The sequence below is a fragment of the Bos indicus genome, chromosome 7, assembly GCF_029378745.1.
Source record: "Bos indicus isolate NIAB-ARS_2022 breed Sahiwal x Tharparkar chromosome 7, NIAB-ARS_B.indTharparkar_mat_pri_1.0, whole genome shotgun sequence".
NCBI lineage: Eukaryota > Metazoa > Chordata > Mammalia > Artiodactyla > Bovidae > Bos > Bos indicus.
Window position 1 is genome coordinate 8,186,866 of NC_091766.1, and position 71,886 is coordinate 8,258,751.

The 71,886-nt window shown below is 42.7% G+C and overlaps 4 protein-coding genes across 5 annotated transcripts; 1 reads left to right on the plus strand and 3 right to left on the minus strand.

Moving 5' to 3' along the window:
* The first annotated feature begins 5,165 nt into the window (after positions 1-5,165).
* Positions 5,166-31,418, plus strand: SLC1A6 (solute carrier family 1 member 6). Of its 2 annotated transcripts, none has more exons than XM_070792638.1 (10): positions 5,166-5,658; positions 13,653-13,864; positions 14,987-15,124; positions 16,938-17,142; positions 18,745-18,787; positions 19,200-19,543; positions 24,479-24,712; positions 25,962-26,156; positions 28,696-28,830; positions 31,072-31,418. In XM_070792638.1, the coding sequence occupies exons 2-10, from the start codon at positions 13,660-13,662 to the stop codon at positions 31,265-31,267; spliced, it is 1,695 nt and encodes a 564-aa protein (XP_070648739.1). In that variant the 5' UTR covers positions 5,166-5,658; positions 13,653-13,659; the 3' UTR covers positions 31,268-31,418. The 2 variants fall into 2 exon arrangements, with proteins under 2 accessions (XP_070648739.1, XP_070648740.1); XM_070792639.1 differs by lacking the exon at positions 5,166-5,658 and adding an exon at positions 5,725-5,858.
* Positions 31,419-38,766: 7,348 nt separating this feature from the next.
* On the minus strand, positions 38,767-39,729 carry LOC109560855 (olfactory receptor 7C2-like). The gene has a single exon (XM_019963334.2). The coding sequence runs from the start codon at positions 39,727-39,729 to the stop codon at positions 38,767-38,769; it is 963 nt and encodes a 320-aa protein (XP_019818893.2).
* An 11,457-nt stretch (positions 39,730-51,186) lies between these two features.
* Positions 51,187-52,125, minus strand: LOC139183919 (olfactory receptor 7C1-like). The gene has a single exon (XM_070792225.1). It carries the CDS (start codon positions 52,123-52,125, stop codon positions 51,187-51,189), a length of 939 nt encoding a protein of 312 aa, XP_070648326.1.
* A 15,358-nt stretch (positions 52,126-67,483) lies between these two features.
* LOC139183920 (olfactory receptor 7A17-like) lies at positions 67,484-68,437 on the minus strand. Its single transcript, XM_070792226.1, has one exon. The coding sequence runs from the start codon at positions 68,435-68,437 to the stop codon at positions 67,484-67,486; it is 954 nt and encodes a 317-aa protein (XP_070648327.1).
* Positions 68,438-71,886: the final 3,449 nt, after the last annotated feature.

Here is a 71,886-nt window from a genome sequence, read left to right on the forward strand (position 1 = left end):
TCTGTGCTCCCAATGCAGAGGGCCAGGGGTTTGATCCCTGGTCAGGGATCTAGATCCTGTATGCTGAAACTAAAGATCCTGAGTGCTGCAACTAAGACCTGGAGCGCGCACGCGTGCACACACACACACACACATGAAAAAAGGATGGAAGAGATACTCACAGGGACAGGGCAAGAATGAGGAAAATAAGGCACTTGTCTGTGAAATGTTGTGTGTTTGCATGCTCAGTTGCTCAGTTGTGTCCGACTATTTTTGACCTCATGGACTGTAGCCCACCAGGGTCCTCTGTCCGTGGAATTTTCCAGGCAAGAATACTGGAGTGGGGTGCCATTTTCTTCTTAGGGGATCCTCCCCACCAGGGATCAAACCTCGTCTCTTGCATCTCCTGTATTGGCAGGTGGATTCTTTACCACTGAAACACCTGGGAAGTCCAACTTGTTAGGGGGATCCAAGAAAACCTCTGTAATTAAGAAAAATCATATCAGAATATTATTACTGGAATATTAACTTTGAGAAGTGATAGATATGTTTATGGCCCTGATGGTGGTGATAGTTTCACGGGTCTCTGTTGATGTTGTTTAGTTCAGATTTTTCCCTCTTGTTATACCTCAATAAAATAGTTAAGAGAAATGAACAGGGCAATGAGACACAAAAGGAGTCTGTGTGTATCTGTAACTTTGAAATAGGGAAATAAGTCAGATTTTTTTCTTTAAAAATCATTCTTTGAAAATCTAAAAAGAGTAGATATATGTATATGTATAATTGATTATTTTTGCTGTACGTCTGAAACTAATACAACATTGTAAATCAGCTACTTTCCAATAAAATAATTAAAAAAATTTTTTAAATAATTAAAAAATTATTCTTTGAAGATATGGTTATGTTATCTTTTCCCCATTCAGAGATAATAGGGATGTTCTCTGACAGAAAAGATAAATAATATTCCAATTTTAATAATTAAAAAGTCACACAGGGACTTACCTGGTGGTCCAGTGGTTAAGACTCTGCACTCCCAATGCAGCGGGCCCAGTTTCAATCTCTGGTCAGGGAGCTAGATCCTGCATGCCACAAGTAAGAGCCTGCATGCCTTAACTAAAGATCTCATGTGCTGTGACTAAAACTGGGTGCAGTAAAAAAAAAAAGTCACACAAAATTAATGCAAAAATCCATGGTAAGCAAAATATCAAAATGTTTATTTTAAAGACAGAATCAGGAAGAGTGTTAAGTTGAGCTATATGGAAGTCTGAAGCACAAGGAAAAATCAGGAATTCTGATCTTGTCTTTATTTGAAATGCTGATAACTTGTTCATTGTGGAATTTTTGCATTAATTTTATTTTTAAAAACACTTCATTTAATACTCTTGAGTTTTTCTGGGCATTTCTTTACTTTTCCTTAAATTAAGGTGAAATTCAAACAACATGAAGTTAACCATTTGAAAGAGTACAGTTCAACTGCTCAGCCATAAAGAGGGATGAAATAATGCCATTTGCAATATTATTTGGCTGCAACTAAAGATTATCATACTAAGTAAAATAAGTTAGGAAGAGAAAGCCTACATTTTCACAGAAGTGAAAGAAAGAGTCTGTAGCATCAAGGAAAACTGTTTGTTGTCCATGATAAAATCTGGACTTTTAAGGGAAAATTAGAATTTTGAAAAACTTGTATTTACTACTGTAATCTTGACAGCTTGCCAACATTTAAAGACTTTTCTGATGAGATTGGTAGTCATATTAACAAATGTTACTTTTTGATACTGAATAATGAAATGTGTTAATACTTGGATGATCTGTGTAATTCAGGTGTCTCGTGAATGATGTTTCAAAATCATCCATAGGTAAAAAGATGCACTCCATGGATTGTAATGTTAATAGAATAGTAAAGGTTCAGTGATACTTTCAGATTCTGCTTTGCAACTATCCTTTAAAACATGTCAAGCCTCGGTACAGTCTCAAAGAATAGGCATAATAACCTAAAAAGCTGATTAAAATACTCCTATCTTTTCCAACTGTCTGGGTGTTTCTGCTTAGAGACACATTATTTGATACATATTGTTGATTCATTAACATTGCTTTCACAGCCAACAGCACTGTAACTCACGCTTGAATGAAGTTTATCTAACACATAGATTTTCTCCATGAAGCACAACATAGTCTTCTTGTGCTAAAGAACATTAGACAGCACTTTTGCACTAGGCCTGGGGCCCTTCCAAACAGCAAAATCAACAAAAAGCACAAAAATTTGAAAAATGCAGCACTAAACAGATTGTAGAAAGGACATTTGTTATGGTATGACACTTGAAACAAGAAGGTAGAGGGTTGCCTTGTTTAACTGTAGCTGTATGTTTGACCTCAGCATGTTAACCAGTTCAAATTTTTCATCACTCCGTGCATGACCATGAAACTGCCATGGATATTGAATTTAGGGTACATAAAATTTTTAGCAGGTCGGTTAATTTACAAATATGGAATTCTTACACAAGGAGGGTCAACTGTGTCAACTGTATGAGAATCTTGCTTTCTTTTCTTTTTTTTTTTTTTAAAGGTTTTTAAAATAACATTTATTTCTTAAAAGTTAACATGTGTATAATAGGAAACCAAAAAAACACAAGAAGCAAAAAACAGTCATTCACAGTCACAGGCTTGTTTGATGTGTCCTGCTAAATCTCATTTGTGTGTTTTCACAACTAAGCATCCATTATTATGTAATTGAGATCATGCAGTTATGTATCATGCTGTTTCACACATCATGAATATTTATCATTTCAAAGTCTCAAAACCATGAGCATTTGATAACCAAGAACACACTATACCAACTCAATCTGGAAGGAAAAAAATGTCATCCTTCCTTTCTTGGTGACAAAAATTTCAGAAAAGACAAAAATGGCAACAAGCCTCTAGATAGATATTGGCAGAGTTATGATCAAAATATTGGTGGTGGTGGTTTAGTCACTAAGTTGTGTCCGACTCTTGTGACCCCAAAGACTGTAGCCTGGCAGGCTCCTCTGTCCATGATATTCTCCAGGTGAGAATACTGGATTGGGTTGCTACTTCCTTCTCCAGGGTATCTTCCCAACCCAGGAATCAAATCCGGGTCTCCTGCTCTGCAGGAAGATTCTTTACCCACTGAGCTTCAAGGGAAGCCCTTGTACAATACTACATTCCCTTAATGTTCAATTAAAAATGAGACATAAAGTGGCTGAGTACACAAAGTATAATGCTTGCTTTGTTTTTTATTAAGCTAGACATTAAAGCAATTTGTGAAACTGTAAAATATTGCTACTCTCATAGCTTTTTCCTTGTTTTGGAAAATATAGTTATTTTTCATAAAAATCTGCTATTTATGTTAACATGTAATGAGCTTATTTTTATCCTAAAATGAATATTTAAGTACATTCAGTTTTAATTTCCAACACAGTGAAGATTAGTAAGTATAACATATAGACAAGAACTCTTTGGAATCCTCCATAATTTTTTTTAGTTCTTTTTTTAATAAAGGTTTTTTTTTTTTTTTTTTTAATGTGGACCATTTTTAAAGTCTTTGTTTGGATGTGTTACTATACTGCTTCTGTTTTATGTTTTGGTGTTTTGGCCACTAGGCATGTGGGATCTTAACTCCCCAACCATGTGATGGAACCTGTACCCCCTTCACTGGAAAGCAAAGTCTTAACCATTGGACCACCTCCAGGGGTCTCCAGGGATGTCCTCCTCTCCATGATCTTTTTAATCAGTTGACAAAATTTCTTAGGATAGTTTTAGATTTACAGAAAAACTGAAAAGAGTGCAGCTCCTGCTGCTGCTGCTAAGTCGCTTCAGTCATGTCCGACTCTGTGTGACCCTATGGACAGCAGCCCACCAGGCTCCTCTGTCCACAGCATTCTCTAGGCAAGAATACTGGAGTGGGTTGCCACTTCCTTCTCCTAAAAGAGTGCAGAGAATTTCCATATCCTCTCATCCCCACCCCCCAAATTTCCCCTATTATTATTCGCCTATTATTAGTATCTCTCAGGTGGCTCAGTGGTAAAGAATCCACCTGCCAATGCAGGAGACCTGTATTCAATCCCTAAGTCCGGAAGATCCCACAGAGAAGGAAATGGCAACTCATTCCAGTATTCTTGCCTGGGAAATCCCACAAACAGAGGAGCCTGGAGGGCTACAGTCCAAAGGGTCAAAAAGAATCAGACATGACTGAGCCACTGAGCACACAGGTGTGAAAGTGGGCTTCCTTGGTGGCTCGGTAGTAAACAATTCGCCTGCTAATGCAGGAGATGTGGATTCCATCCCTGGGCCAGGGAAGATCCCCTGAAGAAGGAAATGGCAGTCCACTCCAGTATTCTTGCCTGAAAAATCCCACAGACAGAGGAGCCTGGCGGGCTCCATGGGGTCACAAAAGAGCTGGACACGACTGAGTGACTATACAACAACAGCTGGTGATTCTAAGGTACAGCTAAGTTTGAGAACTGCTTATCTATTAATAGAAGGTGCTGTGTCAAGAAGGAAAGTGGGGGCTATATGCCCAGAGTTGGAACTGGCGTGACTGCTTTCTGGCTGTGTAATCTTGGTCAAGTTACTGAACCTCTCTGAGAGCCTGTACCCTCATCTGCAAATTGAGGGTAGTGATAGCTACTACATAGGAGTGTGAAGATTAAATACGTGTAAAAAAGCCTGGCTAGACTAGGAGGTTGCCATAAACAATTGCTCGGTAATAATAATAGAGAACACATATTGGGGTTTTAATCACACGCCAAGCTCTGTGCTCAGCTCTTAAAAATGGCAATTAGTAGGAGATACTGGAAGGGACCAAATCAGTGCCATTTGGGAAGAAAAGCAAAATCAACACTGCCCGGGGTTTCCTAAAGAGAGCAAAGAATAATATTAATTACAAGGCTACCAGCAGTGATTTGCCTCCCACTTGCACAAGGCTTCATTCTGCACGGAGGATTTCCAGGCTCAGGCGCACTTTTAATTTTCTCAGCTTTAATCTTCTGTGGGGTTGGCAGAGTCACCTCCATTGTTTAAATGAGGAGACCAGGCTCAGAGAGGGAGAGGGGCTGACCCGAGCTCACACAGCGGCCATGTGGCCAAAGATGGAACGTGCACCTGGAGGGGGAAGCCGGGCAGCCGAGTCCATGCCGCGCCTTCCCTAGACCTCCGCTGAGGATGCGGGCGCGGGCCCAGTGATGCCGAGGCCTGGTCCCCGCGCTCTCCAGGGATGGTCAGGAGCCTGGAGGGCCCGGGAGGCGGCTGGAGGCCGGGGCTCGGAGGCGCGGCTCCGAGCTGGGGGCGGGGGCTAGACGCGAGAGAGGCCACTCACCCCTCCCCAAACACGCGGTGCCCTTTCTCCCGCTCCACTGCTGAGCCTGAGCTGGGCGCGGGGGAGGCGGGGGTTATCCCGGAGGGGATCCCGCCCCCCCCACCTCCAACGGCCAGGCGCCCCCACACCCACGTGAACGCGGGGCCGGCGCGGATCCCACCAGCTGCACAGCGCGTCGCGGCTCCGCGCCGGTACCTCGGCCTTTTTGGTTTTGGAGCAGGCGCCGCGCGGTCTCTGGCGGGTCCCCGCTGCCCCGGCCGGGCGCTTCGCTGGGCTCCGGCACCTGCATCCCCGCGCAGCGCGCAGGCGGACGCGCGGGCAGGCCGCCCCCGCCGCTCCTGGCGCTGGTGAGTGCGAGCCCCGCGGCTCCGCGAGGGCGGGGGCTCTGAGATTTTGGGCAGGCGGGATCCCGGGCCGGCTGGGCCTATCATGGGGTCAGGCGGGTGGGGCCCCTCTTTCGCCCACGTTCTCATCTCTTGGCTGCTTTTTGTCTCAGCTGCTCCCTGCCCCGTAGAGTCGTAGCCTCCGCTCATCTCCTGTAGCCCTGGTGAGTTTCCTGTCTCCTTGGTTACCCATCTCCGCTCTTGTCCATCCTGTCCCTCTTATCCGTGGCCTCTACCCGTGGGCAGGTTTCCATCTTTGCCTGATGCCTGGTCCCTTTCCAAGGCTTGGATCCCTTCCCTATCAGGAGGTTTATTCCTCCAATCCGGAGGGACCTGATTGTGACTGAGACGTTGGTCACCGCTGTGGGGGGACTGGGTCCGAAGTTCTATGAGGGGTGGTGGTGGTGATGGTGTGTGTGTGTGAGACTGAATTTTGAATAGGAGTGCCAACCCACAGAGATGTATGAGGCTGAATGTTTAAACGTGGGGAGGAATTTCGATGTCTGAAGTTTTGTGTCTTGTGTTCCAAGTTGTGTGTGTGTGTGTGTGTGTGTGTGTGTGTGTGTGTATTATGCACCTGCCTGTATAGAGCTTCATTTACAAGGGGAGTTGTGCAAGATCCTGAAGGTGTGTGTGTGTGTATATGCAGCTGTGTGTCTGAGGAGGACTGTGGGGTTTTGTGTCTGATGGTGTGCATGAATGTCAAGTGTGTGTATGTTTGTGTGTGTAGGAATTGTATGACATGCTGCGTGAATAGAGCTCCTTTTCTTTTTTTTTTAAATTGAAGTAAAGCTGATGTACAATATTACATAAATTACAGATATACAATACAATAGGGGCTTCCCAGGTGGTGCAGTGGTAAAGAATCTGTCTGCCAAACTGGAGATGCGGGTTTGATCCCTAGGTCAGGAAGGTCCCCAGGAGAAGGAAATGAATCCACTCCAGTATTTTTGCCTGGAAAATCCCATGGACAGAGGAGCCTGGTGGGTTACAGTCCATGGGTCGCAAAGAGTTGGACACGACTTAGTGACTGAGCACCCATAAAAAATAATGATTCACAATTTTTAAAGATTTACTTCATTTATAGTTATTGTGAAATGTTGGCTATATTCCCTATGTTGTACAATATATCCTTGTATCTTATTTTATACACAATAGTTTGTACATGTAACTTCCTACCCCTGAGTTGCTGCTCCCCCTTCGCTCTCCCCACTGGTAACCACTAATTTGTCCTCTATACCTGTGAGTCTGTTTCTCTTTTGTTACGTTCTCTAGTTTGTTGTTGTCTGGATTCCACATATAAGTAATATGCAGTGTTTGTCTTTCTCTGTCTGACTTATTTCACTTAGTATAATGCCTGGAGTTGCATTTCTGAAGTTGTGTGTGTTGTATGTCGAACAGTTCTGTGTGTGTGAGACTGTGTGTCTTTGTGCAGTTGTGTATATGTCAGTTGTACACACGAGGTGTGTGAGGTTGTGTGTTCAAGTGTGTGTGTGTAATGTATGTGATTTCCTCCTCCTCCTCTCCCTTCACTCACTCCTCAGGCTAGCAGAGTATTGAGATAAAATGTGTGGAAAGCATCCTCGTTTGCCCACTGCAGTTTGCTTCAGCTTTAGAATGTAGAAGTTCCTTCTTCTTCTCCTTGGTCCTGAGAGAAGGGTGGCTTTCATATCTCATCACATCTGCAAGTCTGGAGGTTGGGGGAAGCAGGTGGGGCACTTGTTTTTGAACTCCTGCAGATACTGGGGACACTGGGAGGGTCATTTCCTTATCAGGAACCTAAGAAGCAGGGCCAAGAGAAGGCCCAGGACCAGGAGAGACTAGACAAGAGAGAATGGGCTGTGAGGGCAGAAGCCCCCAGGGGTCCAAGAGAGACTGAGAAGGGGCCAAGTGGAGGCCACATTCCTGGGAAAAACATTTCAAGTCAAACACTGCTTGGCAAGTAATGCAGTTAGGACTGAGCAAGACTGATGAGAAAACTCTCTTTCCTGTCAGTGTTTTTCTCTGTCTTCAGTCATATGTCTGTTGGACTGATGCTTTTTATTAACCGTGGTTGTCATCTGTTTCATGCTCACTAGGTAATATTCTAAGTGTCACATGAATCGAGTCATCAAATCGCATAGAAAGTGACCAGGTCCTGCAAGGTGGAGTTGGATTTGAAACAAAGAGCTCATGCATGCTCTTCCTCTAGGTCAGGGTTCTGCAAAAATTTTCAGTAAAGGACCAGCAGTAGTGTATGGATATCCATAAAATCTCTTTTGTCCCAACAACCCAACTCCACCATTGTAGCACAAAAGTAGCTGTAGAGAATAAAGAAATGAGCATGGCTATGTGTCAATAAAACTTTATTTACTAAAACAAGCAGCAGGCCAGAGTTGACCCTTGGACAATGGCTTGTCCATCCCTGCTGTTTCTCTTAGGGATGACATAGGAAATAGGCAAACTAACTCTGGAGTTTTTGTGATGAGTTAACATCTCAGCTGAATAACTCCTTTCAACCCATGGGCAAGCTTCATAATACTTCTTGGTGACTGGGAACATGCATCTTAGAGGTGAGAGAGTAATCACACATTTGGTTTCCTATCGGATTTTTGACAGCCAGCTGAAAAGTACCATCGTGATTTCAGGATCCTTTGGAGCAAGATCCTAACTGGGATTTGACTTTGGAACTAGGACTTAGAGCTGAAGGAAGGAGAGCCTGGAAAGCTGAGGCGGATACCCTGTCCCTGGGATATGCGGGGTGCATAAGAGGACAAGAAAGGCAGTGAGCTCAGAAAAGTAGCTGCTCAGCTAGTGACAGCACCGCTCCCCCCGACCCCCAAAAAAGTTCAGGGAACTACCTATTGGCCTATCTCTGATAGTTTCCCACTTGATCTGCATGGATTCAGACACTGGGCTTGGGATTAGGGCTTGGGAAAAGGGTGGCAAGGAGAATAATTTGAAACCATGATCAGAGAGTAGCTGAGGAAGACCAGGTTCTACAGCCATCCAGGCAACCTGAATATGCACAGCTCAGCACAGGATACAATATTTACTGCCTTCCTTTGGTTTGGAGAGTTTTTTTTTTTCCCTCTAGGAGTCAGATGAATCTAGTGTGTCTGTCAGGAAACTGACAGCATACTCGAAAAGGGCAGTTGAAAATTAAGGCCTATTTACAAGGTTGAACCAGTAAAGTTGGTACAACACTCAGAGAACAGCAAGAATAGGGAGTGGCAGGGAGGGAGCAGGAGGGAGACCTGGAGAGAGCTGTGGCTGTAACAAAGGATTGGCTTTATTATTGTTTTAATTGCAATATATATTGATACATAACATTGGATACATTTTAAGATGTACACCATGCTGTTTTGATATATTTATATGTTGTATAATATTGGTTTGGCCTGAAAAGTTCCTTTGGGTTTTCCCATATGACATTATGGAAAAATCTGAACGAACTTTTGGGCCAACACAGAAACATGATTGCCACTGTAGCAATAGCATTTTTATCATGCCAAGGGAGCCACAAACACTCAGTGCGAAAAGATGCTCTCTTTAACAGATGATGTTGGGAAAGCTGGTTAAACACGTGCAGAATAATAACATTTGACCCCCATTTTATACTGGGCTTCCCTGGTGGCTCAGGGATAAATAATCTGCCTGCCAATGTGAGAGATGTAGGTTTGATGCCTGGATTGGGAAGATCACTTGGAGAAGGAAATGGCAACCCACTCCAGTATTCTTGACTGGGAAATCCTATGGACAGACGAGCCTGGCGGGCTACAGTCCATGGAGTCACAAAAGAGTTGGATGTGACTTAGCGACTAAACAACAATTTTATGCCACTTACAAAAATTAACTTGAAATGGGTTCAGTTCAGTTCAGTCACTCAGTCGTGTCCGACTCTTTGTGACCCATGGACTGCAGCACACCAGGCCTCCCTGTCCATCACTAACTCCCGGAGTTTACTCAAACTCATGTCCATTGAATCGGTGAGGCCATCCAACCATCATCTCATCCTCTGTCGTCCGCTTTTCCTCCTGCCTTCAATCTTTCTCAGAATCAGGGTCTTTTCCAGTTAGTCAGTTCTTTGCATCTGGTGGCCAAAGGATTGGAGTTTCAGCTTCAGCATCGGTCCTTCCAGTGAACATTCAGGACTGATTTCCTTTGGGATGGACTGATTGGATCTCCTTGCAGTCCAAGGGACTCTCAAGAGTCTTCTCCAACACCACAGTTCAAAAGCATCAATTCTTCGGCGCTCAGCTTTCTTCCCAGTCCAACCCTCACATCCATACATGACTATTGGGAAAACCATAGCTTTGACTAGATGGACCTTTGTTGGCAAAGTAATGTCTCTGCTTTTTAATATGCTGTCTAGGTTGGTCATAGCTTTTCTTCCAAGGAGCAAGCATCTTTTAGTTTCATGGCTGCACTCACTATCTGCAGTGATTTTGGAGCCCCAAAAAATAAAGTCTGACACTGTTTCCAGTGTTTCCCCATCTATTTGCCATGAAGTGATGGGACCGGATGGATTGATTGGGTATAAGACTTAAATATATGACCTGAAACCATAAAACTTAGAAGAAAATGTTAGAAAGAAGTTCCTTTACACTGGTCCCATTAATGAGTTTTTTTTTTTTTTGATATGACAGCAAAAGCACAAACAACAAAAGCAAAAATCAACAAGTGGTACTACATCAAACTTAAAAGCTTCTGTATGGCAAAAACAAAACAAAACAAAACAAACAAACAAAAAAAACCCAAAACCAAAACAACAGCAAAATGAAAAGGCAACCTACAGAAGGGGAGAAAAACTTTGCAGATCATGCATTGGATAGGGGTTAATATCCAAAATATATAAAGATCTCGTACAACTCAGCAACAAAAATCAATCTGAAAAATGGGTAGAGAAACTAAATAATCATTTTCCAAAGAAGATGTCCAAATGTCCAACAGCTGCAGAGGATTGTCTGATGGGAGCTGTGGCTTTATGTAGAGGAATACGTGCCTGTGTGTGTGCTGTTGTGTCCAACTCTTTGCTACCCCATGGACTGTAGCACGCCAGGCTCCTCTGTTTAGAGGATTTTCCAAGCAAGAATACTGGAGTGGGTTGCCATTTCCTCTTCCAGGGGATCTTCCTGACCCAAGGATCCAACCCTCTTGCATCTCCTGCACTGGCAGGTGGGTTCTTCACTATTGCATCACCTGGGAAGCCAGTCCCTGCCAAACACGAGCCTGGCAGGGGGAGCTGAAAGAATGCTCCGTCTCCATCTTTTCCCACTTTCCATTCTGCTGTTTTCCACTGGCCTGACTGAAATGGCAGGGCAGCCTGGGCAATGCTATCTCTAGTGGTTAGCCTTTTGCCTGGAAATAAATCTAGAGGGATAACAGAATTTCCAGTATGCCTACAGTAGGGACATTGCCACTTGCTGTGAGGTCATATAGGCAAATCTACTTATCTTTCCAGATTAGGAGGTGCCCAGGGCCCATAATACTTTTTAAGGACCCATGCAAACGTTTATGCCTTTTTTTTTTTTTTTTTTTGCTGAACCTCATGGCATGTGGGATCTTAATTCCTTGACCAGGGATCAAACCCATGCTCCCCCAAAAGTAGAAGGGCAAAGTCTTAACCACTGAAATTCCTGTTTGTACTTCTTTTAAAATTACAATACAGAATACAACTTTGGGTTGAAAAAAATGTTTTAATACATAATATTAAAATATTCATTTAAAAAACTGGAGTAAAATGTGCACAGAACAACCATCCATTTAAAAATGGCATTCAAAAAAAAAATGGCATTCAGTGGCATTTAGTTCATTTGCAACATTGTACAGCAATCACCTTTATCAAGCTCCAAAATATTATATTCACTTTTATACCAATGCAGTTGTAAAGTATTTTTTTAGAAATTTATTTCTTTTTAATTAAAAGATAATTGCAATATTGTGTTGGTTTCTGCCATATATCAACATGAATCAGCCATAGGTATACATATGTGCCCTCCCTCTTGGACCTCCTTTCAACCTCCCACCCACCCCATCACACTCCTGTAGGTTAATTTTGATGTATGTTTCAATGGAGTAAGGGACCACAAAGACAAATGTTCCTCAGACTCATGAAAATCACAATTTCCAGACTGCGCTGTGCATATATGGTATTGGTAAAAGGATAGGCAAGTTTTAATTTCTATATGCATTTTATTTAATGTGTATTAAAATATAATCAGCATTTCAAGTAATAATCTAAATTTTCCAGTTTATATATATATTTTTAACTTTTTATTTTGTATTGGAATGTAGCCAATTAACAATGTTGTGATAGTTTCAGATGAACAGCAAAGGGACTCAGCCATACATGTATTCATTCTTCCCCAAATTCCCCTCGCATCCAGGCTACTACATAACATTGAGCAGAGTTCCTTATGCTATACCGTAGGACCTTGTTGGCTATTCATTTTAAATATAGCAGTATGTACATGCCCATCCCAAACTCCCTAACTATCCCTTCCCCCCAGCTTTCCCCACCGGCATCTGTAAGTTTGTTCTCTAAGTCTGTGAGTCTCTTTCTGTTTTGTGAGTTCACTTGTAGATTCGTTTATTTAGATAAGTAAGTAAAATGACATGTGCTCAGTCACTTCAGTCGTGTTTGACTCTTTGCGATCCGATGGCCCATAGCCCACCATGCTCCTCTGTCCATGGGATTCTTCAGGCAAGAATACTGGAGTGGGTTGCTGAGCCCTCCTCCAGGCAATCTTCCCAACCCATGAATCAAACCCACGTCTCTGGCATTAGCAGATGGGTTCTTTACCACTAGCGCCACCTGGGAAGTGACATGGATTTGGCTGAATGTAAAGTGAAGACACGGAAATCTGAAGTTTGGGAAACAGTATCTGGCATCCCAGGGTGACTCTGAACATCCCATTTTTTTTTTTCAAAAGTGGATCCTGAAGAGGTGCTGGTGTCAAGAAAGATCACCATTTTCATCCCATGGGACTCTCCCTCTCCCTGTTGCTCACTTGGGCATTCATGCAGAGGAGCTCCATTTATTGGGCACCAGTAAATGCAGGCATCTGCTGATTCCATCATTGTGGAAAGCCCATTTGGTGGCACCTCTCGTGCTTCCCAGGTGACTCAGTGGTAAAGAGTCTGCCTGCAGTGCTGGAGATGCAGGAGACATGGGTTCAATCCCTGGGTCAGGAGGATCCCTGGAGCAGGAAAGGGCAACCCACTCCAGTATTCTTGCCTGGAGGATCCCATGGACAGAGGAGCCTGGCAGGCTACAGTGCATGGGGTGGCAGAGTCGGACACGACTGAGCACAGCACAGCAACTAGGCCAAACATGAAATCGTATTAATTTGGGGTGCTAGCCCCAAAGTACCTTGTTTAAGGCTCTGTGTGAAACTGGTGCTTGGCAGAGGCTTGTTAGTCTGGTTTGTGAGATGGGGAAGCTCCCAATTTCTTGTAAGGATCTCATAAGAGGGTAAAGAATCTGCCTGCAATTTAGGAAACCCAGGTTCAATGGGTTGGGAAGATGTTCCCTGGGTTAGGAAGATTGCCTGAAGGAGGAAATGACAACCCACTCCAGGATTCTTGCCTGGAGAACTCCATGGACAGAGGAGCCTGGTGGGCTGTAGTCCATCTGGTCTTAAAGAGTTGGACAGGACTGAGCGACAAACGCTTTCACTTTTCATGAACTAAGGAGGGGGGCCAGAGATACAGAATGGCAAAATCGTCCCTGAAATTGTGATCTGCTTCTTTGTCTCTCCCACATGCCTGGGAATGGTTCTGGAGACCTTGATCCTTTTTCTGCCAGGACATCACCCTTGAACTCCAGGCGGTGTTCTCAGGCAGCCCAGCACGGGCACATCCCCACTGGACCGGCTCTCTCCCCGAGTTCCTCACCAGCTTCTGCCCTTTCCTTTCTACCCACATTCGCCTTCTGTCTCATCCCTCACCAGATCTGCTCCCTCTATTCCCTACAGATAGACGATGAGCAGCCATGGCAACAGCCTCTTTCTGCGGGAGAGTGGCCAGCGGCTGGGCCGGGTGGGCTGGCTACAGCGGCTGCAGGAGAGCCTGCAGCAGAGAGCACTGCGCATGCGCCTGCGCCTGCAGACCATGACACGTGAGCACGTGCTGCGGTTCCTGCGCAGGAATGCCTTCATCCTGCTGACTGTCAGTGCCGTGGTCATTGGTGAGTCATCTGGGAGGGGCGGGCTCTGCCCTTGGAGGGTGAGGACTCGAGGGACACCCTCTGCACTCACGTTTCTTCCCTCCACTTACTTGTTCTCACCTGCACTCGTGCCCAAATCCACCATTCCGCCTCCCCATGATATAGACAAATGGTACACACTCCTGCAAACACAGCTGTATGTGCAGCGTCTCATGGATATGCAAGTGTACGCACATGCATAAGTATACACTGTTCAAATGCACACTATCTGCATATGAACACACAGTGTACACTTTCTGCATGTGAACACAGACACGAACACATTTTTATTCATGCACAAAATTTACAGGTGCAAACACGTAAACTCACACATTTGTACACCTATAGTAGAACTTACAAACATGTTCACACACACATATGCATTATTCTGCCCACACACTGGCTCACTGAAAAGGTCACTAAATACATGTATACCCTCATGCTTGAAAATAGTAACACACACATATAAGTCACACCTAGGTGCATATGTAGGAAAAACATGCACATCTCATGTATGTGGACCCTCACATACAGGCACAGATACGTGTGCACAAGTGAACATGTTGTTGTTTAGTAGCTAAGTCATGTCCAACTCTTGTACTGTAGCCTGCCAGGCTCCTCTGTCCATGGGATTTCCTAGACAAGAACACTGGAGTGGGTTGCCATTTCCTTCTCCAGGGGATCTTCCCAACCCAGGGATGGAACCTGCATGTCCTGCATTGGCAGGTGGATTCTTTACCACTGAGCCACCAAGGAAGCCAACACATACAAGTAACACCTATATGCACACATAGGAAAGACATGTACATGTCATGTACATGGGCCCTCACATACAGGCACAGATACATGTGCACAAGTGAGCATACACTGTTACATATGTGTACATAGGTACACAGGAGTGTGTGTAGACATACACACACATGCCACAGCAGTAGCACATAAATTCATGCATTCCACAATGTACACACCGACACACACTCATCAAATGTTTCTCTTTTCTTTTACCTCCATCCACACACACACAGACTCTGTTTGGGATGGATGGCCCATCCTCGGGGCTCAGTGACCAAATTCAACTCTATGCACCCCTCATTCTGGCCCTAGGGGTCAGCCTGGCCTTTGCCCTGCGCCCATACCAGCTCAGCTACCGCCAGATCAAGTACTTCTCTTTCCCTGGAGAGCTCCTCATGAGGATGCTGCAGATGCTGGTGCTGCCTCTCATTGTCTCCAGCCTGGTCACAGGTGAGAGAACCCAGGCTGGGGCTGGCCTCCAAGACCCAGCCCAAAGTCCAGGCTCACACCCTGAGCCAAGGCTGTTCCAAGAATGGGACCACCTCCCCAACTCAGGACCTCAAACAGGGAGCATACAACTCGCTCTGAGTCCTTGACCAAAGCCCCAGTCCCAATCAGACCTGGGTTCTAGAACCCGTATGACCTAGATGACTTATCTCAGTGATGTTCCTGTACTTTTCCTTGGAGGTAAAATACCAGCCTGTTGGGGGCTTAGAGATGAAGGGAAGGCTGTTGTGGGGCCACCAGGAAAGGTACCTGGGATATGGTGTGGATGGTCATGGAGTGGGCTGTGGATGAAGGTGTTTGAGACGGAGGTTACAAAATGGTGGGTGGAGAAAGTGAAAGTGAAAGTCGCTCAGTTGTGTCTGACTATTTGCGACCCCACGGACTATACAGTTCTTGGGATTCTCCAGGCCAGAAAACTGGAGTGGGTAGTCTTTCCCTTCTCCAGGGGATCTTCCCAGCCCAGGGATCAAACCCAGGTCTCTTGCATTGTAGGTGGGTTCTTTACCAGCTGAGCCACAAGGGAAGCCCTGGTGGGTGGAGGGTAGGATGGAAGTATAGACAGCCTATGCAGGGCTTGGTAAACTGTTTCTATAAAGGGCCAGGTAGAACACATTTTCAGTTTCAAGGGCCATGTGGTCTCTGTTGCAACTCTTCACTTCTCTTGTTATGCAAAAGCAGCAGCAGATTAGTAAGTAAACAAATGGGCATTGTTGTGTTCCAATAAAACTTTATTTATAGAAATAGGCAGCAGGCCATATTTGGCCCATGAGTGGTCAGTTCCCAAGCACCAGCTTTGGTGGGGCGGTGGTTGATGATAAAGGCATAGAAGAATGATTTCTTGGGTTGGGTTTCCCTAGCTGCAGAGTCTGAGATGGGAATATTTGCACAAGTGATTTATTGAGGGATAAAATAGTTCTCAAGAGAAACCTATGAGGAAGTGAGATGAGCAGGATGGGATGGATAAAGAAGCTAAGCAGAAATGGCTTCAGCCTGATCCCATAGAGAGTTCTGGAGAATTTATAAAACTACAGAGTTGTCCTCCACAACTCTGCCTCCCTCTAAATCAAAGAAGCTGAGCCTTTGAAATCCTGTACCAATCAGTCATTTCTCCCAGCCTCCCCTGAGGCCTTTGTGGGTAAGTAGTTGGTGATGGACAGGGAGGCCTGGCGTGCTGCAATTCATGGGGTCGCAAAGAGTCGGACACGACTGAGCAACTGAACTGACTGAAGCTCCTGCTGTGCTGAGAGCAACGTTCAAGAGAAGGGGCCAGTATGAGTCGTTAGCAGCCAGCAGGCTCAGCTGTGGAAAGATTGGTGTATCAGCCTGGTAAAGGGTGTCTGGATAGGGTACCAAGCGTATATACTACATACAGATAGTGTATAGTGAGGTGGGTTGAAGGGAGGTGTGATTCTTGGGGTGGATAGTAGGATAAAGAGAGGAATGCGAATGAAGTTATGGTGCAAAATAGGGGTAATTAGAGGATGGAGTAGGGGTTGAAAATGTTGGCTTGGAGTAGAAGGAAGGTTAGTGAAGTGGTGCTTGGGATAAAGGATGGAGTGGAAGGTGTATTTGGAACACAGAATGGGAGTTGGAGGGTGGCCAGGTGGGTGGAAGGACGGGCTGGGTCACGGGAGGAGGGCTGGGTCATGGGAGGAGGGTTGGTTGTGGCAGTATGGGGACTGAGGAGCAAGTGGATGGGAGAGGGGGTTGTGGGGTGTGGATGGGGCTCCTCGGGGCTGCATCACCTGTCCTCCAGGTATGGCGTCCCTGGATAACAAGGCGACGGGGCGGATGGGGATGCGGGCAGCTGTGTACTACATGGTGACCACGGTCATCGCGGTCTTCATCGGCATCCTCATGGTCACCATCATCCACCCTGGGAAAGGCTCCAAGGAGGGGCTGCACCGAGAGGGTCGGATCGAGACCATCCCCACGGCAGATGCCTTCATGGACCTGGTCAGGTGACGTCCTTTCTAATGTTGATGGGAATTCCAGCCCTACGTGTAACAACCTTTACTCATGGGGAGACCTATAGGGAGACAGGCGGACCCAGTCAGGAAATATAGCACCCAAGTTGAGCCTAGTTTTAGAATAATAGTGTATGCTCATGTCCGACTCTTTTTGTGAGTTCCTGGACTGTATGTAGCCTGCCAAACTCTTCTGGCCATGGAATTTTTTAGGCAAGAATACTGGAATGGGTTGCTGTTTCCTTCTCCTGAGGATCATGCTGACCTAGGGATCAAACCTACGTCTTTTATGTCTCCTGAGTTGGTAGGCAGATTCATCACCACTAGTGCCCACATGGGTTTTCTTGGCACCCAGTTTCTGTCTTGGGTGATGGTGGTGGTTTAGTCGCTAAGTTGTGTCTGACTCTTTTGTGACCCCGTGGACTGTAGCTCACCAGGCTCCTCTGTCCATGGGATTTCCAAGGCAAGAACACTGGAGTGGGTTGCCATTTCCTTCTCCAGGGGATCTTCTTGACTCAGGGATGGAACCTGGGTCTCCTGCATTGCAGGCAGATTCTTTGCTGACTGAGCCACCAGGGAAGCCCACAGATCCCCTGAGATTGATTTTGCTTACTTCCAAAATGATATCTTTTGATCCTTAGGCTCAGAAGGCTATAGTTGCACCTTCTTGGTATGGGCTCAGGACAAATGGTGTTCCAATGCAGAGATGCATTGGAAGATGAATAATTCTCTTGGAGTAGCAAGATTTTGCCTGCCAGCGTCAAGATTGGCCACAAGTCTCCCCTAGTGACTTAATTTGGGGAAAGCTAGTGTTGGAAGGGAGAAGGCAATGGCACCCCACTCCAGTACTCTTGCCTGGAAAATCCCATGGATGGAGGAACCTAGTAGGCTGCAGTCCATGGGGTCGCTAGAAGTTGGACACGACTGAGCGACTTCCCTTTCACTTTTCACTTTCATGCATTGGAGAGGGAAATGGCAACCCACTCCAGTGTTCTTTCCTGGAGAATCCCAGGGACGGGGGAGCCTGGTGGGCTGCCGTCTCTGGGGTCGCACAAAGTCAGACACGACTGAAGCGACTTAGCAGCAGCAGCAGTAGCAGCAGTGTTCGAAGAGTTCAGGAGCTTTCTGTGTTTTTTTTTTTTTTTTGAGACATCACTGTATAGGAAGTCCCTGAGATGGCATAGTGTCCTAACCTAGGGCTCAGACAGACCTGAATTTGGAGTCCATCTACCCCTCCCCCCAAGTTAGCAGCTGTGTGGCTTTGGGTAACTTACATAAGTTCTTTTTGCTTTGGTTTCTTTGTATGTAAAATGGGGAGAATCAGTAATACTTTTAGGGTTGCATGCATGCTTAGTCACTTGGTCATGTCTGACTCTTTTTGACCCCATGGACTGTAGCCTGACAAGCTCCTCTGTCCATGGGATTCTCCAGAGTTAGTGTGATGTTTAAATCAGATCCTAGAGGTAAGGCACTTAGCTCAGTGTTCAAATGCTGTCTGCTATTATTGTTGTTGCTGTTGTTATTATTATTGTTATGATCACTCTAGGTTCTCTTCCAAAGTCTAACCACATCCATTTATCTGATGTTTTTCTGCAGAAATATGTTTCCACCCAACCTTGTGGAGGCCTGCTTCAAACAGGTCAGGGGGAAAGACATTGTCTGATCAAGGAGGTTTTGGGGGGTTGGGGGAGCTTGCTGCTGAGTGAATGGTCCAGGAGGGAGGGATGGGAAGAAGGACGGGACAGAGCACTGTTCAGGGCTTTTGGAAGAGTCTGAAAGGAAGACTGTGCTTCCTATGGGGTGGTGATCAGGGAAGGTTAGAGACAAGGACTTAGGCCAACCCAAGGCTGCCTGGGGATGGTAATGGAGAAGGAACCAGGGCTTCTGATCATAAATTGTTGAGGAGACAGGCCCCCCAAATCTGTCTGAACATTGCTCATGCAAAATGTATACTCATTCTCCCATGCACTGGTTGTGCACTTCCTCATTTATTTATCGGTGCACTCAATCTACTATGCATTCATCTGTGGCCTGATATCTCCATATTTCAGTTTAAGACACAGTACAGCACGAGGTTGGTAACCAGGACCGTCGTGAGGACAGATAATGGATCTGAGCTGGGCACCTCTATGCCGCCTTTATCCTCACTGGAGAATGGAACCGGCCTCCTGGAAAACGTCACGCGAGCCTTGGGCACCCTGCAGGAGGTGCTGAGCTTTGAAGAGACCGTCCCTGTGCCTGGCTCGGCCAATGGTATCAATGCCCTGGGCCTTGTGGTCTTCTCAGTGGCCTTCGGGCTGGTCATTGGTGGCATGAAACACAAGGGCCGAGTCCTGCGGGACTTCTTCGACAGCCTCAATGAGGCTATTATGAGGCTGGTGGGCATCATTATCTGGTGAGTGCTGGGCTGTGACGGGGGCAGGGAGTGATGGTGATGGTACATGGGAAGGATGTCAGGATCGGGAAGTCAGGCTGTGGGTTAGCTACTGAAATGGTTGTGGGGAGCCTTTGGCCAAAGTCATCTATATATGTATTGGTTCATGCACTCACCCACTCATTCACTCATTCATTCAATCCTTTGTGCAATGGTTTATTCACTCAATCACTCCCCTATTCATCTATGTATTCACTCATCTATTCATTTGTACTCATGCTTCTGTGCATTGTTCATTCACTCCATCATTCATCTATTCCTCTGCTCATTCTTCTATGGATTAGCCATGTTATCCATTCACTCATTTATTTATTTATTGTCATTCTTCCATGCATTGGTTTATTCATTTTCTCATTTGTTCATTTGTCTGTGCATAAGTTAATTCACTCATTCATATATTCATTCACTCATCAATTCATTCACAAACTCATCCATGCATTAGTTAATCCATTGATTAATTGATTGATCGATTTTCTCACTAAGTCATTTATTCATTCAGACTCATTCTTTGACTGACTTGTTCATCTCTACATTTGTTATTCTATCATTCAATCAGATATCCCCTGCATTCATTCATCTGTTTGCTTAACCCACTCATTCATTCACACACCCATCATTCATGTTTCATTTGCTCATTTTCTTATTCATTTATCCACTTGCTAATTATTTATTAATTGACACATTCATTCATTCATTCATTCACTCTTTAAATCCAATCACTCTTTCAGCAGACATTTTCGCAGGCAGACTTTGTTTCGAACTCTGGAATACAGAGATAACTTGAATTCAGTCCTTGTCTTTAAAGAGCTCACAAAGTCTTAGAGGAGACAGATGCATATTAGATAAATATGATACAAGGTGGAAGGTTCTAGAGTCAAGAGACATTTAAAAAGTGTAGGGAATATGATTGACAGAGCAATGGATAAAGATGTGGTACTTATACACAATGGAATATTATGCAGCCATTAAAAAGAATGAAATAATGCCATTTGCAGCAACATGGGTGGATCTAGAGAATGTCACACCGAGTGAAGTAAGTCAGAGAAAGAGAAAAACATGATATCCCTTATATGTGGAATCTAAAAAGAAATGATGCAAATGATCTTACTTACGAAACAGAAAAAAACTCACAGACTTAGAAAACCAAATTATGGTTGTCAGGGGGATAGGATAGTAAGGGAGTTTGGGATGGACATGTACACTCTGCTCTATTTAAAGTGGATGACCAACAAGGACCTACTGTAGAGCACAGGGAACTCTGCTCAATGTTACGTGGCAGTCTGGATGGGAGGGGAGTTTGGGGGAGAATGGATACATGTATACGTATGGCTGAGTCCCTTCGCTGTTCACCTGAAACTACCACGAAATGGTTAATCGACTAGACCCAAGTACAAAATAAAAGGTTCAAAAGGAAAAAATAGTATAGGGAATACAGAAAAGCAAGCCGCCAGTGAGGTATATGCAGTGAACTCTGCCTGGGAAGGTGAGGAGAAAGTCATGGAGAAGTCCACCTCTTAGCTGGGTCTTGAAAGGTGAGTAGGAGTCCAACAGGACATGAAGAAGGAAGAGGTACTTCAAGCAGAGGGAACAGGACATGCAAAGCTTGAAAGAATCTGAGTTGTCTGAGGAATGGTGAGGAGTTCAAGAAGGCGGGAGCATACGTTGGGAATAGTGGTGGAAGATGTGAACAAGGCTATCTTCCCAAATTGGGGAAGACTTTGTACATCATCCCAAATCAGGTGAAAGTGGCCGGGAGGGGCTAGAGGCTAAGTTGAGAGCCTGGGAAAGCAGCAGGGTGCAGAGTGCCTGTTTGTATCTTAAGCAAAGAGGCAAGGCCTGGGGATTGGGGTGGGGAGAGGGAGTGGGAGACAGTACTGAGTGCTCACAGCATCTACTATATCTTCACTATTCAGAACTTACAGGTAAAATATTTTAAAAAATTGATTTCAAGTGAAAATTAAAGGGCAAATGTTAAAACAAAATTTTCTGATTAAAAACAAAAGTCATGGATACAGAGTGGTCTCCCCAGTCAGGCTCAAGGTGGTCTCCGTCTTGTAATTCAGTTGTCATTCTTTGAAAAAAAAATTATTTATTTTTGGCTGAGCTGGGCCTTTGTTGCTGTACACGGGCTTTCTCTAGTTGTGGCGAGTGGGGGCCACTCTGCAGTTGTGCACAGGCTTCTCACTGTGGCTTCTCTTGTTGCAGAACACAGGCTCTAGGGCACGTTGCACACCCTTTGGTAGTTGTGGCCCGTTGGGCTCAGTAATTGTAGCCTGTAGTCTCTAGAGTGCCAGCTCATAACTTGTGGCCCATGGGCTCAGTTGCCCCGCAGTATGTGGGATCCTCCTGAATCAGGGATTGAACTGATGTCCCTTGAATTGCAAGGCAGATTTTTAACCACTGGATCACCAGGGAAGCCCCAGTTGTCACCCTTTTTAAAGTGCTGTTACTTCAAGAGGTTACAACAAAAAAATAGACAAAACAAAACCCAAGAAGGAAAGCAAAACAGGATGAAAGTACAAGAGAAGGAAGCAAAATAACTTGCAACATAAAATATATTAAAGGGAATGCAGTACTGAACCAGAAGACCCATAGTATGTTTGTATGCATTGCACATAACCACTTTGTCATTAGGAACAAGTTTCAGAAGTGGAGGGGACAGGGACTGTGGGGCCAGTAAGGTCACTCCACTGTATTCACAATTGGGGCTCTGAAGTTGTGCAGGAGGGAAAAGTCCCCCTCTCCCCTTTCTTACCCACTTGGGTCCAGTTAACCCCATGAGGTCTGATGCCCTGGACCCTTCCAGCTGCTTTTCTAGGATCTCAACTTAGCTTGGAGGGGAAGCTTATCAAGGATAAGCAAGAAGATTGAAAAGAAGTATTGAGAACTCAACTGAATTGGGAACCATGAGTTTTATAGTGGTATTTGGCATGTTTGGGAAAATATCCATGTGTCACAATGGTAAAGAATCTGCCTGCCAATGCAGGAGATGCAGGGGTTGCAGGTTCAATCCCTGGGTCGGGAAGATCCCCTGGAGTAGGAAATGGCAACCCACTCCAGTATTCTTGCCTGGAAAATTTCATGGGCAGAGGAGCCTGGTGGGCTTCATTCCATGGGATCACAAAGAGTCAGACACGACTGAGCAAGCACGCACATACACTGTATGTGCCAGGTAGCTGAGTATGGAAGGAAAGAAATCATGTACAATTGATCCAGAGCTGAGGAATTTTGCAGAGGATGAGAAAGAAGGATGGAGGTGAGGAGTTTGGGAATATTCATAGACATAGAGTTGGGGACAATTCAGCAATCACCCACCAGGCCTATCCTTGAGCCCAGAAGTGTCTGGAGGTGTCTCCTTGTATTCTTATTTCCACCTTAGCTTGGGTCTCATCATTTCTGTCCTAAGCTGTTGCACCAACTTCCCAAGTGGTCCTCACCTCCTGTAGTACATCCTCCATGACAATGAACAAGTGTAGACTTCAATTTCTAAAGGGAGAGAAGTAACAGAGGAAGCCAGGTAATGGGTTAATTAGGGCACTTTTGGCAGAAACTCATAAAACTAAGCAATGAGCTGATTTGAGGGGAAAACAGGTGAGCCCTTGATGAACTTGCTTCTTCTGTTTCCTCTACTATCTTTTTCACTCACTGCTTCAGTCACACTGGTCTTCTCTTTGCTCCTCCTATACTCCTAGCTCACATTCACCTCTGGGTCTTTGCACTGTTCCTGAAGTGCTTTCCCCTCAGATATGCATGGTTGCTTTTCATCATTCAGGTCTCAGTGCAAATGTCATCTCTTCTGAGAAACCCTCCCTGACCACTCCTTCTTAGAGTCCCACTCAAAAGTGGGGATTTTGCAGTTATCACACACTGAAGTTTTTAATGACATATTTCTCTGTGTACTGCATATTTCACCCATTAGAATGTAAGTACCAAGAGGGCAGGGACCATGTGATTGGAACATAGTAGGTGCTCAATGGACATTTGTTGAGTAAATGAATAAATAGGTAATTTAATAAGACAAGTTGTTTATAATTAAATTTTATTGGCATATAGTTGATTTACAATGCTGTGTTAGTTTCAGATGTACAGCAGAGTCAGTTATATATAATATACACACACATATCTACTTTTTTAGATTCCATTCCTATGTAGGTCATCACAGAGTATTGAACAGAGTTCCCTGTGCTATACAATAGGTTCTTATTCAGTTCAGTCGCTCAGTCATGTCTGACTCTTATTAGTTATCCATTTTATATATAGTAGTGTGCATTTTTAATCCCACTCTTCCAATTTATTTCTCTTTGGTAACCATAAGTTTGTTTTTTACATCTGTGACACAATTTCTGTTTTGTAAATAGGTTCATTTGTACCATTTTTAAAGATTCCACATATAAGTGATATCATAGGATATTTGAGAGAGATTGTTTTGAGATGTCTGTGGGAAATCCAGGTGAAATAGCTCAGGGCTGGTGAATGAGTGAGGATATGCACTTTTAGGGAAAAGAATAGGGGCATACGAGGTACAAATATGGGAAATCAAGGAAGTTAGAGGGTCAGAGATAGGGAGTATCTGGGTTCGCCTCAGGATGAAGTCCTGAAGACGATTTTTGGGAGATCTTTGAAGGGGAGAATGGGTGAAGGAGTGCCCTTACATTGTAAGAGAGTATATCTTGGAGTTGTAGGACTGAGGCTGAGCTGTGGATAAGCAGGAAGGAAAGAGGGGATATGTTCATGGAACCTTGCCCCATAGGTTATTGTGTGGGGGAGGTTGGAGGGGAGTCAGGTGCTGTATGGTGGGTGTTGCCTGGCTCCAGGGTCTATATGGGCAAAGGCTTGGGGCTGCTAGTGCCAGGGGAGGTCATGAGGAAGGCCTGACGGGTGTCTGGCTTGGCCCAGGTATGCACCCGTGGGTATCCTGTTCCTGATTGCTGGCAAGATCTTAGAGATGGAAGACATGGCTGTCCTGGGGGGTCAGCTGGGCATGTACACCCTGACCGTCATCGTGGGTTTGTTCGTTCATGCCGGTGGCATCCTGCCTCTCATCTATTTCCTCATCACCCACCGGAATCCTTTCCCCTTCATTGGAGGAATACTGCAGGCTCTCATCACAGCCATGGGCACGTCTTCCAGGTATGACCTTGACCCCCACTGCTGGTACCTTTCCTAGATCCACTCTTTGTGTTTCCCAGGATCTCCTGGGAGTCCTGCCCTCTCTACCAATTCAGAACCTCATCTGGGCTATTGAGTAGTGTCAGTGGCTCTTTGAAGGTGGATCAAGATCTCCTGGAGGAGGAAATGGCAATCCACTCCAGTACTCTTGCCTGAACAGTCCCTTGGACAGAGGAGCCTGGCAGGCTACAGTCCATAGGGTCACAAAGAGTCAGACATGACTGAAGTGACTTAGCACCCAACACCTGGGCACTGATCTTTGTCATGCGCTGGCTGTTGTGACTCTTTCCCCCTCTTTTTCTGTTTCTCTATTTAATATGGACAAAGAGCCAGGTACCAACTTTGAGGTTAGGACAAAGGTTCCAACATGTCTCCTGATCTCAGTCATTTTCTAGCTTGTATGGTCTCATCTTTCCTTGAGGTGGCCTCTGGGAGATCTCTTGGCTTCTTTTATTTTGTGGTTTCAGGGGGTTCATAAGAAGCTCCCCTTTCTCCCATCAACCAAATTCAAAACAATCTGAGATGTATCACTAGAGCCAACCAGATGGAAGAAGAATGTAATTTTTATTGCTTATACACTGAAGAATGTGCCTCTTGATCTGTGGTCAAGTAGGATTGGCTCGCTTGTACCCCCAGAATTAAACTCACCAGGTTGCCACAGGCATGGACACCTAAACATCCTCTCTGTGGGTCCAGGCTTCTCTTTGCATGATATAAAGCGGACCAGACAGAGCACATGTTTTATGGATCAGCTGATTCCAAGTGGGGAGAAAGACTGAGAAGGCTAGTATAGCTGAGGTCAATCCCCAGGTAAACATGGGAAGTAGGGGATAGGAGTCTTCTGTAATACCCTTCTCTTAGCCCTGAGAGGTGGGAACTTAGAAGGCCTTTCCTCTTCTTTCTGGGAGTGTTTAGTTAGAGTGAACTAGTGGCATGAACCAGTGACCTGAACTAGTGTGTAGTAAGTAGCCTTAAGCTATTGACTTTAGGTGGGTCAAGAGGCCTGAGCCTGGGGGACGTCACTGCTGTGTGCTCCCTGTGTCATGTAGAGTCCCTCTCCCCATGCTCAGTTATCAGCCCCTGAAATGTTGTACATCTGCCATCTTCCCCTTACTCTAGTTCCCAGCCTGCCTCCCAATGTTCTCAAGGGGACCCCTCCTTGGGCCCATGGCTACCTCCTATCCTTGGCCCTTGGTGCTCTCTTCCCCAGCTCTGCGACACTACCCATCACCTTCCGCTGTCTGGAGGAGGGCCTTGGTGTGGACCGCCGCATCACCAGGTTCGTACTGCCCGTGGGGGCCACTGTCAACATGGACGGCACCGCCCTCTATGAGGCCCTGGCCGCCATCTTTATCGCCCAAGTCAACAACTACGAGCTCAACCTGGGCCAGATCACAACTATCAGGTGAGTTGGCCTTGGCTGGAACCTACCAACAGGTGAGACCTGAGCGGGGATGGTATTGGAGGGAAGGGAGCATTTGGATATTGGTTGGGGGGGGGTGTATTGAGGGGTGCAGGAAAAAATAAGACATGGTTCCTGAACTTAGGGAAGATCTAGTCTAAGGAAGAGACACTGATGATAGTAATGCTGATGACAGTAATGATGATGATGATGTAGATTATGTTGGTGACAGTGGAGATGATGTGGATGGTATTGATTGTGGTGACGGTGGTGGTAATGGTTTTGGTGATGAGGATGATGGCCAACATTTATGAAACTCTTGCTATGTATCATCTCAGTCACTCAGTCATGTGTGACTCTTTGTGAGCCCATGGACTGTAGCCTGCCAGGCTCCTCTGTCTACGGGATTCTCCAGGCAAGAATATTGGAGTGGGTTGCCATGCCCTCCAGGTGATCTTCCCAGGGATCGAGTCCATATCTCTTATATCTACTGCATTGGCAGGTGGGTTCTTACCACTAGCGCCACCTGGGAAACCCAGCAGCTTCCCACTAGATGTCTTATTAACACCTGACGGTGTATACATATTGATGCTGCTCTCTCAATTCGTTAGCCTACTCTTGATTCAGTCTGACCCTCTACTTGGTGGTGGACCACCATCTTTTTCATTTTCCAGGTGTTGTACATTTTAGTTTTCCTAAGCCATATACATGTAAGTGTATATGTTTTTTCACTCACTCAGTGCCATAGACAGTTTCTTCTTTTGATTTTAAACTTAGCCCACCTTCCAGAGTGTCCTTCCTCGCATCAGGACCTCTCTATACTGACCCACCCACTTCTAGCACATGTGTGTATGGAGGACTCAAGCTTCTGCTTCATGGCTGCTGCCCAGGTTGATTCTTCTGCCCTCTTCCAGCCCCCAGAGGCAGCTGGTTAAATCCCTGCTTTTACACCTAGGAAGACTAAAGGAGCAAAGAAAGAAACATTGAGGAAACTGTAAAGGGCGTCAGGATCACCTCTCTCATTGCTTTCTTTGGGTGAGGCACTGGGTGGCATGGGTTTGTTGTTGTTGTTTAGTCGCTCAGGTGTTTGACTCTTTGTGATACCCCCAGCCTGTAGCCCACAGGGCTCCTCTGTCCGTAGGATTCTCCAGGCAAGAATACCAGAGTGGGTTGCCACTTCCTCCTCCAGGGTGTCTTCCCGACCCAGGGATCAAACCCACGAATCCTGCATTGCAGGTGAATTCTTTACCACTGAGCCACGAGGGAAGCTGGGTGGCATGGATATGACATCCCTAGACACTCATGCCATGCTGACTGCTTGCTTTCCTTTGCATCTGTGGACAAAAAAGTGTCTCTGGTCTTTTCAGTAAACAAAGGTTGTCACCCTGCCATCAGCTATTGGCTGCTGCAGCTGCCCCCAAAGGTGCCCCTTGGGGGCAATTCAGGATGGAGCAAAGCAGGCTACTGGCCCTGTAGAGTTCACATCTAGAAATGATATCAACGGGCCAGACTCTTGTATTATCCCATACATAGAAAAGCACTCAAATTACTGACTTGAGATGTCTGGTGTTTTTAATTCAAATCTTAATTGGAGGATGATTTTAAAAATTAATTTTTAATTTTTATTTGAAGGATAATTGCTTTACAGTGTTGTGTTGGTTTCTGCTGTACAACAGTGTGAATCAACTATAAGTAAACACACATCCCCTCCATTGTGAGCCTCCCTCCCATTCTCCCTCCCCCATCCCACCCCTCTGTGTCACCGCAGAGCACTGAGCTGAGCTCCCTGTGGTACACAGTAGCTTCCTACTAGCCATCTATTTTACGCAGGGTAGTATCTATATGTCAGGGCTACTCTCTTGTTTTTTTAATTTTTATTTTTGTGTTTAGCAGTAATCTTTTAGATGTTTCCTGACAAGTGTTTTTCTTTTCTCTTTTTTTTTTTCAACAAAAACTCCTTCGTCCTTAACGTCTCCAGAACCTTTCCTCAGAGCTATCAGAGTGGCTGTCACTCTGGCTCAGTAAGGTCCCGGAATAAAACATAACTCTCAGCTTTAAGGGGTGTACCTCGTGGCTCCGTGGTAAAGAATCTGCCTGCCAATGCAGGAGATGGGGGTTTGATTCCTGGGTCTGGAAGATCCCCTGGAGAAGGAAATGGCAACTCACTCCAGTATTCTTGCCTGGGAAATACCATGGAGAGAGGAGCCTGGTGGGCAGCAGTCCATGGGGTTGCAAAGAGTCAGACACGACTGAGCAACTAAACAACAACAACTCAGCTTAAAAAAACAAAACAAAACAAAACAAAACACCTGCTCTCGCATCTGCAATATGAACTGTTTAAATGTCCATCATTGGATGAAACTCCAGCCAGATCCCAATAAAAGACGAGGGGATATCTCTGCATTGCTTTTGATAAAAGTCGCTTTGAATTTGCTCTATATTTTGGGGATCTGACCCCTTCCTTTCTTTTGTGTCTCTCCTAACACTCCCTCATTTCTCCCTTCCCCCTGCCTGCGTCCCTCTGTCCTTTCTCCCTGTGCAGTATCACAGCTACAGCAGCCAGCGTCGGGGCTGCCGGCATCCCCCAGGCAGGTCTGGTCACCATGGTGATTGTGCTCACCTCAGTCGGCTTGCCCACTGAAGACATCACGCTCATCATCGCTGTGGACTGGTTCCTGTGAGTGTTCTTCAGACTCTTCTACTCTCTCTCCTTGAATCCCCTGCTTTCCCTGTAGGACTCCCAATGAATGGGCTCTCATTGCAGCAAGGACAGAGCTCTAGAATTTTAGAATGAAAAGAGGGCCTTGGAGAACATCCCAAGCAGTATGGACCTCAAATTCCATAATCTTTAGAAATAGGAAAGTAAGCCATGAAGGGCTTTACCCATCTTCCAGAAAAGCCCTTGGTACATGCCTTATGTAGAAATCACACAAAAAGGTGATCCATGGGGCAGAGCTGACTTGCAAATTTTTTTAAAAAATTCTCAACTTTTATTTTAAAAATTTTATTTATTTATTTGACTGTGCCAAGTCTTAGCTGGGGCATGCAGGTCTTCTATCTTTGTTGCAGTATTCAAACTCTTAGTTTTGGCATGTGGGATCTAGTTCCTTGACCAGGGATTGAACCTGGACCCCCTGCTTTGGGAGTGAAGAGTCTTAGCCACTGGACCACCAGAGAAGTCCCTCAACTTTTGTGTGTGTGTGTGTGTCTCTTCAGTTGTGTCCGACTCTTTGTGACCCCATGGACGGTAGCCCGCCAGGCTCCTCTGTCCATGGCATTCTTCAGGCAAAAATACTGGAGTGGTTTGCCATGCCCTCCTCCAGGAGTTCTTCCTGATCTAGGGATTGAACCCCCATTTCTTATGTCTCGTACATTGGCAGGAAGATTCTTTACCACTAGTGCCCCCAGGGGAGCCCCCCTCAACTTTTATTTTTTAATTAATTATTTTTGACTGTGCTGCAGAGCTTATTGGATGAATCCCTAGTTCCTTGACTAGGGATTGAACCCAAGCCCTGGCAGTGAAATCTGCATTCTAACAACTGGAATGCCAGGAAATTTTCTCAACTTTTAATAATAGGAGGTTTACATATAAAAATCTGGACTTTCATCTCCACCTTGGAGCTCTTGCCTGGATCTCACTCCCTTTTAGATGGTTTCCAGCAGGGTCTTATTTACTCACAGTGGTTACCTTCCTCATTCTGCATGCTGTTCAGCTCATAATCCTTAATTTTCTTTTTAAAAATGAATTATTATTTATTTTATTATTATTATTATTATGTTTTTACTTTACAATATTGTATTGGTTTTGCCAAACATCAACATGCATCCGCCATGGGTGTACACATGTTCCCAATAAATTGGAGTATAGTTGCTTTACACTGTTTCTGCAGTACAGCAACATGAATCAGCTACAGGTATATATATATATCCTTTCCCTCTTGAGCCTCCCTTCTTCCCCCTCCCTCCTATCCCTCTAGGTTATTACAGAGCACTGAGCTCACTGAGCTGAGCTCCCTAGCAGGTTCCCAGTTCAGTTCAGTTCAGTCGCTTAGTCATGTCCAGCTCTTTGCAACCCCATGGACTGTAGCATGCCAGGCCTCCCTGTCCATCACCAACTCCTGGAGTTTACTCAAACTCATGTCCATTGAGTCGGTGATGCCATCCAACCATTTCATCCTCTGTCGTCCCCTTCTCTTCTCAGCTTCAATCTTTCCCAGCATCAGGGTCTTTTCAAATGAGTCAGTTCTTCACATCAGGTGGCCAAAGTATTGGAGTTTCAGCTTCAACATCAGTCCTTCCAATGAACTCTCAGGACTGATCTCCTTTAGGATGGACTGATTGGATCGCCTTGCAGTCCAAGGGACTCTCAAGAGTCTTCTCCAACACCACAGTTCAAAAGCATCGTTTTTTTGGCACTCAGCTTTCTTTATAGTCCAACTCTCACATCCATACGTGACTATTGGAGAAACCACAGCTTTGACTAGATGGGCCTTTGTTGGCAAAGTGGTGTCTCTGCTTTTGGTTCCCACTAGCTATCTGTTTTACACAAGGTCTTGCATATATGTCAGTGCTACTCTCTTAACTCGTCCCACCCTCTCTTTCCCCTGCTGCGCCCACATGTCCATTCTCTGCGTCTGTGTCTCTATTCCTGCCCTGCAAATAAGTTCATCAGTGTCATGTTTCTAGATTCCATATATATGTCCATACCCCTAATTTGCTATATCAGACATTTACATTTAAAAAAAGCATTGCACTGCTGAGAACAAATATGAGCACATCAGAGCTTGGTCCAGCCTGTGTTGGACTGGAGTGTGAGCCCTGACTCCAGGGCACAAGGAGCCCCCAGCTGCTGCACCTTCTTTGTGGAGTGCCTCAAGCCTTGATTAACGGCAGCTTCTCTCTCCCCTCCCCTCTGCAGTGACCGACTTCGCACAATGACCAATGTGCTGGGGGACTCTATCGGAGCGGCCGTCATTGAACATCTGTCTCAGCGGGAGCTGGAGCTGCAAGAAGCTGAACTCACCCTCCCCAGCCTGGGGAAGCCCTACAAGTCACTCATGGCACAGGAGAAAGGGGCGTCCAGGGGACGGGGAGGAAACGAGAGTGCTATGTGAGAGCCCCCTGCTCTGCCACCCAGAGAGGAGGGAAGGGGGTTGGGGAGGGGGTTCCTGGTGAAGAACCACTACCTGAGTGACTGTGCACTGAACACATATGTTCTTTCCAGCGCGTCTGGGGGGAAACTGAGATAAAGGAGCAGGAATGAAAGATGTCTAAGGTGTCTGTTTCTCTCTGGGAATATACTGAAATATTTGTGGGGGAGGCCATGAGCAGGCAGAGGAGGAGATATTTACCCTGGGATTAGGGGTAAGAGAAGCTTCAGGTTCAACAAGATGAGGGGTCAGCTTGTGTTCCTCATTTTTTCAAAGAGTGATGCAACTCAAGAAGGTAAACTACTGTTCCTCAGTGTTGTTCTTCAGTACTCTGTGACTCTGTAGACTGAAGCACAACCAGGCTCCTCTGTCTTCCACTGTTTCCCGAAGTTTGCTCAAATTCATGTCCATTGGATTGGTGATGCTATCTAACCATCTCATCCTCTGCTGCCCGCTTTTGCTTTTTCCTTCGATCTTTCCCAGCATCAGGGTCTTTTCCAATGTCTGCTCTTTGCATCAGGTGGCCAAAATATTGGAGCTTCAGCATCAGTCCTTCAAGTATATATTCAGGGTTGATTTCTTTTAGGATTGACTGGTTTGATCTCCTTCCTGTCCAAGGGACTCTTAAGAGTCTTCTCCAGTACCACAGTTCCAAAACATCAACTTTTCGGTGCTCAGCCTTCTTCATGGTTCAACTCTCACGTCCGTACATGACTACTGGAAAAATGATAGCTTTGACTATATGGACCTTTGATGACAAAGTGGTGTCTCTGCTTTTTAAATACACTGTCTAGCTTTAAAACAATATCCATGGCCTCTGTGTGGGGAGTCCCCATGACCACCTTCAGATGTGATGATATACCAGAAGGACTCATAGAACTTGAAAAAGCTGGGATACTCTCATCTATGGTTTATTGCCCTGAAAAGACACTTTGAAATCAGCAAAGGCAAAAGATGCAGGTGACAAGGGTCCAGAAGAGATTAGATGTGAGCTCCCATTTGTCCTGTCCCAGGGGAATTGCATGACTAGCCCTTAATTCTTTCAGCAGCGAGGTGTGACAACACGTATGAAATACTGCCAACCATGGAAGCCCACCTGAACCGTGGTGTCCAGAGTTTTTATCCAGGTGTGTCACATAGGCATGGAGTTCCTGCTGCCCTTCACAGCTCATTGTTGAGTCCCTCCAGTGTTAGTCACTCAGTCATGTTTGACTCTTTGTGAACACATGGACTGCAGCCCACCAGGCCCCTCTGTCTGTGGGATTCTCCAGGTAAGAATACTAGAGTAGGTAGCCATTCCCTTCTCCAGGGGGTCTTCCTGACCCAGAGATTGCAGGCCTCCTGCAGTAGCAGGTGAATTCTTTACCATCTGAGGCACCAGGGAAGCCTGAGTCCCTCCAGAGGTCAAACTAATATAGCATTGCCCTGGGTCCCAGGTGAACAAAGCCTGGCTTCCCCGATGGCTCAGTGGGTAAAGAATCTGCCTGCAATGCAGGAGACACAGGAGGCGCAGGTTTGATCCCTGGGTCAGAAAGATCCCCTGGAGCAGAAAATGGCAACCCACTCCAGTATTCTTGCCTAAAAAATCCCATGGATTGGTGGGCTACTGCAGACATAAGTGAGCCACTACGCGCAAACAGTATAGCATTGCCCTGGGTCCCAGGTGAACAAAAACGGGCATTCACCATCAACCAGACTACCTGGCATGGATTAAAGCCCTAGGTAAACAAAGACACTTTTATTAGGCAGGATATTCCAGGGGTTCAGAGGTCATGTTTCAAGAAGCAGTCTAGGGCCAGTGCTTTCTTTGGGATGTACAGGCTTTGAGCACCCCTTATCCTCCACGTTAAACCTTTTACTTCATACACCTCGTTGTTGGGAACTGGGGAAGCAGGTCCCATGGAGATGAGTAGTGAGGACTTGTAACCCCAGCACTTGACCCCTGGGACTAATTGGCCTGGACAGTCCCAGGCTGGCCCCAGGGGGCCCCTTATATGTAACGGTGGATGTCAGAGTTTAACCATTATTTTCTTGCAGGCTAATGAACCAGGTGGGAAATTACATGAGACCTTACTAAAGGTGTGGGGAGAACAAGGAAAAACAGAAGGTAACATGATTATAACTGCTATAAATATAACTCAACTCCATGATCCTTTTGTCTAAGAAATATAATATTAATTTTTTCTAAATCGAATTAAACTTCACTTCAGCACTTACCTCTACTAAAGGCGGGGGAGGGTAGGGTGGGAAATTCAAACATGTGTAGGTTTTGGGATGCTCCATCCTCCATTTCTTAAAGGTTTGAAGAGAATTCTTGAGCATAAGCAACTGAGAGAACTTGAGAGAAGCACTTCATAAATCTTTAATTTATTTATCTTACCATGGAACCAAAATCACTGTGAATGGTGTTATTAAAAGATGCTTGCTCCTTGGAAGAAAAGTTATGACAAACCTAGACAACATATTAATAAAGCAGAGACATCATTTTGCCAACAAAGGTCTGTGTAGTCAAAGCTATGGTTTTTCCAGTAGTCATGTACAGGTGTGAGAGTTGGACCGTAAGGAAGCTGAGGGCCACAGAATTGACGCCTTCAAATTGTGGTGTTGGAGAAGACTCTTGAGAGTCCCTTGGACAGCGAGGAAATCAAATCAGTCAATCCTAAAGGAAACCAACCCTGAATATTCATTGGAAGGATTGATACTAAAGCTGAAGGTCCAGTACTTTGGCCACCCGACTTGAAGAACTGATTCATTGGAAAAGACTGTGCTTCTGGGAACGATTGAGGGCAAGAGGAGAAGGGAGCGACAGAGGATGAGATGGCTGGATGGCATCATTGACTCAATGGACATGAGTTTGAACAAACTCTGGGAGATACTGCAGGACAGGGAAGCCTGGTGTGCTGTAGTTTGTGGGGTCACAAAGAGTCAGACATGACTTAGTGACTGAACAACAACCATTGGAGACAATTATGTTAAGAGTTGAGAAATATTCCATGAGAAGACAAGAAGCTCATCCACTTGTAAAATATTCAACTCTACAATGGACCTTGGGGAACTTTGCCTGAGATCCCAGTGTTAAACTAGCATTTCAGCTTTTATCTCTATCCACCCCATGGTCAGTGTTCTACGTCCCCAGAGGGCTCCTGTGGAAGCAGGGTATGCTAGTTCTTTAGGGCTGATGTGACAACATACCACAGATTGAGTGGCTTAAACAATAGAATTTTCCCCTCATCGTTGTGGATGTTAGAAGTCCTAGATCTAGGAGTTTCCTGGTGGTCCAGTGGCTAAGACTCTGCACTCACAATGCAGGGGGTCCTGGGTTCTATCCTTGGTCAGGGAACTAGATCTCACATTCCATAACTAAGAGTTTTCACGCTTCAATGAAGATCAAAGATCCTGCATGCCACACCTAAGACCCAGAACAGCCAAATAAATAAAGTCACGTCTTTTCATGAAGATGGCACCGAAGGTGAAGAAGGAAGCCCCTGCCCCTCCGAAAGCTGAAGCCAAAGCAAAGGCTTTGAAGGCCAAGAAAGCAGTGTTGAAAGGTGTCCACAGCCATACAAAAGAGAAGATCTGGGTGTTACCCACCTTCTGGCAGCCCCAAAACACCACTGCTCAGGAGGCAGCCCCAATGTCCTCAGAAGAGCGCCCCTAGGGGAAACAAATGACCACTATGCCATCATCAAATTCCCCCTCACCACCAAGTCAGCCATGAAGAAAATAACTGGTATTCACTGTGGAAGTCAAGGCTAACAAGCACCAAATTAAACAGGCTGTGAAGAAGCTCTGTGACATTGATGTGGCTGAGGTCAATGCCATGATCAGGCCTGACAGAGAGAAGAGGGCATATGTTCGACTGGCTCCTGACTGTGATGGTTTGGATGTTGCCAAAAAAATTGGGATCGTCTAAACTGAGTCCAGCTGGCTAATTCCAAATATAAAAGTTTTCACTGTGTTAAAACAACAAAAACACAAACAGCGAAGTAATGGATGCAGATGCCAGCAGTGTCAGTTTCTGTTGAGGCCTCTCTCCTTGGCTTGTAGATGGTTGTCTTTTCCTTGTGTCTTCACATGGTCTTCCTCCTGTGTGTGTCTGAGTCTTAATCTCTTCTTCTTAAGGAAACTAAGAGTAGGGCCCACCTGAATGAATTCATTTTAACTTGCGTGCACGCTCAGTTGCTTCAGTCGTGTCTGAGTCTTTGCGACCCTATAGACCATAGCTCCAGAGGCTCCTCTGTCCATGGGATTCTCCAGGCAAGAATAATGGAGTGAGTTGCCATGCCCTCCTCCTGGGGATCTTTCTGACCCAGGGATCTAACCCACATCTCTTATATCTCCTACATTGGTAGGCAGGTTCTTTACCACTAGTACCACCTGGGAAGCTTATTACTATGGCTTGAAGATCCCATCTTGAAATTCAGCCACATTCCCAGGTATAGGGGGTTAGGACTTCAGCATATGAATTTTGTAGAGGACACAACTCAGGTCATCACACAAAGTGTGACATACTGTCAAGGGATACATGACCCCATTGCCTCCAATCCTTAGAACCCCTTCCAGCTCTATTTTCTTTATAAGCCTGCATTTTAAAGAATAAAGAAACTAGGGAAAGATAGATCATTTTTTTTTTTTTGGCGGGGGGGGGGGGGGACTGTGGTTTGGATTTGATTTTATCCCATGGGTAAAAGGAAGTATAGACCTTTAAATTTTTTTTTATTTTGTATTTGAGTATGATTAAGGGGCTTCCCTTAAATACACAGAAGAACTGTACAAAAAAGATCTTCACGACCCAGATAATCACGATGGTATGATCACTCACCTAGAGCCAGATATCCTGGAATGTGAAGTCAAGTGGGCCTTAGGCAGCATCACTACGAACAAAGCTAGTGGAGGTGATCCCAGTTGAGCTATTTCAAATCTTGAAAGATGATGCTGTGAAAGTGCTGCACTCAATATGCTAGCAAATTTGGAAAACTCAGAGGTAGCCATAGGACTGGAAAAGGTCAGTTTTCATTCCAATCCCAAAGAAAGGCAATGCCAAAGAATGCTCAAACTACCGCACAATTGCACTCATCTCACACGCTAGTAAAGTAATGCTCAAAATTCTCCAAGCCAGGCTTCAGTGATACATGAACGTGAACTTCCAGATGTTCAAGCTGGTTTTAGAAAAGCAGAGGAACCAGAGATCAAATTGCCAACATCCACTGGATCATGGAAAAAGCAAGAGAGTTCCAGAAAAACATCTATTTCTGCTTTATTGACTATGCCAAAGCCTTTGACTGTGTGGACCACAATAAACTGTGGAAAAGTCTGAAAGAGATGGGAATAGCAGACCACCTGACCTGCCTCTTGAGAAACCTGTATGCAGGTCAGGAAGCAACAGTTAGAACTGGACATGGAACAACAGACTGGTTCCAAATAGGAAAAGGAGTACGTCAAGGCTGTATATTGTCACCCTGCTTATTTAACTTATGTGCAGAGTACATCATGAGAAACACTGGGCTGGAAGAAGCACAGGCTGGAATCAGGATTGCTGGGAGAAAGATCAGTAACCTCAGATATGCAGATGACACCACCCTTATGGCAGAAAGTGAAGAGGAACTAAAAAGCCTCTTGATGAAAGTGAAAGAGGAGAGTGAAAGAGTTGGCTTAAAGCTCAACATTCAAAAAAGTAAGATCATGGCATCTGGTCCCATCACTTCATGGCAGGTAGATGGGGAAACAGTGGAAACAGTGTCAGACTTTATTTTTTTGGGCTCCAAAATCACTGTAGATGGTGATTGCAGCCATGAAATTAAAAGACGCTTACTTCTTGGAAGGAAAGTTATGACCAACCTAGAGAGCATATTGAAAAGCAGAGACATTACTTTGCCAACAAAGATTCATCTAGTCAAGGCTATGGTTTTCCCAGTGGTGATGTATGGATATGAGAGTTGGACTGTGAAGAAGGCTGAGTGCCAAAGAATAGATGCTTTTGAACTGTGGTGTTGGAGAAGACTCTTGAGAGTCCTTTGGACTGCAAGGAGATCCAACCAGTCCATCCTAAAGGATATCAGTCCTGGGTGTTCATTGGAAGGACTGATGCTGAAGCTGAAGCTCCAATACTTTGGCCACCTCATGTGAAGAGTTGACTCATTGGAAAAGACCCTGATGCTGGGAGGGATTGGGGGCAGGAGGAGAAGGGGATGACAGAGGATGAGATGGCTGGATGGCATCACCTACTCGATAAACATGAATATGGGTAAACTCAGGGAGTTGGTGATGGACAGGGAGGCCTGGCATGCTGTGATTCATGGGGTCGCAAAGAGTCAGACATGACTCCACAACTGAACTGAACTGAAGTAATTCAAAGTTATCTCATTTCAAGACCCTTAATTAAATTGGCAAAGAAGCTCTTTCTAAAAAGGTCACATTCACAGGTTCTGGGTAGGCATACCTTTTGTGATGTTTCCTATAAAGCCTATGTGGTACAGGAAATGTAGCTCAGTCCAGTTAAGACAAAGATTTTAGTGATCCCAGGAAATAGAGCCGTGAGTCAGGCAAGAGAATACAGCCATAAAAGGTGTGTTTATCAAGCCAGTTACCACCACAATCGACTGGTGGACTTCTGCTGGAAAAAGACAGGGAGCCAGTACAAACATATATGCCACAGACTTATCTTACCCAATGTGCAAGTGATTTATACACCAACTCCTGTTGCTCTCTGGTTAAGGAGTGATTCCTGGGACATTAATTCTCTGAACATGGGCAGGGCAGGCTAGAGAAATCCCTTAGGCAAAGGATGCAGATACGAAAGTTGGAAGCCAGACAGAATGTGCTGAAATGATAAATGATGAAAGAATATCTTTTATATTGTATTTATCCATTCCACCTTCCTGGGATGCAGTTGCAGTGGCTGCAAGGGCAGAAGCCATTTTGTGACCACGAGGGTGGAAGACTCATGCTAGAGCTAGAGCAGAAAAGCACAAAGATCTTGAGTACTTGAAGGCCAGCTTTGAACTGTTTAGCTCCAGACTTCATGTTTCAGAAATGAATATACATCACTAAGTTTTGATGTGACTGAAAGTTATTCATAAAAAATGCACTTCTTCCAGTTGATTTGATTCACATAGCCTCAGAAAACATCTCTATAAATGAGTTTGCAGGGCAACATTTCCCTAATAGGTATACATCCCCTCACTGCGAAGATATATATTAAAAACATGAGATTTAGTTTATTTTTTAAGAAATTTAAATCATGACTAAATGTAACAGAAAATATCAGGTTCAATTTATATGAAGTTAAAATTCATATGGTTACAAATTGAAAAAGGGAACCAAAGATATAGTATGAAGGAAAATAGAGAGGGCTGTGAAGACCCAAGGAAAGTTTTTCTTTAAAAAATGAGTATTAGGAAAGAGAAAAGCATTAAATGAAGGAAGCCAGGATGTCTGACCCTCAATATTATGGGCTCAGTTACTTATGAGAGCCCTCTAAAGACCCTGTGAATAAGAGATGGTGCCCTGCTGATGAGTCTCCCTAGGGCCCCCTTCATGTCCCTGTTCCTCAGACTGTAGATGAAGGGGTTCAGCATGGGGGTGACCATGGTGTACATCACTGAGGCCACCAGACTTGTCCTAGAGGATGAAGTGACTGCAGAACTGAGGTAGACCCCTAGGCCTGTGCTATAGAACAAGGAAACCACCGAGAGGTGAGACCCACAAGTGGAAAAGGCTTTGTACTTCCCCTTGGCTGATGAAATTCTCAGGATGGAGGAGAAAATCTTAGAGTAAGAAAAGAGGATCCCAGAGAGAGGAGTAATACCTAAGATAATAGTCATAAAATACACCACTGTGTTATTGATGATGGTGTTTGAACAGGCAAGCTTCAGGACTTCAGGAAGATCACAGAAAAAGTGTGTGATCTTCATGCTTCTGCAGAAGGATGGCCTCACAAGGGTTAAGGTCATGAGCAGGGAGCCTGTGACACTGAGGCTCCAGGACCCCAGAGCCAGCAGCCCACAGAGCCAGGGGTTCATGATGACCATGTAGTGCAGGGGGTGACAGATGGCCATGAAGCGGTCATAGGCCATCACAGCCAGGAGTAAATTGTCCAGGCATCCAAACACAATGAAAAAAAAAGCCTGGCTGAGGCAGCCTGCATAGGTGATAACTTGACTCTGTTTCTGGATGTTCCACAGCATCTTTGGGATGGTGGTGGAGGTGAAACCGATGTCAGCAAAGGACAAGTTGGAGAGGAAGAAGTACATGGGGGTGTGGAGGTGGGAATCTGAGATGATGGCTAGGATGATGGCCAGGTTCCCAGTGAATGTGACCAGGTACATGGACAGAAACAGCCCGAAGAGGAGAGGCTGCAGGTTTGGGTCCTCTGTGAATCCCAGGAGGAGAAAGCTTCTGACTCCTGTTTGGTTTCCTCTTTCCATGAGTCTGCTGGGCTTGCCAACAAGGAGGAAAAAAGCAATACAAAATTTACCCCAAATAAACATTCCTCAGAAAGACAGAAATATCCTTAACCTAAACCCAGGGAGATCATGAAGTCATTCATTTTGGCTAAGGATTGACTTTCTTTGATGACAAATTGTGGTTACTGTTGACATCTAGAAAAATTGTCTCAAGTTCAGCACTTCTCAAATTGTGGTTCTTGAGGACCATCAGCCATCCCTAGAAATGTTAGAAATACACATTTTTTAGGCTCATCTGACCTTCATGTGTGCTCAGTTGTGTGTCTGACTCTTGGCGACCCCATGGACTGTAGCTTGCCAGACCCCTCTGTCCATGGGATTTCCCAGGCAAGACTACTGGAGTGGGTTGCAATTTCCTCCTCTGGGAGATCTTCCCAACCCAGGTATAGAACCTGCATCTCCTATATCTCCTGCATTGGCAGGTGGATTCTTTTTCATTGAGTCATCTCTGACCTACTGAATCAGCTATGCTGGGTGTGAAGCCAGCACTTGGCACTTCAACAAGCCCTCATGGAAATTCTGACACAAACAAGTTTGAGAAGCACTGCTCTAGTGCTTGCCTGCACCCCCAAACAATCATCCCTTTCCTGCAATCCTGGATTACCACTCAGTGGTTCTGCTCAGTGCTTATGGAAATGGGGAATTCCCTAACTCTAGGCAGCTCTTCTCACTCATTGAGATTTTCTTAGATCCTCTGGACCCTGGGTGCTCCTTTTGCTAAAAAAGAAAAAACCCTAATATTATTGTTAATCACCATGTATATTTCATTTATATTATCAATGTCCCTATATAAATTCAATCAAAGTTGAACTTCTAAATATAGGCTCCTAGAGTTTCTAAATATTGAGTTTGTCTTCACATAAATCATCTTTTATTTTTAGCTTTGGGTGGGTGCATGCTTAGTCCTGTCCGACTCTTTGAGACCCCATGGGTCTGTAGCCCGCCAGGCTCCTCTGTCCATGGAATTTTCCAGGCAGGAATACTGAAGTAGGTTGCCATTTCCTACTCCCAAGGGGATCTTCCCAACCCAGGGATGGAACCTGAGTCTCCTGCATTGGCTGCTGGATTTTTTTCCCACTGAGCAATCTTTGAAGCCCATAAAAACATACCTATCATCTCCAAAAATGTCCTTGTATTCTTTTGTGTGGTATGAATACTTGCAATCTATTCCTCTAACATATTTTAAAGAGTACAATACTGTATTATTAACTCTGTTTACTATGTTATATCCCTGGAGAAGGAAATGGCAACCCACTCCAGTATTCCTGTCTGGAAAATTCCATGGACAGAGGAACATGGAGGGTTACAATTGATAGGGTTGCAAGTCAGACTAGACCACCACCACCACCACCACATTATATGCCAGATCTCTAGAATTTATTCATTTTGCATAACAAATCTTGATACACTGAATAAGAATTCCCTATTTCCCTTCCCTTCCAGCCAATAATTCCAATCAACATTCTATTCCGTGCATCCATGGGTTTGATGATTTTAGATGCTTCATGTAAGTGGAATCATACACTATTTGTTCTTTTCTGTCCAGCTTATTTTCACTTATTATAATGTCCTCTAGATTCATCTGAGGTGTTGCAAATAGCAGAATTTCTACATGGCATTTTAATGTATTTTAGGTTTAATGCTATTAATAATGATATTCCCTCACATTGTATCTTTGATATCACTATTACATTAGGAAAACCTTAGACTTTTCTGTATTTATAAGGTGTTATGGGCATTTTCTAGATTTCTTTATTAATTAAAATTTTTTTCTAATGTTTACATGCTTTCTCCAAATAGTATTAATTTACAACGTCTATTTATCTTTAGATCTTATTGCATTGCTATAAAACTCCACAACGCTGTTCAAATTTATGTTGAGTTGGAATTCTTATTATTCTTCCTTTATTCAAGGGAATAATTTTAGAGTTTTTATTTAATATGATGTTTATCATAATTTAGGATATATCTCTATGTATTTTATCATCTTAACTTGCATTTTTTTATTCCTATATATTTTAGAGGGCCTTTTAAAGATACAAATAAGTGTTTCACAATTGGTTAATAATTTAGAAAAAAATAGTGTTAAATCTTATCCCCATATTCCCTAATAAATTTCAAATGTTGGGTGTGGAGCTAGGGACCATATAAGCTATCAGAAGAATATAATTAAAATACATAGATAATATAATTTATACATGAATATATGTAATCTTGGGCTTCTCAGGTGGCGCTAGTGGTAAAGAACCCACCTGCCAGTGCAGGAGATGTAAGAGGCATCGGTTCAATCAATGGATTGGAAAGATCCCCTGGAGAAGGACATGAAACCCACTCCAGTATTCTTACCTGGAGAATCCCACGGACAGAGGAGCCTGGCAGGTTGTAGTCCATGGGGTCGCATAGAGTCGGACACGACTGAAGCAACTTAGCACACATACATGCATAAGTAATCTTTAAAAGTAGACGTTCTCTATGAATAAAAAGTCTTTGATGGAAATATGGGAAGAAAAGATCAATAATTGGACAACAAATTGAAAAATTATTAATGAGAAAATGTGCCCTGCAGAAAGTTGGAATGCAAAAGATAATTATTTGACTAATAAAAGTTAGTACCTTTAACCTATAAAGCCTTAATTATAAATCATATAAACATTAATATATTACCAGGGAAAAAGGCATAGAATATTAAAGATTTATTAAAAAGTATAAAAAGGATAATAAATGTTTGAGAATTTTTTCTAGTATTAACTTATGAGGATGAAAGTAAATTCAGATACCTTTTCACTGAGGTAATTAAGAAGCCACTGAGAAAAATAAAGACTAGGAATGCAAAATTTCATCAAGTGGAAAGAGAAATAGCACTTCACATACTGCTATGAGATGATAATTGATCTGTATTTCTGGACTGGAGAAATTACATCAGTGTACAGATTGTTTATAAGTTTCCTTGCACAAATCCAAGGAAAATGATTAACAAGATATACCAAAATGTGGACAAGAATCATCTTGGAGTGATAAAATGAGTCTGGATTTTTCAACTCATTTTCTTCTATTACATCTTTCAAAAACTACAAATGAACACACATGTAGTCTATCCTCAAGAAAAACATTTAAAGATTTGGAAGACATTTTTAATACAAGTTGCATACAACAGAACTAGGTAAAGCAGAGAATTAAGGTAAAAGCAGAGTTAAGGAATTAAAGAGAAGAACAGGTGTAAAGTTGAGACAATCCAGAGCTAATTCTTTGGTAAAAGCAAACATACACGCAAAATTAGTCTAATGAATCAAATAAGAAAGAGAACAGTAATGCCTAAAATTAGGAATGAGAAAAATAAACATAGATGTAAGGAAACGCTCAACTTTGCAAGAAAATATTACTTAAAACTTGGCATAAAAAACTAGAAAATCTCTAAGAAATTAATGTATTTCTGGGACAATGTAGGTGTCCAAAGTTGATTCAGAATGGAGGATAATAGATCAACAATTAAGGAGGGAATTAAGCAAACAACAAGATTTACCTTCAAAAATGCCTTTGTGGGACCGGAGGGCAGGAACAAAAGATTTCCCCTTTAAATATTGAAGAAGAAAAGCAAGTTTATCATCACTATTATCAATTCTGAAAAGTTCTAGCTAATGCAGTACAAGGAGAAAAGATACAAGAGATGTAAGTATCAAAAAAGCAATTATTTGTTTGAAGATGATGGATTGCCTGAAGATAATAAATTGGCAACTGAAAACCTCTTTTTTTAAAAAAAAATATTTTTAATTAGAGGAAGAAAACCTCTTTGGACTGAAAATGATTTTAGTAAGGCAGTCGATACAAAACAAATATGTAAAAACCAATAGTCACCTTAAAGTAACATTCAGTGGCATTCAGATGTTTTGCAATCATTGCTTCTATCAAATTTTGAAACATTTTCACCACTATGAGAACTCTCTGTGCTATCTTTGTAACTTTCTTTAAAATTTCTCTAAAATTATTCAAAAATAAAAATTAACATAAAAAGTGGGTACAAGAGAAAAATAACCCCAGCAGTGTTCATATGTGCAGTTAAATCTCTCAGAAAATAATCACAATCATTTCACATATCAGCAAAAATGTAAGTCTCTTAAAACAGGGACTGGAAATTTGCAAATACACAATAAATTAAAGTGATACATTTACTAAATAAGTCAAATGACTTGAGGACCTCCATATGTCAAGTATTTGTGCTAAGTTTTGTATGCCTTAGCTCATTTTATCATGATCATTATTGTTTTGATCTAACAAATGAATATATGTAAACGGTATACAATAATCATTAATATGTATAGATACCTCCTGGGTGATGGAGACAAAAACATTCTTGTGCATTGTCTCTTTTAATTTAATTTTCATACTAACCTCACAAAGTGGATACTATTATTATTCTCATTTTATAAATGTGGAAACTGAGCAGAGAAATATTCAGTAACTTAATATCACAAAGCTATTTGAATGGGCTGAATGGGTTTGTAAGGCACCGTGGTAAAGAATCTGCCAGCCAATGCAAGAGACGAAAGAGACCTGAGTTCAGTACCTGGGGGTTGGGAAGATCCCCTGGAGTAAGAAATGGCAACTTGCTCCAGTATTCTTGCCTGGAAAATTCCATGGCCAGAGGAGCCTAGTGGGCTATACAGTCCATGGGGTTGCAAAGGGTTGTGCATGACTGAGCACGCACACACATATCAGTTCAGTTCAGTTGCTCAGTTATGTCCGACTCTTTGTGACCCCATGAACCCAGCACGCCAGGCCTCCCTGTCCATCACCAACTCCCCAAGTTCACTCAAACTCATGTCCATTGAGTCGGTGATGCCATCCAAACATCTCATCCTCTGTCATCCCCTTCTCCTCCTGCCCCCAATCCGTCCCAGCATCAGGGTCTTTTCCAATGAGTCAACTCTTCACATGAGGTGGCCAAAATATTGGCACTTCAGCTTCAGCATCAGTCCTTCTAATGAACACCCAGGACTGATCTCCTTTAGGATGGACTGGTTGGATCTCCTTACAGTCCAAGGGACTCTCAAGAGTCTTCTCCAACACCACAGTTCAAAAGCATCAATTCTTTGGCACTCAGCTTTCTTCACAGTCCAACTCTTGCATCCATACATGACCACTGGAAAAACCATAGCCCTGACTAGATGGACCTTTGTTGGCAAAGTAATGTCTCTGCTTTTGAGTATGCTCTCTAGGTTTGTCATAACTTTCCTTCCAAGGAGTAAGTGTCTTTTAATTTCATGGCTGCAATCACCATCTGCAGTGATTTTGGAGCCCCCCAAAATAAAGTCTGACACTGTTTCCACTGTTTCCCCATCTACCTGCCATGAAGTGATGGGACCAGACGCCAGGATCTTCGTTTTCTGAATGTTGAGCTTTAAGCCAACTCTTTCACTCTCCTCTTTCACTTTCATCAAGAGGCTTTTTAGTTCCTCTTCACTTTCTGCCATAAGGGTGGTGTCATCTGCATATCTGAGGTTATTGATATTTCTCCTGGAAATCCTGATTCCAGCTTGTGCTTCTTCCAGCCTAGCGTTTCTCATGATGTACTCTGCACATAAGTTAAATAAGCAGGGTGACAATATACAGCCTTGACGTACTCCTTTTCCTATTTGGAACCAGTCTGTTGTTCCATGTCCAGTTCTAACTGTTGCTTCCTGACCTGCATATAGGTTTCTCAAGAGGCAGGTCAGGTGGTCTGGTATTCCTATCCCTTTCAGAATTTTCCACAGTTTATTGTGGTCCACACAGTCAAAGGCTTTGGCATAGTCAATACAGCAGAAACAGATGTTTTTCTGGAACTCTCTTGCTTTTTTGATGATCCAGCAGATGTTGGCAATTTGATCTCTGGTTTCTCTGCCTTTTCTAAAACCAGCTTGAACATCTGGAAGTTCACGTACTGCTGAAGCCTGGCTTGGAGAATTTTGAGCATTACTTTACTAGTGGCACACACATATATGAAGTGCTAAACAGGAAGAATCCCAGAGAATGCTTCTTGTTTGAGTGAGTGAATACATAAGGAAGATTTGGTAGATAAAAGAATACAGGAGAATCAGATGGAGAATAGAAGCACATAGTTCCTGAGAAATAGCTAGGATAGTTGGGTAAGAAATATGAAGAGATGTTGGGAGCTTAAACAAGGTCAGTTTCCATTAGGAAGGTGAGAGATTCTCAGAGTTGGGTTCCAGAAGAGAGAGGAAGGAACCTGAGTGGAAGAGAGATTTTGAGACACTTAGGACTTGAACTGTGCAGGGTGTTTTAAGTAAATGGACTCTTACCAACTGTGTTATCCTCATCTGTGCCATCCAAGTTAATACTCTGAGAGTTCTGCCTGCCTCCATACCTGTTTCCCACAGCACACACTTTAATGTCCTCAGTGAGCCTCTAGTTCCCTGGATCCTTTCATTCCTGGGTGATGGATCCTCAACTCAGCTCCATTAAAGTGCAAGAAGGTGGCATCAGGCATCCATTCTCTGAAAGGGCACCGCTGAACTTCCTCCTTTCTGGGACAATGAAGCTGTACTGAGAGGAGTAAGGGGCATATTTATTGTTTCTGTGACTTCAGAGGTTGAATTCTCACAACTGCTCATTAAGGTAATTGTTCCATTGCTCTCTGCTCTCTGAGCAATTTGGTTCCCATGAGTGTGGAAGCCAAACCAGAAAGGACCTTCTTTCCTGCTAACTTTGTTCCCATGGGAACACCCCTCCCCATGCACCTTAGTCACAATGCTCTTTCCCCAGGATCTGATCTCCACTATCTTTTCCCACAAGCACTTCCTCAACATCTGAGATGGAATTTCTTTGTCTATCAAGAGCATGATGGCACATTTTTCAAGATCATGTGAATGTCAAGCAGCTTAACTTGAAATTATGAACAAGGCTGTGGGTCGTACCCAGCTACCAACAAAGCCAGACCAATGAGTTTGCCACAGCTTCTGTTCCCACTGTTGAAAGGGCAATCTGAAGGAGGTTCCAGGAATACAACAAGAAAAGTAGTGTGAGAAGTGGACTGACTGGCTGTTCAGGCAGACTCTGTGGGAATATGTGGCTTTTCAGGGTCAAAACTTGACTTCAGGGTCAAGTTCATTGGATGGTCCTCAACACTCTAGTCCAGAGAGAATGGGCTATCCTAAATAATTCACAAGCGAGTGACTTTGTTTTCTGTATATCTCTTATACGTGAAATCTAAAAAAAAAAAAACAAAAAAACAACAAACTAGTGAATATAACAGAAAAGAAACAGACTCACAGGCATAGAATTTTTTTCTTTCTTTGGCTGCACTGCTCAGCATATAGAATTTCCCTGAGCATGGATTGAACCTATGCCCTCTCCACTGGAAGTGTGGAGTCTTAACCACTGGACCAGCAAGGAAGTCTGGACTTGAAGTCATAGGGGAAAAATCAGTGGCCAACAGTGGGAAGAGGGAAGGGAGAGGGGCAAGACAGGGGCAAGGGATTAAGAGGTACAAACTACCATGCGTAAGATAAGCCGCAAAGGATATATACTGTACAGTAAGAGATATAGACAATATTCTACAGTAACAGTAAATGGAGTATAAACTTTACAAATTGTGACTTACTAGGTTGTACACCTGAAACTTATATAATATATTTTTTGCAAACTTTAAACTTTTTATTCTGTATTGGGGTATAGTTAGTTAACAATGCTGTGGTTTTTTTCAGGTGAACGGAGAAGGGACTCTGCCTTATGCATCAGTTCAGTTCAGTCGCTCAGTTGTGTCTGACTCTTTGCGACCCCATGGACTGCAGCACGCCAGGCTTCCCTGTCCATCACCAACTCCTGGAGCCTGCTCAAACTCATGTCCATTGAGTCAGTGATGCCATCCAACCATCTCATCCACTGCCTTATGTATACATGTATCCATTCTCCCCCAAACCCCCATCCCATCCAGGCTGGTACATAACGTTGAGCAGAGTTCCATGTGCTACACACTAAGTCCTTGTTGGCTCTCCATTTTGATTATGGCAGCGTGTACATGACTTTCCCAAACTCCCTTACTGTCCCTTCTCCCTGGCAACCATAAGTTTATTTTCTAAGTCCATGAACCTCTTTCTGTTTTGTAAGTAAGTTCATTGGTATCATTTTAGATTCCACATATAAGAGATGCCATATGATATTTATCCTTCTCTGTCTAACTTCACTCAGTATGACACTTTTTAGGTTCCTCCATGTTGCTGCAAATGGCATTATTTCATTCTTTTTATGGCTGAGTAATATTCCACTGTGTGTATGTACCATATCTTCTTTATCCATTCCTCTGTCGATGGACATTTAGGTTGCCTCCATGTCTCGGCTATTATAAACAGTGCTGCAATGAACACTGGGGTGCATGTATCCTTTCAGATCATATTTTTCTCTGGATTTATGCCCAGGAGTGGGATTGCAGGGTCATGTGGTAGCTCTATTTTTAATTTTTTAAGGAATCCCCACACTGTTCTCCATAGTGACTGTACCAATTTACATTCCCACTAACAATGTAGGAGGGTTCCCTTCTCTTCATGCTTTCTCCAGTGCTCTCTCCAGCATTTGTTGTTTGTGGATTTTTTTTGATGATGGCCATTCTGACAGGAATGAGGTGATATCTCATTGTAGTTTTGATATGCATTTCTCTAATAACTAGTGATATTGAATATCTTTCCATGTGTCTGTTGGTAATCTATATGTTCTCTTTGGAGAGATGTTTATTTAGGTCTTCTGTCCATTTTTTCAGTGGGCTTGAAACTTATGTAATATTGTTAATAAACTATACCTCAATAAAAAAGTAAAAAGGAACACCAGTATATAAGGGAATAACTTTTATAACCCAAATCAAATATTAAAATTTTTCAAACAAATAAAAACAGTAGGCTATTTAGGGCATCCTCCTCTCGAATGATTGTAGCGACAGCTACTGAGCCTGTGTGCCCTAGAGTCGGTGCTCCACAATAAGAGAAGCCAGTGCAATGAGAAGCCTGAGCACTGCAATGAAAAGCAGTCCCTGCTTGCCACAACTACAGGAAACCCGAGTGCAACAGGGAAGTCCACTGCAACCAAAAATAATAAATAAATGTAAAAAAAGTCTTAAAAAATGATGTTGCCAAGTGTCTTCTTTTTTTTAAATATAAATTTATTTATTTTAATTGGAGGCTAATTACTTTACAATATTTTAGTGGTTTTGCCATACATTGACATAAATCCTCCATGGGTGTACATGTGTTCCCCATCCTGAACCCCCCTCCCACCTCCCTCCTCATCCCATCCCTCTGGATCATCCCAGTGAGACAGGGTGCCAAATGTCTTCTTTGTCCACATATTATTTGAATAATGGATTTTAGTTTTTCAATGTCATCAGCCTTGTAGTCTATCCAGTCTCCTTTCCTTCTTTTGACTGTTACGCAAAATAGAGTCAAATCTGGGACTCTGCTTTTCTATTTGTACAGGCATTTTTATGGTCCATTCTTATCATGTGTGAAAAATATTTTGCTGGAGAAGGAAAAGGCAACACATCAGTAGTCTTGCCTGGAGAATTCCATGGACAGAGGAGCCTGGTGAGCTATCATTCATAGGGTTGCAGAGTCAGACACGAGTGAGCACGCATGCACACATGGGGTGGCGGGGGGAGGGGGAATGGTTTCGGGATGATTCAAGCACACTGCACTTATTGTGCACTTTATTTCTATTATTATTATATCAGCTCCACCTCAGATCATCAGGCATTAGATTCTGGAGCTTGGGGACTCCTGCTTTAGCTCACTCCCATGGGGATTTTGCACATGGAAAATTTTCATATGTTCTCTTTCCCTTTGGAAGTCACTTTCCCATGATTCTCAAGTGGGGTGATTTGGCCACTTATGGAGTATATGAAGACATTTTTAGTCCTTGCAACTTGGGTGGTGATGTATCTTATCCAGGGATATGACTAAACATCCTACAATGTACAGGAATAGCCCGTATAGCAAAGAATGACCCAAACCCAAATATCAGTGATGCCAAGGTTGAGAAATTCTGCTCCACATTACACATCCTCTTTCTTTCTGGGGTATATTGAGCTTTATGACCTAGTCCTAATGGAGGACAGTGTACATGGGGGAGAAATTGGCTTAATAATATGGAACAAAAAGCTGGAGCATTACAAAAATTACTCTTGTATGTAACGAGAGCTGAAATTTATTTAGGACTTGCCACCTGCATTCCTTATGCTGAAGCTTTACCATTTTATTCCATTTAAACCTCTTGTCACCCTTCTGAGGCATGCCTTGTTATAAGTTCATTTCAGATAGAGCAACTGAAGCACATGGGGGTTGAATATTCTTTGGATAAAGAAGTTGTGGTACATATACACAATGGAATATTACTCAGGCATAAAAAGGAACATATTTGACTCAGGTCTAATAAGGTGGATGAACCTAGGGCCTATTATACAGACTGAAGTAAGTCAGAAAGAGAAAGACAAATATATTAATGCATATATATTGAATCTAGAAAGATGGTACTGATAAACCTATTTGCAGGGCAGCGATAGAGACATAGATAGAGAACAGACTTATGGACACAGTGGGGGAAGGAGAGGGTGTGATGAACTGAGTGAATAGCATTGAAACATATACATTACCAGATGTAAAATTAGAATGGCCAGTGGAAATTTACTGTATGATGCAGGGAGCTCAAATCTGATGCTTTGTAATAACCTAGAGTTGTGGGAGGGATAGGAGGTGGGAGGGAGGTGCAAGAGAGAGGGGAGATACCTATACCTGTGGCTGATTCATGTTATATATAGCAGAAACCAACACAATATTGTAAAGCAAGTATCCTCCAACTAAAAATAAATAAATTTTTTTAAAAGAAAAAAATCTACTAAAGATAAAAAAAAATACAATAAAGTATATTTATCTTATCACTGAGAAAAAAATCACCATCTACTAAGATGGCATCACCGTTTGAATTCAGGAAAATTTTGGGGCTCTCCCTGATGGTGCAGTGGTAAAGAATCCACCTTCCAGTGTACGATACTCAAGAGACTTGAGTTCAGTCTCTGGGTTGGGAAGATCCCCTGGGGGAAGAAATGGCAACCCACTCTAGTATTCTTGCCTGGAGAATCCCATCGACAGAAGAGCTTGAGAGGCTACACTCCACGGGGTCACTAAAAGAGTCGGACATGATCGAACACACCCACACACACTCCACCTGTCCACCCGAAAACACACACCTCTCCATCTCTAGTCTACACCTGTTCCCAGTGTCCTGAGGATGGACAGTTAGCTTGCTTCCCCACCCTTGCCTCTCTCAACAGATTCATTCCAACTTCAGAACTAAGTGCACTGAAAAATTAAGAGTCCACACTCTTAAGCGTTCTGTTCCATTGCTCTTGATCACACGTGTCCAGGCTCCAGGACAATGTTGTCATTGGGGAGACAATGTGTTGCAGAGAAGCTTTCTCAGAGCTCTTTTCATGTCTCTGTTCCTCAGGCTGTAGATGAAAGGATTGAGCATGGGGGTGACCATGGTGTACAGGACAGAGGCAAACGCCCCTGTTTGAGAGTCATGTGTCCATGTGGAGCTGAGGTAGACCCCAAGGCAGGTTCCGTAGAACAAGGAGACCATAGAGAGGTGAGACCCACAAGTGGAAAATGCTTTATACTTCCCTCCTGTTGTTGAGATCCTCAGTACAGAACAAACAATTCGAGAATAAGAGAGAAGGATGCCGGTGAGAGGAAAAAAACCCATAAGGCCTGTCACAAGATACAATACGACATTATTGATGAAGGTGTCAGAGCAGGCAAGCTTGAGGACCTCAGGGAGTTCACAGAAGTAGTGCTGGATTTCAACGATGGTGCAGAAAGAGAGCCAGGACATGGTTAAACTCTCAGGAAGGGCCCCCAGAACACTGATGAGCCAGGTCAGGAGGAGCAACTGTGCACAGAGCCGCAGGTTCATGATGACCATGTAGTGCAGGGGGTGGCAGATGGCCACGAAGCGGTCATAGGCCATCACTGTCAGGAGTAAGTTGTCCAAAAGTCCAAAAACTGTGAAAAAATACATCTGGGTGATGCAGCCTGTGTAGGTAATGGCTTTGCTCTGGGTTTGGATGTTCAGGAGCATCTTTGGGATGGTGGTGGAGGTGAAACAGATGTCAGACAATGACAGGTTGGAGAGAAAGAGGTACATGGGGGTGTGGAGGTGGGAGTCTGTGATGATGGCCAGGATGATGAGCAGGTTCCCAAAGACGGTGACCAGGTACAAAGAGAGGAAGAGCCCAAAGAGAACAGACTGAATCTCTGGCTTCTCAGAAAGTCCCAGGAGGAGAAATATTGGAAGCTGTGAGTGGTTTCCTGGTTGCATGTGAAGGATTGTCTGCCATGAGAGAAGCAGAAGCAAGATTTAATTGGCAATCAACAGGCATCTTAGAAATGTGGTCACTTTTAGCTTGACTTCCCTGGTGGCTCAGATGGTAAAGCGTCTGTCTACAATGCGCTGTCTGTCTACAACCCAGGTTTTATCCCTGGGTTGGGAAGATTCCCTGGAGAAGGAAATGGCACCCCACTCCAGTACTCTTGCCTAGAAAATCCCACGGAAGGAGGAGCCTGGTGCAGGCTACTGCCCAGGGGGTCGCAAAGAGTCAGACATGACTGAGCGACTTCACTTTCACTTCACTGTAGCTTGAACTCAATATATTGATGAGACAATGCTTTTGCTTAATGGTCTCTTCTCTCTTGTCTGTCAGTTTGAGGTCTCCTAATACCATCATCTTCTCCTGTGTTGCCACCAGTAGCTAGAAAGGTTTCACATGAAAACTAATTTTGCACCCAAAGAAGATCTCATTTGTTTGACTACCTTGACCCTTGGTCACCCAGGCTTCTCAGATGCCTTTGAACTAAATTGTACTTTATTACTAAATGCCTTTATAATAAAATAATTATTTATTTAAATTATTATTCATTTTATTTAATTATCATTAATTTATAATTAATCAATAAATACCATTAATTATTATTAATTTTATTTAAATTATTACTTTAAATGCTAATTAAAAAAGCATGAGTCTGTGTATAATTTCCATAAGCTATAATAATGACATGGTATTTTCTACTCAATTGATTAACATGTATAATGGACAATCATGAAATAAGATATGGAGTTATCAATTTTTCCCAGGAAAAATTGCTAATTTTGAAATCTCACAAAACCTGTTTGAAATACATAAAAATTATCTGGAGGCACATGAAAATAAGTGTTCCAGTGAATTTTCTAGAGCTATTTTAATCAGGATACAACATGCCTTCTACAATAGCAGTGGTATAAGAAAAACCAGAGACTTATCTCTAATTAGCATATTATTTAAAAAACCCAAAGAAAATAGCAATAAAATATAAAAATATTTAGAAGTTTATCATGCAAACCAAATACTATGCCTGGGTAACATTTAACCCTAGAAAGCAACCAGCATTTCATATTGGTAATGTATTTATTACAGTAGAGCAAATAAGTAGAAAAAAAATCATCCAAAAAATTGGATAGTCTAATTGTATGCTAAAGATACCGCTTGAAAGGAGTTCTGAGTAAACTAAATGGGTTTCATTACTATGAAAATAATTTCCTTGGTCATCAGCTTATGTCAACCCTCACATGAAAATATTTGAGAAATCTACATGAAGATCATACAGAACACAAGTATGCGTGTCACTGCCACTACCCAATTCTGTTCTGAAATTTCAAACCAATATGACCAAAAAAATAAAAAAACAATCATAGGGTCACATCTTGGGTAAAAGTAAATTGATCACATTTTCAGATGAAAACCTGGCTACCTAGAATCAACTGCAAAGCTATTACATCTAAGAAGTCCTTCTGGTGAAACTAGATCAAAATATAAACATGTATCATTTTCTTTCCCATTTCCAGCAATAAACAGATGCATAATAGAAAAAAATCCTATTTGAAATTGTACAAAAATAGGACTTCCCTGGTGGCTCTGGCGGTAAAGAATCTGCCTGCAACATGGGAGACCCAGCTTTGACCCTGGATTGGGAAGATCCCCTGGAAAAGGGAATGGCTACTCACTCTAGTATTTTTGCCTGGAGAATTCCATAGACACAGGAAAGGGGTGGGCTACAGTCCATGGGGTTGCAAAGAGTCAGACACGACTGAGTGACTAACACATATGACATACACAGACTAACAGTCTGGCTAATTGAAGGCACTCAAGAAATGATATAAATAGCAGTTAATATTTATGAAATTTACCAGGTACAGGAATCATGCTAATCTCTTCTCCCGAATGGTCTCATTTCATCTCCCTGGAAACAAATGGGATGAGAGTGCTGTCATTCATGTCCATCAGAGACACCTGAACGTGGCTGTGTGTGCTCGCTGAAATGCACAAGTTAATGAAGAGTGTGGCCCCTCTGATGTGCGAGTTACAGTAAGGTGAGCAGGAGGAGACTGGTTACTGGGTAAAATGTTAGGGGGAGACCAGTGTAGCCCAAGAGAAAACTAGGAGAGAGATGGTTCCTGATGAGTTAGGAGAGGGTTGTAGAAATAATGTGGGAATGAGCAGAAGGCAAGGGAGATGAGGAGAGAGAAGAGGCTGTAATTAAACTTGAGGATTCCTTCTTGGTTAGCACTTGAACATTTCTGAATCATTTTTAATCTATAGATTTGTTCAATTTTCTTACTCTTGACAGTGCTCCTGGGGAAATTCCTCTCTTCTATTTCCCGAGGATGCTCTGTGTTGTTATTTCCAGTCTGATGGACTCATCCCAGGAAAGTGAATCTTGTAGCCAGTAGTCATGTCTCTAACATGAGGGAGATGGTGCCAGGCACTTGGAGAAGGGAATGGCAACCCCTTCCAGTATTCTTGCCTGGAGAATCCCATGGACAGAGGAGCCTGATGGGCTACAGTCCATGGTGTCACAAAGAGTCGAATGCGACTGAACAACTAACAGCATGTGGATCTCTGAACCATGGTGATGTTTCTAGGAAGCATGAGAGAATGTCTTTTTTCCCTCATATTTGTGAACTGAAGGTGAGGGGCAAAGTTTATTGAGCTCCAGAAGCTGAATTCTCAAAGCTTCTCATTAAAATTTTTTATTTTTGTAAGCTTGGGGCAATATAACTGCAGGAATATGGGGACCATAATCAAAATGGAAAAAATTGCAGTTATGTCCTCAGGGGTATATATTGGAAGAATGTGTCTTCTCCCACTGGGACAATTAAAACTTTTTTATTATGGAAAATTCACACATATACAGAAGTGAAGAGTAGTGAAGAGTATAATGAACACTCATCAGTTCATCAATGGGTTTCACAAGTTACTGACCTGTAACCTGGCCATACTACTCCTGTTCACACGAGATGATTATTTTTAAGCAATTCCCACATATAGTATCATTTACCTATTAATATTTAAGCAACTTCAGCATGTGTCTCTAAAAGAAAAAGATAATTAAAAAACCAGATAGCCCCATCACTATTGAAATCTAGTTAGTTCTTGAATTATGAACAGCAAGAAAAAATTGATCCCAGATCATAAGATGTATATGTAAATATTTTGATTATTATTCTTTTTTTTAAATTTTATTTTATTTTTAAACTTTACATAATTGTATTAGTTTTGCCAAATATCAAAATGAATCCCCACAGGTACACATGTGTTCCCCTTCCTGAACCTACCTCCCTCCTCCCTCCCCATACCATCCCTCTGGGTCGTCCCAGTGCACTAGCCCCAAGCATCCAGTATCGTGCATCGAACCTGGACTGGCATCTCGTTTCATACATGATATTTTACATGTTTCAATGCCATTCTCCCAAATCTTCCCACCCTCTCCCTCTCCCATAGAGTCCATAAGACTGTTCTATACATCAGTGTCTCTTTTGCTGTCTCATACACAGGGTTATTGTTACCATCTTTCTAAATTCCATATATATGCGTTATTATACTGTATTGGTGTTTTTCCTTCTGGCTTACTTCACTCTGTATAATAGACTCCAGTTTCATCCATCTCATTAGAACTGATTCAAATGTTTTCTTTTTAATGGCTGAGTAATACTCCATTGTGTATATGTACCACTGCTTTCTTATCCATTCATCTGCTGATGGACATCTAGGTTGCTTCCATGTCCTGGCTATTATAAACAGTGCTGCGATGAACATTGGGGTACATGTGTCTCTTTCCCTTCTGGTTTCCTCAGTGTGTATGCCCAGCAGTGGGATTGCTGGATCATAAGGCAGTTCTATTTCCAGTTTTTTAAGGAATCTCCACACTGTTCTCCATAGTGGCTGTGCCAGTTTGCATTCCCACCAACAGTGTAAGAGGGTTCCCTTTTCTCCACACCCTCTCCAGCATTTATTATTTGTAGACTTTTGGATCGCAGCCATTCTGACTGGTGTGAAATGGTACCTCATAGTGGTTTTGATTTGCATTTCTCTGATAATGAGTGATGTTGAGCATCTTTTCATGTGTTTGTTAGCCCTCTGTATGTCTTCTTTGGAGAAATGTCTATTTAGTTCTTTGGCACATTTTTTGATTGGGTCATTTATTTTTCTGGAGTTGAGCTGTAGGAGTTGCTTGTATATTTTTGAGATTAGTTGTTTGTCAGTTGCTTCATTTGCTATTATTTTCTCCCATTCTGAAGGCTGTCTTTTCACCTTGCTAATAGTTTCCTTTGATGTGCAGAAGATTTTAAGGTTAATTAGGTCCCATTTGTTTATTTTTGCTTTTATTTCCAGTATTCTGGGAGGTGGGTCATAGAGGATCCTGCTGTGATGTATGTTGGAGAGTGTTTTGCCTATGTTCTCCTCTAGGAGTTTTATAGTTTCTGGTCTTACGTTTAGATCTTTAATCCATTTTGAGTTTATTTTTGTGTATGGTGTTAGAAAGTGTTCTAGTTTCATTCTTTTACAAGTGGTTGACCAGATTTCCCAGCACCACTTGTGAAAGAGATTGTCTTTAATCCATTGTATATTCTTGCCTCCTTTGTCAAAGATAAGGTATCCATATGTTCGTGGATTTATCTCTGGGCTTTCTATTTTGTTCCATTGATCTATATTTCTGTCTTTGTGCCAGTACCATACTGTCTTGATAACTGTGGCTTTGTAGTAGAGCCTGAAGTCAGGTAGGTATATTCCTCCAGTTCCATTCTTCTTTTTCAAGATTGCTTTGGCTATTCGAGGTTTTTTGTATTTCGATACAAATTGTGAAATTATTTGTTCTAGCTCTGTGACATGATCCTCTACATAGAAAACCCTAAAGACTCCACTAGAAAATTACTAGAACTAATCAATGACAATAGTAAAGTTGCAGGATATAATATCAACACACAGAAATCCCTTGCATTCCTATACACTAATAATGAGAAAACAGAAAGAGAAATTAAGGAAACAATTCCATTCACCATTGCAACGGAAAGAATAAAATACTTAGGAATATATCTACCTAAAGAAACTAAAGACCTATATATAGAAAACTATAAAACACTGGTGAAAGAAATCAAAGAGGACACTAATAGATGGAAAAATATACCATGTTCATGGATTGGAAGAATCAATATAGTGAAAATGAGTATACTACTCAAAGCAATTTATAGATTCAATTATTCTTTTTTAAAAATAATTTTTATTGGAGTCACTTTACAATGTGGTGTTAAGTACTGCTGTACAACAAAATGAATCAGCTATGTGTATACATATATCTCCTATTTTTTAGATTTCCATCTCATTTAGGTCTCACAGAGCATCGAGTAGAGTTCCCTGTGGTATACAGTAGGTTCTCATTTGTTATCTATTTTATACATAGTAGTGTATATATATCCGTCTCAATCTCCCAATTTATCCCCCTTCCTCCCCGCTCTCTCCCCAGTATCCCTATATGTCGGTTCTCTATGTCTGTGTGTCTGTTTCTACTTTGCAAATAAATTCATCTATATCATTTTTCTAGATTCCACATAACAGCAATATTATATGATATTTGTTTTTCTCTTTCTGACTTATATCTCTCATATGACAGTCTCTAGGTCCATCCATGCCTTTGCAAATGGCACCATTTCATTCCTTTTTATGGCTGAGTAGTATTCCACTATGTGTGTGTTTGTGTGTGTGTATATACACCACATTTATTTATCCCTTCTTCTGCTATTTGTATGTAATTTTGAAAGAAAAGCACTTCACTTATTATGAAGGCGGTGATACATTCAGTAGTTGATCCTTTAACCTGAAGTTTCTTCAGTGTCATCAAATAACATACACCTGAAAAAGACTTTGTTTCATAGTAAGATAAAAAGATTAGCCCAGGTTATCCAAGTTAGTGAAATGTAATAACAAGGTCCTCTAAATACTGAATGAGAATAAGAAAATTGAGGTCAAAGAACATTTAATATGCTATGCTGCTGGTTTTGAAGACTGAGAAAGGACCATGAACCAAGGAATGTAGGTGGCTACCAGAAAGTCATTTAGGAGGGAAATGCATTCTCTTCTGGAACATCGAGATGGATCCCAGCACTGCAAGCATGTGGACTTTAGCCCCCTGAGACCCATTCTAGTTTGAGCTTTGGATCCATAGAACTTCAAGTCATTATCTATTTATCTATTTATATCTATCTATGGACAGAGGTTAATAACATTGTATAGGAGGTGGTGATCAAAACCATCTCCAAGAAAAAGAAATGTAAAAAGGCAAAATGGATGTCTGAGGAGGCCTTACAAATAGCTGAGAATAGAAGTTAAAGCAAAGGAGGAAAGGACAGATATATCCATCTGAATGCAGAGTTCCAAAGAATAGCAAGGAGAGATAAGAAAGCCTTCCTAAGTGATCAGTGAAAAGAAATAGAGGAAAACAATAGAATGGGAAAGACTAGGGATCTCTTCAAGAAAATTAGAGATACCAAGGGAAGATTTCATGCAAAAATGGGCACAATAAAAGAAATGGTATTGACCTAACAGAAGCAGAAGATATTAAGAAGAGGTGGCAAGAATACACAGTAGAACTATACAAAAAGATCTTAATGACCCAGATAACCATGTTGGTGTGATCACTCACCTAGAGCCAGACATCCTTGAGTGTGAAGTCAAGTGGGCCTTAGGAAGCATCACTATGAACAAAGCTAGTGGAGGTGATGGAATTCCAGCTGAGCTATTTCAAATCCTGGAAGATGATGCTGTGAAAGTGCTGCACTCAGTAAGCCAGCAAATTTGGAAAACTCAGCAGTAGCCACAGAACTGGAAAAAGTCAGTTTTCATTCCAAGAATGTTCAAACTACAGCACAATTGCACTCATCTCACATGCTAGTAAAGTAATGCTCAAAGTTCTCTAAGCTATGCTTCAACCGTATGTGAACTGAGAACTTCCAGATGTTCAAGTTGGATTTAGAAAAGACAGAGGAAGAACCAGAGATAAAATTGCCAACATCTGTTGGATCATCAAAAAAGCAAGAAAGTTCCAGAAAAACATCCACTTCTGCTTCATTGATTACACTCAGACATGACTGAGCAACTGAACTGAACTGATCTATCCATCTATCTATCTACCTATCTATTTATCTATCTTTGGATATACACAGCCATATATAACATATATACATAGTTATAATGGTATAATTTGCTACAGCAGCATGCGTGCATGCTTAGTTGTTCAGTTGTGTCCCATTCTTTGGGACCTCTTGGACTGTAGCCTGCCAGGCTTCAGCGTACATGGGATTTTCCAGGCAAGAATACTGGAGTGCGTTGCCATTTCCTACTCAAGGGGATCTTCCCGACCCAGCGATTGAACTTGATTCTCTTGCATTTCTTGCACTGTCAGATGGATTCTTTACCACTCTGACACCTGGGACACCCCAGTAAAATATAAATCATATATTTTTATCCAATAAGATTTTGTTCAAAAAACTGAGTTTAAGCCTCTCAATTTATTCACTTAGGTTCCTCCAGGTAGTATTTTCCATTGAAATCCCACCTTAAATGAAGAAAATTTGAGTCAATTTGGAGATAGTTGCTTCCGTTAACTGATACAGGGAATCCCACACTGCATGAGTGTAAATATGGTTTTGATTTTGAGAACTTTGAGGTGTTAAGATAGAAAAAGTAATTAAAATTATTAATTAGATCACCCATTCTACCTTAAATCTTTGTGTTTAAATTTCTACTTTCCTTGGACTTCATGTTAACTATGCAATGTTCATTTTAAAAATTTCTTTACCTTCCAACAGTCTTGTAAGGTTTCTTTTAATAGAATAAATTGGATTATAAATGATTCTGTGTGCATGTACATATGTGTGTGTGAGCATGGTTATTTGAAAGAGAAATGTATACAAATAGAGACACATATGTATTGGGTTTCTCAGGTGGCACCAGCAATAAAGATTCTGCCTGCCAATGCAGGAGACTTGGGTTCTATCGTGAGTTGGGAAGATCCCCTGGAGGAGAGCATGCAACCCACTCCAGTATTCTTGCCTGGAGAATCCCACGGACAGAGGAGCCTGGTGGCTACAGTCCATGAGGTGGCAAATAATTGGATACCAATGAGCGACAAACACTTACACATATACACAACTATCTTTTGTGTAGTAATAAATGTTTTATTAATATTTTCCTCATCATTTTGTGACAAAGGTCTGTCCAGTCAAAACTATGTTTTTTTCCAGTAGTCATGTACAAATGTGAGAGTTGGTCCCTAAAGAAGGTCGAGTGCTGGAAAATTGATGCTTTCAAATTACGGTGCTAGAGAAGACTCTTGAGAGTCCCTTGGCATGCAAGGAGATCAAACAACCAATCCATAGGGAAATCAACCATGAATATTCATTGGAAGGACTGATGCTGAAGCTGAAGCTCTAACACTTTGGTCACCTGATGCAAAGAGGTGACTCACTGGAAAAGACTCTGAAACTGGGAAGCACTGAAGACAAAAGGAGAAGGGGATGGCAGAGGATGAGGTGGTTAGATAGCATCACCAAGTCAGTAGACCTGAGTTTGAGCAAATTCTGGGAGATACTGATAGCGAAGCCTGGCATTCTGCAGTCCATGGGGTCACAAAGAGTCAGACATGACTTAGCCACTGAACAGCAACATGTTTTAATTATATAAGCTTGGGTCACTGGCTAATTTTAGATTACCAAAAACTTGGAAATAAGAGAATACCACAGAAGGTCTTTTAAAATGTGGGGAGGAAGCAGTATCTAAATTACAATTTCCTCTTGCACAGAAACATACAGATTCAAATATGCATATGGAAGATAGAGGTGAACTTTAGTCAAATGTAAAGAGAAATGCCTTCCAAATGGTGGCTGAATATAATGTAAGCTTTAGAAATATGGTACAACTTTAAGAAATAAAAATGCAATGTCTAATCACAAAGAACAAAAGCAAGTAATAAGGGATGTGAAAAGTAGTTGCAAATATGTATAAAGTATGATTTATTAGCATCAAGCCCTCCCTCATGACTCAGATGGTGAAGAATCTGTCTGCATTACAGGTGACCTGGATTCAGTCTCTGGCTGGGAAGATCCTCTGGAGAAGGGAATGGCAACCCATTCCAGTATTCTTGCCTGGAGAATTCCATGGACAAAGGAACCTGACAGGCTACAGTCCATGGGATTGCAAAACGTTGGACACAACTGAGCAAGTAACGCAACCTCAACAACACAATGCAGAAGAACACTCATTTTCATTTTTGGTGAAAGCAGTGAAGAATGTGTAAGTGATTGCTCTATTCTTTCAGTTAAAAAAATTAAAAAGCAATGAAAAGAACAGAATATAACTGACATTGATTTTACTACACAAAATTTATAAACTCTCAGACATTCTGCACAAAACTTGTATACATACATAAAACAACTAAGAGGCAAAGAGCAAAAAAGATGAAAAAAATTTTAGTCTTTGAAAGAATACAATCAAAAGCAAGAATCCTGCCAAATTCATGATGCAAAAGCAAAGGAATTGAACAGACAATTTTCAACTAACTTTCTTATTAATATGTAAATATATTCAGCCTCACTGGTAATGAAATAATTGCAAAGTAAGCTCATTAGCATGTCCATTTTTACATAATAAATACTCTTTAATTTGAATATTAGGAGGGAGGAGATACTGTGAAAGGTATGTCTCATGAACTACTTTTGTAGGGAAATATTTGCCAGTATTCCTTTGTCTGGATCCCTCTCATTGTAGTCACTTGGCTCCATCTTAAAAAATAAAAGTCCTTACGTGTCTGTACAACCCTCCACAGCTAATACTCAGTATCTTTACTTCAGTTAATAGCAAAAATCCTTGGACTTTGTTTCTACTTTTACTGGAAGCTTTACACCTCCAACTCACTCTCTTAATGGAGCCTTTATGTCCATCATTTAATGGCCAACACTGACCCTTGCACTTCTCAGTCACTCATTCATGTCTGACTCTTTCCAACCCCATGGGCTGTAGCCTGCCAGTCTCCTCTGTCTATGGGATTCTCCAGGCAAGAATACTGGAGTGGGTTGCCATTTCCTTCTCCAGGGAATCCTCCTGGCTCAGGGATCCAACCTGCATCTCCTGCACTGAAGGCGGGTTCTCTACCACTGTGCCACCAGTAATTCAATATTTACATTTCTTTTTGCATTATAAGTTAAAACATTAATTAACCAAGTAAACAAACAACCCCAGTGATCTTGGTTATGAGTTAGTTCAGACTGGCTCAGGTGAACTCAGGTAAATGTTCTTGCCTCCATTCCATTTGACCTTCTCCTTCAGTATTTCCTGGACTCTTGGACTCACCTGGGTGGAGTCTCTGAGGGGAAGTTTGCAACATAGATGTCCCAGGTGCTCTTGGATGACTGATAATGGAGACAGAGGCTCTGTTTCCGGACAAGACAATGGGATGGAGTCAAGCATTGGTCTTCTAGTCAGAATTATGAGTCTGCAAGCAACAGCTATGCCCTGTCCATTCCAAGGTTGCCCAGGCTGAGGGATGCAGCAGAGGAGATATTTACAGCTCCCCATGTCTGCTCATTGGAGAAGGCAATGGCACCCCACTCCAGTACTCTTGCCTGGAAAATCCCATGGGTGGAGGAGCCTGGTAGGCTGCAGTCCATGGGGTGGCTGGGAGTCGGACACGACTGAGCAACTTCACTTTCACTTTTCACTTTCATGCCTTGGAGAAGGAAATGGCAATCCACTCCAGTGTTCTTGCCTGGAGAATCCCAGGGGTGGGGGAGCCTGGTGGGCTGCTGTCTATGGGGTCACACAGAGTCAGACATGACTGAAGCGACTTAGCAGCAGCAGCAGCAGCATGTCTGCTCATTAGGTATAATTCCCACCTGTTAGTACCATCTCTAATAATTGATATCCCTGTGGGACACTGGTCTGGACAGATAGGAATATTTTCTTTCCATTTTCTGTTTCTAGGTGACAGTGTCAGATGGATTTAGTATTTATTACTTCTCTCCATGATCTTTCCTGTCCTTCTGGGGGAGTAAAACTTAAGGTCCTATCCCAACTCTGAGTTCACATTTTCTCCAGAGTCTAAGATCGAGGTTTCTGTCTTGACTGGGTCCATGATCAAAGCGTTTACTCCTGGTGGGTCCCAGCCCCTAATATCTCTAGAAAATTACTATTCTCACCTTCAAACAGTGGGATAAATTTATTCTTTTAATGTAAAACCTGGGGCAGTACACTGCTTGAATTCATTACAGTTTTGTAAAAAATGTTAACAATTTTGCACTTAAAGCAAAAGTTAAGTGCAGAAGTTAAGTGCAAAAGTTAAATCAGGTAGTTCTGCATTAGAAAATGTTTTTAATTATAAGAAACTCATAGATCTTACCTCCTTTTGGGGTTTCTACAGCTTAATTTTTAGAAAACCCCATTCTATGTGGTAAGTGTAAAGTGCTAGCCACTCAGTCGTGTCTGACTCTTATGACCCCATGGTCTGTAGCCTGCCAGGCTCCTCTGTCTATGGAATTCTCCAGGCAAGAATACTGGAGTGGGCTGCCATTTCCTCCTTCAGGGGATCTTCTCAACCCAGGGATTGAACCTGGGTCTCCTGCATAGGCAGGCAGATTCTTTACCATCTGAGCCTCCAGGGAAGGATAGTACTTCTATGAACTCCATTTTCCATTGCAGAAATGAGCTTCATAGGGATTAGTGATCTGCCAGTTATAATCTGAGTAAGGTATGAGACCTTTTCTGGAATTCCCCAGTTGTTTCCAGCTTTCAAACTCTGGGCCAGTGGTTCTCAGTCAGAGATGCTTTTACCCTGGGTGATATTTGGTCATGTCTGCAGGGGTGCTGCTAAACATCTATAATATAATGCCCAATCAGCAGCCAACACAAATAATGATCCTGCCCAAAAGGAAAACAGTGAGAAAATGATTAAACCTAACCTAGACCATCACTTTCCCACATTGGTGTTCATACCAGTCACCCAGATGCAGGTTCAAATGCACTTTCTGATCAACAGATCTTGCCTGGTGAGTCAACAGACTCCTGGATGGTGTTGATGATGCAGGTACTGGATTTTGACCATTGTTGAGTAAACAAGGCTGTGGTTATGTTTTAGAGTCTTCTACAGAGTTTTACATTTTCTCTATCACAAATCATCTTTGTATGAAATTTTGAAGAAAAGCATGTGCATTCACTCCAGAGGCTGTGAAAATCTGCATCCAGTTTGTGTCCCATTCATGGATCACAGCCTCATCATGGCAAGTAGGCTTGTGTAACTCAATGAAGCTATGAGCCATGCCATGCAGGGCCACCCAGACAGGCAGGTTATAGTACAGAGTTCTGACAAAACATGGTCCATTGGAGGAGGGAATGGCAACCCACTTCAATATTTTTGCTGCAAGAACCCCATGAACAGTATGAAAAGGCAAAAAAAGGGCCCTTGAATCACCCCAAATAATGCACTTCTGGAAAAGTTGGTGTAGTGGGCAGAATAAGGGCTTCCCAAAGATGTTCACGTTCTTATCCCTATAATCTTTGAATATGTTATTTTACATAGCAGGAATGTTTAAATTAAGGTGGTTAGTTGAATAAAGTTCCTAATAAGTCATTTTAAGACAATTAGCCATGATTATCGGAGAAGGCAATGGCACCCCACTCCAGTACTCTTGCCTGGAAAATCCCGTGGACGGAGGAGCCTGGTAGGCTGCAGTCCATGGGGTCACACAGAGTTGGACACGACTCAATGACTTCACTTCCACTTTTCACTTTCATGCATTGGAGAAGGAAATGGCAACCCACTCCAGTGTTTTTGCCTGGAGAATCCCAGGGACGGGGGAGCCTGGTGGGCTGCCGTCTATGGGGTCGCACAGAGTCAGACATGACTGAAGCGACTTAGTAGCAGCAGGAGCAGCCATGATTATTAATCAGTGATCCTCTAAACATGGATGAGAGAGGCAGAAGAATTGAACTCATAGAGATATTTGAAAATCTTAACTGCTGCTAACTTTGGTGATGCGGCGATAGTCAAGGAATGCAAGTATTCTCTAGGAATTGGAGTAGGACAGGAAATGGATTCTTCCCTGGAGCCTCCAGGAGTAATCTGTTGCAGGAAGGGGGACCCCTCTGGGGCCTGAGAGTGGGCTTTTGTCTAACACTCAGAAGTGAATTGTCTGAGGAGACATCCATTCTGACAAAGCATGAGACTTTATTCCTTTGATATGCACCTCACCTATCTGGGGTTCCCTGGTGGCTCAGATGGTAAAGAATCGCTGCAATGAGGGACACCTGAGTTTGATCCCTGGGTTGGGATGATCCACTGGAGAAGGGACTGGCTACCCACTCCAGTATTCTTGCCTGGAGAATTCATGGACAGAGGAGTCTGGTGGGCTACAGTGCATGGGGTCTCAAAGAGACACAACTGAGTGACTAACACTTTCACTTTCATTCTGTGTTTTTCACATCCTGAGCTTCCTTGGGGCTCATCATAGGGAGTGGCAGCAATTTGATGACTGCTAGATGGCAGATAATCTTTCCTTCTTGAGTTCCCTCAGGGCTCACCAGCTCACCTTCTGTGGTGGCTGAAATGACTGATTATTGACATCTGTTGTTTACTGATATGGCAGGAAATATTCCATTCCTCAGTTCCTCCTCTTGGTCTGGAATTTGACTAATATTTGGAAGATATTTCACGACTAATTTTTGTCCTTAACGTGGGGTATTTAGTTTTCTTTAATTTACAAAAAATCTTTTGACGTTCAGACTATCTGCCCCTTGTTGCAAAACTTCGGCATGATCTGGTTCCTACCCTTGTATACTTTGAGCTCTCTGCTCAGGGTTACTTGAGATGCTGTTTTCAGCCAACAATGGAATGATCTGATATATTTATGTATTCTAAAATAGTTACCATGATAAATTTAGTTAACATTACCTGAAAAAAAAATTACCATTTTTTTCTTGTGGTGGAACATTGAAGAATTACTCTCTTAGCAACTTTCAAAGATATAATAGAGAATCATTAACTGTTGTCATCATGCTCTCTTAGCTCCTCAAGGCATCTTCATTTTTAACTGGAAGTTTGTACCTTTTGATCAACATCTCTCCAAAAGCCTGGGTTCCTGGCAACCACTATTCTACTCTCTATTTGCAAAATTTGGCAAATAGATGGGGAAACAGTGGAAACAGCGGCTGACTTTATTTTTCGGGGCTCCAAAATCACTGCAGATGGTGATTGCAGCCATGAAATTTAAAGACGCTTACTCCTTGGAAGGAAAGTTATGACCAACCTAGACAGCATATTAAAAAGCAGAGACATTACTTTGTCAACAAAGGTCCGTCTAGTCAAGACTATGGTTTTTTCCAGTGGTCATGTATGGATGTGAAAGTTGGACTATAAAGAAAGCTGAGCACCAAAAATATGATGCTTTTGAACTGTGGTATTGGAGAAGACTCTTGAGAGTCGCTTGTACTGCAAGGAGATCCAACCAGTTCATCCTAAAAGAGATCAGTCCTGGGTGTTCATTGGAAGGACTGATGTTGAAGCTGAAGCTCCAATATTTTGGCCACCTGATGCGAAAAACTGACTCATTTGAAAAGACCCTGATGCTGGGAAAGATTGAGGGCAGGAGAAGGGGACGACAGAGGATGAGATGGTTGGATGGCATCATCAACTCAATGGACATGGGCATGGGTGGACTCCGGGAGTTGGTGATGGACAGGGAGGCCTGGCATGTGGCGGTTCATGGGGTCACAAAGAGTCGGACACGACTGAGTGACTGAACTGAACTGAACTGAACTGATTTGCATGATTTTGACTTCTCAAAAAGATTCCACATATACATGACCTATGCAGTAAGAAAGGCAACTCACTCCAGTATTCTTGCATGGAATATTCCATGGACAGAGGAGCATGGTGGGCTACATACAGTCTGTGGAATAGCAAAGACTCAGACACAACTGAGAGACTGAGTATGCCTGCACACATGACATAACATATTTGTATCAAGGAATATATCTAATCACACGATAATGGAAATTCCCCAAATTGTTTAGATCCAATGTTGAGAATAAATTTGAGAGAGTGGGAAAACCTTAACATGGAAAAACTCTTGAAAATGAGAGAGATCACAAATCTTAATCAAGTGAGTGAAATTAAGTTATATGGAGGAGTTCAAAGAAATTTAACTTCTAGGAAATAAATACAAGAAGCATGTCCTACTTCTCCAATGTAATGAAAGAATCTGAAAAAAGATCTGCAATTTCTGGCTCTGGGTTTTGAACCCTTCAATCAGGTGGCCTTCTTCAGCTAAAGACAAATGGCCTATTTAGAGCTGCCTTTCTAAAGAATGCTTGCATAACCCTCTTTATGTCTTTGTTCCTCAGACTGTAGATGAAAGGGTTAAGCATTGGTGTGACCACAGTGTACATTACCGAGGCAATTTCACTTGAGTGTGAGCTCTGGGTAGCTGAAGAGCTAAGGTACACTCCTAAGCTCGTACAATAAAATAAGGAGACAACTGAGAGGTGAGATACACAGGTAGAAAAGGCTTTAAGCTTTCCCTGAGCTGACGAGATTCCATATATGGAGGAAACTATCTTAGAGTAAGAGTAAAGTATCCCAGACAGGGGACCACCAGCCAGCAGCCCAGCTGCAAAATACATCACCATGTCATTAAGAAAGTTGTCAGAACAGGCAAGTTGGACCATCTGATTGAGTTCACAGAAATAGTGAGGGATTTCTAGCTCTCCACAGAAGGACAATCTCAACACCATTAAGGTTTGTAACAAGGAATGAAGGACACTGATGGCCCAGCTAACCAGAACCAGAATTCCACAGATTTGGGGATTCATGATGACTGTGTAGTGTAGGGGGTGGCAGATGGCCACAAAGCGGTCATAGGCCATTACCGTCAGGAGGAAGTCATCCAACCCCGCAAACAGTGTAAAAAAAAACATCTGGGTGATGCAGCCTTCATAGGTGATAACTTTGCTCTGTGTCTGGATGTTCCACAGCATCTTTGGGATGGTGGTGGAGGTGAAGCAGATGTCTACAAAGGACAGGTTGGAGAGGAAGAAGTACATGGGGGTGTGGAGGTGGGGATCTGAGCTGACAGCCAGGATGATGAGCAGGTTTCCAAACACAGTGACCAGGTACATGCAGAGGAAAAGTCCAAATACGAGGGGCTGTAGTTCTTGTTCCTCTGAGAGTCCGAGAAGAAGAAATTCTGAAACTTCTGTGATGTTCTTTGGTGCCATATAGTGGAAGCGACTACAAGTAAAGGGAAAAAACGTGACTAATTTTCATGCAAGTGAACATTACTCATGTTGTTGAAATGCTACCTTATGTATTTTGTGATTAGGAAATTAATGTCAATATTTTGTTCATGCAATGAGTACAGTGTTTTGGTAATCAAAACTCCTGAAATCCAGTCATGGAGAATCAATGTAGCAAATAAAAATAAATACAGTCATATGGTGACACATACTATGAATAAAATGAAAGCAAGTGTAAAGGAAAGAGTAAAGAAGGGATGTTATTTTTATGGGTGTTCAGGTAAGACCACAAATAAGTCGACATTTGAAAAGAGACCTCATGGAAGAGAGAACAGGAGCCATGAACTTATCAGGAGAACTGTGTACCTGGCAGGGAGAACAGCCAGTGCAAAGGCCCTGGGGAAGGTGCTCGTTTAAGATGTTTTAGTTGAAAAAAGGAAACTGGTATGGTGAGGGAAATGAATAGGAGGGAGAGTGAGGAGAGATGGTGTCAGAGGATGTTGAGCAAGGTGGTCTCCTTGCTGCTGCTGAGACTGAAAGTTACAAGGAGTCCCTCCTCCATATTACATTTCTTTAGCACTTTATGAAATTGCTGCAAAGGGGGCCTGTATTTTTTTTTTTGGAGGTGGGGGCTCTGTTGACTCTTTATTGCTGTGTACAGGCTTCTGTAGTTGCAGGTTCTCTAGTTGTGGTGAATTGGTTTACTTGCCCCGTGGCATGTGGGATCTTAGTTCCCAGACCAGAGATTGAACCTGCATCCCCTGCATTGGAAGGCTGATTCTTAACCCCTGAAACACCAGGGAAGTTGTAGCCTATATGTTTAAATGAATCTCTTCTTTAGTACCTTTTGCTGATTGAGTTCTGGCCTCTGTGTATGAGAATCACTGTGGAATATGTGAGCTCAGTACCCCTGCTCTGAAGACTTCTCACCCTTCGCAAGGCAAGAAAACAAAAGACACACAATAAGACCGTGGCTTCCTAGGCTGTGTTATTTCCATGAATTTTTCACCCTTAACAACCACAAATGATTTAGAGTTAGATACAATTCAAGTTGATCAGATAAGATTATGTACAAATGGTATTCAGAAATTCCAGTTTGTAATTTTCCTAGGTATCAATGAAACTTGGTGTTTAATTTTGGTATGACCATTTTATACCATGTATTAAAGACATATAATTTTTTTTCAGTGTTCAACTATATTATATGTCAGTATTGTATCTTTAAATATGGATGTATATATATATGGGGCTGTCCTGATAGCTCAGTTGGTAAAGAATCCGCTTGCAATGTGGGAGATCTGGGTTTGATCCCTGGATTGGGAAGATCCCCAGGAGAACAGAAAGGCTACCCACCATTCTGGCCTGGAGAATTCTATGGACTGTATAGAGTTGGACATGACTGAGCATATATATATGCCTACAAGGAGATCAAACCAGTCAAGCCTAAATGAAATCAACCCTGAATATTCATTGGAAGGACTGATACTGAAGCTGATGCTCCAACAATTTGGCCACTTGATGCAAAGAGCTGACTCATTGGGAAAGACCCTGATGCTGGGAAAGACTGAAAGAAAAGGAGATGGGGGTAGCAAAGAATAAGGTGGTTATATCACATCAGTGATTCAATGGACAGGGATTTGAGCAAACTCCGAGAGATAGTGAAGGATAGGGGAGCCTGGTGTGCTGTAGTCCAGGGGGTCACAAGGTTTCAGACACGACTTAGCAACTGAACAATAGCAACAACAACATATATTTCTACACATGAGCGAAAGAGAGAAATAGAGAATGGACATGAAAGAGAATACAGATCTAATAAACTCAAATGGTCCCTGAGAGACTGTGGTCAGAAAATTTCTTTGGTTCTTATAACATTTCACATGCTATTATATTCCTTTGATGCCCAGCAGAAATTATTAAAAAGAAAAAATAAATTTATCTAGAGTAGCAATAACTTATGGTCTAAAATACTTATGGGTTGAATGACCCAAGAGAAAAATGAGTAAAGGGAACAAAATAGCACTTCACAAAAGGATGCTTACAAAGCACAATGGATAGGAATTGAACATTGGCCATTTTTAATATCAGGCAGAAAAACTTGTTTTTCCTGTCCTTATTTCATTTTCATTTGACTAAGTGTTTTTATACGAAAGCAGAGGAGCAAACCTCTTTCTCCCCTTTTATATGTGACATCTTGTTTCTTGTTGTTGTTATTCTTGGATTTTAATCTTTTTTTTTGATGAGTCCTAAGGGTGCACTCTAGCCCTGGTTCTGATCTTTGCCCAAAAGATCAAAAGTCCATACACATAAAACCTGGATACACCATGACAGTTTCAACCTGTCACCAACACTCTTCATGTTAGTCATCTAGGGATATTGTATTATACACTTATTTCCTTCATTGCACTCTGTCTTCCCAATTATAATGCTTGGTCCATACATGGAGGGACTTCAGCTGTTTTGTTTATCTTTGTATTTTAACTGAGTATGTAAATGTATATGCCCTTGTATAAAAATGAATTTCGATAAATGAAAAGTTAGGAAATAAAAAGAATAACAAAGAGAATGAAACCAAGTTAAATAGCATGGTTTCAAGACTGTGGTAAACAGAATTGAATGGAGCACTGAAAACTAACTGAAGAAGAAATATAATAGAAAAAAGTTATGTTATCAATATGTATCGAAGAAGGCAATGGCACCCCACTCCAGTGCTCTTGCCTGGAGAATCCCATGGATGGAGGAGCCTAGAAGGCTGCAGTCCATGGGGTTGTTGAGGGTCGGACATGACTGAGCGACTTCACTTCCACTTTTCACTTTCATGCATTGGAGAAGAAAATAGCAACCCACTCCAGTGTTCTTGCCTGGAGAATCCCAGGGACAGGGAAGCCTGGTGGGCTGCCGTCTATGGGGTCACACAGAGTCGGACACGACTGAAGTGACTTAGCAATTAGCAATCAATATGTATTAATAAAATTGGCAATGATCAAAATACAAAATAATATGATATATAATGTTCCTAGAGTAATCTGGCATGTAGCATATGCTCAGTTACTATTTGTTAAATAAATCAGGACTTAGGTCTCCTTATATATGGACATTTAATATATGTCAAGGTTGCATTTCAATTTATTTGGAAAGACTGAAATGTTCCTAAAGCTGGCATAAATATCTATCTTGTAAAAAATGGTTTCTCGCCTACCTCAAACATTTTACAAATATTAGAGACATTACATCCTTAGTGTAAGAATAGCCAGCACATTTTAGATGAACCTTTTGACATGGAAATATAAATATGAATGGGGGGGGGGGAGAATCACCTTAAATAATGCAAAAGACTCAGAAACAAGACAATAGACCTATATAACTAAATAAAATTAAAAAAAATTTAAGGCCAAATATATGCCTTACAAATAAACTGAAAAACAATCTTTTTA

What these genes read in the sequence shown, in the direction of transcription:
- LOC139183920 (XM_070792226.1), bottom strand. Translation starts at nt 68,437, where the DNA reads ATGGCACCAAAGAACATCACAGAAGTTTCAGAATTTCTTCTTCTCGGA.
- SLC1A6 (XM_070792638.1), top strand. Translation starts at nt 13,660, where the DNA reads ATGAGCAGCCATGGCAACAGCCTCTTTCTGCGGGAGAGTGGCCAGCGG. An exon ending in TGTCAGTGCCGTGGTCATTG is followed by an intron (nt 13,865 to 14,986) that starts GTGAGTCATCTG and finishes TTCTGGCCCTAG; the next exon opens with GGGTCAGCCTGGCCTTTGCC. An exon ending in GCCTTCATGGACCTGGTCAG is followed by an intron (nt 17,143 to 18,744) that starts GTGACGTCCTTT and finishes GTTTTTCTGCAG; the next exon opens with AAATATGTTTCCACCCAACC.
- LOC139183919 (XM_070792225.1), bottom strand. Translation starts at nt 52,125, where the DNA reads ATGCAACCAGGAAACCACTCACAGCTTCCAATATTTCTCCTCCTGGGA.
- LOC109560855 (XM_019963334.2), bottom strand. Translation starts at nt 39,729, where the DNA reads ATGGAAAGAGGAAACCAAACAGGAGTCAGAAGCTTTCTCCTCCTGGGA.